A 56,110-nucleotide genomic window follows, 5' to 3' on the forward strand; every position below is an offset into this window, starting at 1 on the left:
AAGAAATGATTCATGCCCTAGTAAGGACTGGCCGGACACTGTGGGTACAGTATCATGGTACAAGATTCCAACATGCGGCCGGGCGGTGGTGGAGCACACCTTTAATCCAAGCACTCCGGAGGCAGAGGCAGGCAGATCTCTGTGAGTTCGAGGCCTGGCTGGACCGATAGCCTCCAAAACAATACAGAGAAACCCTGTCTCGTAAAATCCAAAAAGAAAAAAGATTCCAACATGCCACTCTGAGTAACATACAGCTTCAAACTTACATTTTTATTTCCAAAGTTTCCCACTTCATGTTTTTGGACCTCAGTTGACTGTAGCAGAAATCTTAAAACTGCAGGTAAGTGTTCTTATTGTATACAATCATACAGAGTGGAGTGTAGGGACAGTGACCTGCTTCCCTGAGAGTGACAACTGTACAGTCCTGACACTGGATATAGCTTGATACCATTTTGTCTTCTTATAAAACCTGCACCAATGCCAGGCGTTGGTGGCCCACGCCTTTAATCTTAGCTCTCGGGAGGCAGAGCCAGGTGTATCTCTGTGGGTTAGAGACCAGCCTGGTCTACAAGAGCTAGTTCCAGGTCAGCCTCCAAAGCAATACAGAGAGACCCTGTCTCAGAAAACCAAAAAAAAAAAAAAAAAAAAAACCTGCACCGAAGTAATGGGATGATGGGGAAACAGTCAGAGCTCCAATAACCACAAAAATCAATCTTCCTTTAACCCCAGATCTCCGAGGACTCAGCTCTCTGAGTTCAAGGCCATCTTGGTCTCCAAAGTGAGTTCCAGAACATCTAGGACTATAAAGAGAAACCCTATTTCAAAAAATGGGGGGGGGACACTTTTTAAAGTGGTACACTGCCTGACCAGCATGTAGAGGATCCTAGGTTCTATCCCTTTTTGTGGCTGGAAACAAACAAAAACTACAACCAGCACATTGAAGGTGAACTGGAAATACTTTGGGGCTGAGAGGATGACTTTATAGTCAAGAGTACTTGCTGGGAATGCAAGGATGGCTCAGTGATTAAGAACACTAGTGTTCTTACACAGGACCCAGGCTCACCATTGACCTGTAGACTACAAATGGACAAGCTGTGTTCCTTAAAGTGCTTTAAAAGCTATCAGAACAGTAAGAAACTGGTTTGCCAAGATCTCAACATGAGTTGAACTCAAAAGAGCAATACAAACCTGTAGGGGTGAGCCCATTGACCTGCCTCTTCACAAACCCAGCCTGGTAGTATGAGGATGTAATCCCAGGTCTGCGAGGCTGGGGCAAGAGGCTCTGAACTTCAGGCCTGAAATTGTCTTTTTATCTGATTTAGGTGCTGGGACCTAAATCCAGAGCTTTGTGTACCTTTCTTTTTTTTCTGGGAGAGGGTGACCTTAACACATTTGAAGATGTTAAGTAGACTTTTTTTTTTGGTCTGACATTCTATTTGTTAATTGTCCTCAAACGTTTCCTCCCACGTTGACAGTTTTTCAAACCTACTGCTTGTTAAGTACTAAGACTGATACATTTAAAACTTTTTTTTTTTTTTGGTTTTTCCAGACAGGGTTTCTCTGTGTAGCTTGGGAGCCTGTCCCGGCACTGGTTCTGTATACCAAGCTGGCCTCGAATTCACAGATATCTGCCTGCCTCTGCCAACTGAGTGCTGGGATTAAAGGCATGTGCCACCAATGCCCAACCTTAAATCTTATTTATTGTAAAATACCAAAAATTGAAGACAACACATATGGGAGACATGATTTGTTACACAGGGAACTAAGAACCACAGGACGATGAGAAAGAGACTCCTGCAACAATTCACACGATACAAAGTACTCAAAAGAGTCAGTGAGCACCAGCTGTCGCTGGTGGAAGCCGCTTGAATGGAGAGGACAGTCATCCTCTGTCCCACAGCCATTTGTCTGCCTGAGGTACCATTGCTTTTGTAGAAACACATATAAAACAAAAATAAATAAAAAATAAATTACATGCTTAGCCACATATGATAAAGTACCTGAAGTAGCGATGATGCAGAATTTAATTTTCATTTCCTACACTGGGACGCAGGACCAGGCACTGCTTCCATGTATGTTTCTTGTATTTGAACAAAGCCTAAACCAGCCATTTCCAATATGATCTCTCACCACCTTCTGCAGACTTAAACCACCTGAGGAGTGATACTTCACTAAGTACTTCATGCATTTATTTGGGGAAACAGATACTTGTTTTCCCTTTCCAAAATGGCAAGGCTTTCATTTTTATTTTTAGTGTTTAGCTTTTATTATAATCTTTATATTTGAGTGAATTATGAAAAACTGAGAGCTAAATAATTATCTTCATTTTAGTCACTGCTGTGAACTTTTTGACTCAGAATCACATCTTGGGGGTTTTGTTTTGTATTCAAAGAGGACATCAGCCACATGACAGACAAGCAGCCATATGGTGTATGTGTGTCGAGCGGTTGGAGGAACTTCAAGAGAGAGAGTTAGGAAGCAGAGATACCAGGAAAAGCCCCCTTAGGTTCTGAGCAGCATGCCAGAGAACAAAATCCAAAGCATTGTAGCTTTCTGATTCAGGATGCATGAGCAGACCCAGGCCAAACCTTGTGGTTACTCATAGGGACTCCTGCTGGTTCTTTGTTTTTGTTTTTGAGACAAGATCTTCTGTAGCCCAGGTTGGCCTTTCCTTCATGGCAACATTCATACCTCAGTTTCTCAAAAGCCAGGATTATAAGTGCCAACACACTTAACATATCATGGGATCATATCAGTTTAATTTTCTGGTTTTTTTTCTTCTTTTCAAAAATATTTATTTTTCATGGGTATTTGTGTGTGTGCAACATGTGCAAGCAAAATGGTGCAGGGGTTGGACTATGTTCCCTGGAACTGGAGTTACAGTTATGACCTGCCATTTGGTGCTGAGAACAAAACCCAGGTTCTCTGAAACAGCAACAAGTGATCTTAAACACCGAGCCATCTCTCCAAGCCCCTTTGTACTTTAAGTAGATTCCATGTGGCCCAGGCGATCCTTGAACTAGAGATACAGCCAAGGGTCACCCTGAGCTAGGGTTCTTCTGCCTCCTCTACTCCTGTACAGGCATACACCACCATAATGGACTGAAGTGCCTTAACCCAATCTCATTTCAAAATACAGTTTCAGACTGGGATGATGGCTCAGTCAGTACAGTACTTGTTGTAAGCAAGAGGACCTGAGTTCAGATCCCCAGCAACAATGTAAAAGCTGTATAGGTGATGCTCACCTATGATCCCAGGACTGGGGAAGCAGAGACAGGTGGATCCTGGGAGCTCACTGGCTGATCAGCCTGGACAGCTCCCTGAGCTCTGGGTTCAGGGGCAGACTTTGTCTCAAAAAAAAGTGTGATGGAGGAAGACATTTGCTTCAACCTCTGCCCTAACCACGCACCCACAAGAACACATTATAACAGATACACAAATGCAAATTTCAAAACTTATCAAAAATTGGAAATCCATTGTTTCTTTCATATTCAATTCTCGTTGACAGAAATTCTTTACTGTTTTGGTCAATTAGCTCTTGAGAGAACAGATTAAACTTTGGAATAAAGTAATGCATCAGTGTCTCTGTCCTGAGGCACTCAGCAAAAAATGTCAAAAAGTCATCAAAGCAGGTGCTTAGGTGCTTGGGGTCCCACTGACTGTCCTGTGGCTTCTCAGTCCACATGTGGAAGATTGCAGTTTTCACGTGGTAAGAACAGAATGCATCTAGTTCTTCATACTCTTTTTTCAACTGCTCTAAGAGGTATTTCATTAATTTTAAACAATCTTTCCTGTTAAAAGAAAACATAATAATTTTTACTTATTTACAACCTGCCTCTTTTGAGACAGGGTCTCTCTTTGTAACCCTGGATTTCCTGAAACACATGGAGGTCCGTGTGCCTCCCAAATACAAGTGCTAGAATTGAAGATGTGCACCACCTTATCTGTCCTTTTTTTCTTGTAAACATATTTTCTTCTGTATTTCAAGTTTTTTAAGGCAGGGTCTCATGTAGTTCAGGGTGGCCTAAAAGTTGTCATGTAGCAGAGGCTGGCCTTCAGCTCCTAATTTTCTTGCCCATCCAAGGGCTGGGGTTAGTCTGTACTAACATCCTAGGCTCAACTCACTTCTTTTTTGTTGTTGTTGTTGTTTATTTTCGTTTTTTCAAGACAGGGTTTCTCTGTAGCTTTGGAGCCTGTCCTGGAACTCATTTTTAGACAAGGCTGGCTTGGAACTCACAGAGATCCACCTGTCTCTTACTCCTGAGTGCTGGGATTAAAGGCGTGGCCACCATCATCCAGTTGAGTTTCACTTCTCTCTCTCATTTTTTTAATAAATCTTTTTGTTTTATTTTATTTATTTATATCTTATGTATGAGTACTCTGCATGTATGCCTGCAGGCCAGAAGAGGGAATCAGATCCTATTACACATGGCAGTGAGCTACCATGTGGGTACTGGGAATTGAACTCAGGACCTCTGGAAGAGCAACCAGGACTCTTAACCATTGAGCCATCTCTCCAGTCCTCAGTCTCACTTTTTTTTAAAGATTTATTTATTTATTACATATACAGTGTTCTGTCTACACTCCAGAAGAGGGCACCAGATTGAATTGTAGATGGTTGTGAGCCACCATGTGGTTGCAGAGAATTGAACTCAGGACCTCTGGAAGAGCAGTCAGTGCTCTTAACCTCTGAGCCATCTCTCCAGGCCCCAGTCTCACTTCTTGATGATATATAGTCTAACTAACAGCAACAAAACTACTCCATTCCAAAGCAGCCTCCACTATCCACTATTATTGTATGACAATAATAAACTCAATCATCCAGGTGTAGTATATATGCCTATAACCCCAGCACTTGGGAGGCTGAGGCAGCAAGATCACAGTGAGTTCAAGATCAACAATGGCTACAGAGTGAGTTCCAGGTCAGCCTGGGCTATATAGGGAGTTCCCAGGCCAAAACAGTGCAATGAATATTGTGTTTATATGTGATATGCATATACATGACCTCCGCTGCTTCCTTCCCTGCTCTTCTCTTCTCCCCTTGATCTCTGCCCAAAATCATCCCAGCATCGCCCTTCTCCCAGCCCAGCCATAGTAATTCTCACATCTGGGCTGTAACACCAAGAAAGCATTAAATGCTAATGTCATACATAATTTGCCAATTAACAAAATGACATTACCTGCAACATTTGACTCCAGCAGATTCACAACATGTTTTCTCTATCCCATGATTATTCAAAATGTATTTTTCAGTGTGAGAGAATGAGAGGCGCCATGTCTTGCCTTAATTTCAGAAAGAAAAACAGCTTTTTACCAAAAGCAGTCATACATACATAATACAATTTTTTCAGTTAAGATCCTACACTAAAATATCATCCTGAGGAAATTTAAGAGGAATACTGACCAAAAGAACTGAACAATTCTCGGGAGGCAGAGGCAGGCGGATCTCTGTGAGTTCGAGGCCAGCCTGGTCAAAAGAGCAAGTTCCAGGACAGCCTCCAAAACAATACAGAGAAACCCTGTCTCAAAAACAAAAAGAAAAGGGAACAATTACACAAAGTAATTATTAAAATAAATATTACACAGCAAAAGTGGATCTAAATGGAGAAATACAGAGTCAGAACTTAAGGTTCTTAGCCAAGATCATTAATATTTTCTCTGATGCTTTAACTTCTTCATAAACTTTCAAAAAGCTTTGATTTGACCAGATAAGCTGCTAAAAAGGCTTAAAGAGGCCGTGAAACTAGCACAAGATCTCAGAGCTAGTCAGGGGAAAGCCTTGAGATTCAGAACCACAACCTTGTGAGTCCAAGGCAGTACAGTCTTCACTTAAAGGGAAACAATGTAGATGAAGGGACCTGTAGCCACTAGAAAATGAAGTAATTATAGTTGCTGTGGCTTGGGAATTATTTTGAGACTGGGTCTCATGTAGCCCAGCTTGGCCTGCAACTCACTGTGTAGCTGAGATGACCTGAAACTCCTGCTCCTCTTGCTCTGCCTGAGTCTGCCTGTTCTCCTCTTGACAATACTATGATAGCCATGCGTTTCTCAATTCTAGCTAGCCACACTCTTTTGTGGCCTGTTTAGCCTGATGGCTCTGGAAATGCCAGCACACTGACGGATCATTGATCGTTTGCTGCCTTTGCATATAACAGTAATGAGACTTTTACATTCTTCCCATTAATGTTCACATTTAACAAACCTTGAAAACCATTTCCAACTTTTGCATTCTTGGGCACAAGATAAAATGGCTCTCTTCTTAGATTGGTCCTAACTTTGGTGCCAAGCCAGTTTTTGATGGGTAGTCCTTCTTTTGTACTAACAGGCCAGCTGCCTTTTGACTCCAAAGCCAGAATGATATCCACAGATATTTCTTCAGGGTTTCTGATAAGAAGTGTTACAGCAGGACTTCCTGGTTTTTCCTTCTCCACACTCACATCTATACCTGTTTACACATATTAAAGAAAAGAAAGGATTGGTCCATTCTCTCTGGAAATATGGGAAAGGTACAGAATTATAATTTAAAACCTATAGCTTAAGCCCTAATTAATATTAGTCCCAATATAGAATTATACCACCATGAGGCATAGTGTTTTTACCATGTAACCAATAGTTACCCATCTGGAGACACTGTCAGGATTCCAAGACCTGTGATGAAGCAATCCTAAAGACTTGTTTTGGGAGTGCTGTAATTAAATTTTCATTTGGAATTTTTAAGGGTACTTAGGAGAGAAGCCAGCAAAAGAAGTCACAGAGCAGCAGGGAAGGGAGTAGGAGAACAGACCACAGCTACAGTCTAGCAGAGAGGCATCAAGTATCAAGAAACAGTAGAAGTAAAAGCTATTACAGAGTTCAAATTCAGGTTCAGTGGTAGTGCTTGCCCAATATGCACAAGATCTTGAGTTCAGCCCCATTGTCCACCAGAAAATGTTTTCAAGCACAGCTTGGGCTGTCATGATACCCCATCTCTAAATAAACATGTAGTCTCCAATCACCAGGAAGTTAGTCTGTGAGGGAAGGAGGGAAGACAGATGCCTTTGATGTGATTCTAGGAGTCTGTCCTATAAAATGATTGACACTTCTATTTCCCAAAACAAAACAAGCAGGAGAAAGAAAGACTGACCAAAATTAAGTTCACCATAAGTTTGCTCAGTGTGTTGGTGTAGGGTTTTAATATTAGCAGTATTCAAGGGACAAAGCTGGCCTGGTCTACATAGTCATCAGGCACTACATAGGTCAGCCGGGATTACATAGTGAGATCCTGTTTGGATGGATGGATGGATGCATGGATGGATGGATGCATGGATGGATGCATGGATGGACAGAGGGACACATAGCAGGAACAGATGTCCATGTGGAGGCAGTAGTGTGGTCAGTTCAGGGGGCTTTGGGAGGTGGCAGTAGACTGCGCTGAGGAGAGACTTCTGGGAGAGCCCACAGAGCAGGAGAGTGAAAGAGAAGCTGTGGAGAGAGGGGGAGAGATACACACATGGGGGTGAGGGAGGGAGAGGCCCTCAGAGATGAGGAGAGGAATGTACATGAGTAAGGAAGGCAGCATCTGGTCTGCAAGAATGAAAACCAAAGTCTCACCTTTGATTTCTTTAACTTCTTCTTTAATGATCTCCCTAAACTTTGACAGCATCTTGGAAGCTGATAATATTTCATCTACTAAAAAATGAGCCAGTGGATTTCCTCTTGGAATTCTTCCCAGCTTCACAAGATAAAAAGCACCAGTGTCACGATATTCTTGTAGCTGAATTCTGGGGACTTCCAGTTTAAACATAACATCAAATTCATTAGGAGCAGAAATCTAAGGAATAGGAAAATAACATGGAAACATTTTCTTGTAAAATCTTTCCAAACAATTGCATTTTTTCTGTGAAAGATTCATTGGAGACTCCACATTGAAAAGCAAGATCCATGGCCAGGTGGTGGTGGTGGTGTACAACTTTAATCCCAGCACTGGGGAGGCAGAGACAGGGAATCTCTGTGGGTTCAAGGCGAACGTGGTCTACAGTGAATTCCAGGACAGCCAGGGCTACACCCTGTCTAAAAATGAAAGAAAGGAAGGAAGTGATGGGGAAGTCCTTCTGTGTAGATGTTGTCTTATGGGTTAACTAAATAAAGCACTGATGGCCAATAGGGAAGCAAGGTAGGTGGGACTAGGAGTCAAGGAAGATGCTGGGAAAAAGAGGCACAGTTAGTCACGATATAGGATGCTGGAGAAGTAACATGTTCGGACCCTTCTGTAGGGGAAAGCTCATATTCCCAAGATACTGTCCATGCCCCTGGAACAGGTGAGGATAAAAGGGGAAGAGAATGCAAATCTCTCTATCTTGGATGCTAGCCACATATCCGAGGGTCCTCATCTTCCCAGCTTCTCGTATAAGTGTTAATAAATATCCTTGTTTTCCTCCTTGCATTGATTCCTTTTTACTCTTTGTCTGTAAGAGAAGACCACATGGGAATACTCAGATTAGCAGTTATGAGTTAATAATTAAGTCAGAGATAGCCAATGAGAAACCAAGCAAACGGCCAACAGCTTCATAATTAATATAGTGTCTTGTGCATTATTTGGAGGCTAAAACTGTGGCAGGGCCCAGGCAGCTGGCAGGGAGGGAGGGACAGAAGGAGGGAGGGAGGAAGGAAGGAAGGAAAGAAGGAAGGAAGGAAGAATAGATAAATACACCCATCCCAGATGAGCTTGGTGTTACATACTTTTAATCCTACCACTCTGGAGGCAGAGGCAGGTGGATGTCTGTGAGTTCCAGGACAGCCAGGATTACATAGAGAGACCCTGTCTCAAAAAAAAATAAAAATAAAAAAAAAGAAAAGAAAGAAAAGCAAGATCCCCAATATGTATCCCCTCTCAGAACAGAACCACCGCACCTGAGAATAGTTTCTGTTACTATACACCACTTTATTGGTTTTAGTTTTTAGATATCTCATTTTTTTCTTTTTTAAGCACAAGCAATTATGTTTGTTTTTAAACAGGGTCTTACTCTGTAGCCCAGGCTAGGCTTGAACTCAAGGTCAGTTTCCAGCATCCACATCAAACAGCTCACAGCCACCTGAAACTACAGTACCAAGTGACATGACACCCTCTTCTGGCCTGTGTGGGTTCCTGTATACAGCATACATATAAACTCACATGTATACATAAATGACATATTGGTAAATTTTTAAAATAAAAGCCTTTTCACAAAAAGAACTCTAGTCTTGGACTGCTTCTCTAGCAAACTGTTACAACCTGAAAACATAGCAAAACACAAACCCCATAAAACTCACATATCAATATCCTAGGAATGGGGTTAATTCCAACATTCCAGAGGCAGAAACAGGTAGATCTTACTCATTTGGCTTCTTTTTCTTGCCTTGTTGTAGTGGCTGTATGCATTAATTTGTTTTTTTAATCCATTCATGTTGCAAGTTGCTATGGGTTTTTTTTTTTTCTTTTTCCTTTTTGTTGGTTTTTGTTTTGTTTTTGTTTTGAGACAGGGTATCTACAGAGCCTTGGCTGTCCTGGAACTCTCTATGTAGACCAAGCTGACCTTGAAGTCACAGAAACCCACCTGCCTCTGCCTCCCTGCTGGGAGGAGTAGTTGCCATAGTATTTGGATAAAACTACTACAATTGATTCACTTCTTACAATCTTTGATTCACTTCTTACAATCTTCAGTTGTGTTGTACTGGACTGATCTCTGAGCCACACTGCCACTATCTGCAGGAATTCAGCTGGGCCTGCTCTCCCAAGAGCATCAGAGCTAGGCTTGTTGACTATAGATGTTTGCTCACAGAAGAAGGTGCGAGAAGGTCACAGGACCCTCACCTGAGTATCCAACCACCTCACCAACCAGTTGGAAACAATTCTGCCCTAACTGCAAGTGGTCGCCGGGTCTCCGGAATGGGCTGGACTCAGTGTAGAGGAGAGAGCTGGGGAAGGACCGAGAAAGGGGCTCCACCCACTCAGCCACAGCAGAGTCACCCTGCATACTGGGTGCAGACCTCCCACTGCGATTGCTTGAAAGTCACATGTACTCTCCCCCATAAGTCCTCGGGAGGAAGGCCAGATCCTCCAAAGCAGTGGTAAGAGAAACTAGCTATCAAGATTGGTCTCTATGCTAACTGAATGAATTTTTAAAAAAGGTTGTCACAAGCCACAGAGAGAAAGAGACAGAGACAGAGAGTGCAAGTGTGGGTAGTTCCAGAAGGGAAGTGGGGGAGCCCAAAGCTGTGAGCCCAAAGATGTAGACAGTTGAGAAGTGGGCCCCGAGCCCCTCCAGCAAGCGGGTCTTGGCCGCTCACCTTCACATGCTCATAGTAGCTGCCAGTGTTGAGTTGCTGCACGCCTTTGAACTCAGACTCACGGTTCCGCAGTCTTGACAGCAGGTGCTTCACGACCCCATTCACCTCCTCGGCCGCCACCGAGATCTCCTCGCGTTTCAACCTCAAAATTTCTAGCACCTTCTTGAGCTTTTTGTAGGGGTTTTTGTTCTGCTTCTTCCTGGACCCCCGCGGTGCGCCCTTCTCGCGGCTAAGACGGTTTGGGACGTCAGGAGCCTGGGGGTCTGCGGGCCACTCGGGCTCAAGAAAGGCTGGGGTTTGGGGAAGACAGGCGGCTCCGTGTCAGGGATGGCTGCCAGGTGGGCCTCCGGGAAGGTGAGCAGCTCCGGATAAGGGATGGCCGGCGGCTGGGGCTCTGAGACAGACAGCAGCTCAGGGTCAGGGATGCCTGGCGGCTGGTGCTCCGGGAATGTGAGCAGCTCCGGGTCAGGGATGGCTGTTGGCTGGGAATCCGGGACCGTGTGCAGTTCGGAGTTTGGGATGGCTGGCAGCTGGGGCTCCGGGAAGGCGAGCGGCTCGGGGTCAGGGATGGCTGTTAGCTGGGGTTCCTGGACGTCGGGCAGTTCTGCTTCTCCAGCCGCGCCCGTGGCTAAGTGCTGTAGGACCTTGGTGCATACGAACGCCCTTTCTGGACGCGTTCGGGTGCGCGTCTTCTCTGTGTGGTCCCCATCACGCTCCGCACACCGCGAATGCAGCCCCCTTTGGAAACCACAGCTTCCCGTGTGGGACAGGGCGGCCTCGGTACGGTTGGGCTCCGTCGTGGCTGGCTTTTGAGCGAGTGACGCCGTCTGCCTTCCTCGCTGACCTTCCATAGCTGCGTCTCTCCGCTCCGGGAAGTAAAAATCGACTTTGGAAAATGGGGAGGGGAATTCTCATTAAACGCTGGAAACGAAACTTAAAAATATCTGGCGGGAACTCAGGAGCAGACGCAAGACCACCTAATGTTGTTGCCCCCAGGAAGATCGATGGCCCAGGAAATGTGAAATTCCTCAGTCAGTCGTGGGGACCAACCGAGCCACTGGATTGAAAACCACTCACCCCTCTGTTAGTATTACAGCTCAGACGAAGAGTGATCCAGGCAATAGGCAGCCAAGGGATACCTCAGTCACTGTAAGCGCACCTGTTTCCCTAATGTAACAACTCTGCTCCTCCGGGGAAACCTCAGCTCCACCCAGGCTCTGACTTGGCTCTTGCAGAAAAAAAGAAAGAAAAATAATCGTCAGCCAAGCTTCATTCAAGAAATTTATTGGGAGGGATAAATCCAGGCAAGTGGTTGCCTCTACTAGGGTGGGATAAAGCAGTAGCAAACAGAACAGGCACAAGGTTTTTACATAAACTACCTAGGATGGGAATTGGTCAGATTCCTATCCCCTTGAGATTGGGCAAACTCAGATAAGCTAGAGTTCCTGCTCAGGGATTAGTTGGTTTTCTGCTCAGAGATTGATTGGTTTTGTATTTCTACATGGCCTTATCTTACCAGAGAACTCCTGGTACATCCTAGCCTCCCGGTCTCCACCTCGTAACTGTTTGTTTGGTTGGTTTGGTTTTGGTTTTTAGAGACAGGGTTTCTCTGTATTGTTTCCGAGGCTGTCCTGGAACTAGCTCTTGTAGACCAGGCTGGTCTCGAACTCACAGAGATCGGCCTACCTCTGCCTCCCAAGTGCTGGAATTAAAGGGTGCGCCACAAACCCCTGGCTTTCTGAGGTTTGTTTGTTTGGTTTTTGTTTGTTTGGTTTTCACCTTGTGACTCTTTGCTTCTCTGCCTACCTTTCCCAGAATTCTCCTTGTCTCCCAGACCCGCCTATCTTCCTGCTTCTATCAAACAGTGTTTTATTCATCAACCAATAAGAGAAGCATGTATACAGAAGGACATCTCCATCACACTAGAGCCTATTTCTCTAGAATGCCTTGATTATCTGTTTAAAATCAGCCATTCCTAGATGCAATTTTGAGTTAAGCAAGATGCCTCATTCCAGATTGATCTAAAGGTGAAAGGGAGAACCAGCACATCACACACACACACACACCTAAGTGCACAGCTCAGTGGTAAGTGTTGTGCCCAAGTTTCGAAGATCCCCAGAGACCACCAGGAAGACAGATCCCCCAAACTGCAAAAGCAAGGTTTTATTGATTGTTCATCCAACCACGAAAGGGACCCTGTCTAGCAAGCTGACAGAGCAGCCTCCAGAGGAATGAAGTTCCTGGTCTACTGCTAGGTTTTAAAGACAAAAGTTACAGGATTACATCAGCAGGTACAGGTTGGCTTCTGGTTGGTTGACATTTGGGAACAATTAGGAGAATTTCTCAAAGTCATATTTTGGCATGAAATACCTGTATACCAATTATTTTCATTGGTCAGTGCTGAGAGGAAACATTCTCTGGTTTCTATGACTTTGTCTTGTTACTTGCAGGTGGCCTGTTGTACATAGATACCAATAGTTTTCAGAACAATATCCTGGAGACTACAGGGGAGGTTTTGGTCTCCCCTGGAGTTTCTTTTGTGGCCAAACAATTCCCAGGAACCAAGCATCTAGGAGGCTAGGTGGGAGAGCAGGTGTCTGGAGTTTCTTTGTGTTCAGTTCTGGCCCTAGGCTCCGGGAGGCCAGAGGATCTGTAGTTTCCTTATGTCAGAGGCCTACGTGTCTTTTCTATAACCTGCTTATCTTCCTGCTTCCTGCTAAAGCAGGGGACTGAGTGAGGGTCCTTTGTGTTTAGTTTACCCCTTTCTTTCTTTTTTTTTTTTTTTTTTTTTTTGGTTTTTCGAGACAGGGTTTCTCTGTATTGTTTTGGAGGCTGTCCTGGACCTCGCTCTTGTAGACCAGGCTGACCTTGAACTCACAGAGATCCGCCTGCTTCTGCCTCCCAAGTGCTGGAATTAAAAGCATGCATCACCAACGCCCGGCCTAGTTTACCCCTTTCAGTAAGCACATTTATATTGTTGGGCAACCCTCACCATCACCAGAAGTCTCCTTCTTGCCAAACAAACTTAACCATTCATTCTTTTTTTTAAAGATTTATTTATTTATTACAGATACAGTTTGTCTACATGCCAGAAGAAGGCATGCACCAGATTGAATTGTAGATGGTTGTGAGTCACCATGTGGTTGCTGGGAATTGAACTCAGGACATCTGGAAGAGCAGTCAGTGCTCTTAACCTCTGAGCCATCTCTCCAGCCCCAACCATTCATTCTTTGCACTAGTCTACTTGGCAATCACCACTTTACTTTCTGCCTGTGATTTTGACTTCTTCCTGTAAGTGCTTTAAGTCAGTAGGGTCTTATTGACCTACACCCCCTTTTCTATTTCTAGAGTTTATCTCTAGTAATTGACCCATTCAATAAATAAATATTTGGCTGCACAAGACATTTCAGGCACTGTTCTAAGCTCTTGGAATTTGTTAACAATGATTCTTGTCTTCCTAATGCTTATATTCTCTCAGGTAAAAATAGGCCAAAAGAAAAGCAACATAATGTGTAGGTATATTATCTCATGTGGTATATGATAATCTCTATTGAAGACAGAAAGGAGCCAGACATGGTGGGCATACCTTTATCCCAGCACTCAGGAGGCAGAGGCAGTCAGATCTTTGTGAGTTCCAGGCCAGCCTGGTCTACAAAGTGAGTTACAGGACAGCTAGAGCTACACACAGAAACCCTGTCTCAAAAAAAAAAAAAAGAGAGAGAGAAAGAAAGAGAGAGGGAAAGAAAGAAAACAAGGAAGGAAGGAAGGAAGGAAGGATCCAAGTGTATTTCCCAGCACCACTTCACAACAGTCCTCTCTTGTGGCCTCCAGGATCACTGGGTGTACACATGGTGCCCAGGCAAACAAACAGACATGCCAACAAAACAATGATGATTTTTTTAATGAAAAGGAAAACAGCCAGGTGGTGGTGGTGAAAGCCTTTAATCCCAGCACTTGGGAAGCAGAGGCAGGTGGATCTCTGTAAGTTCAAAGCCAGCCTGATCTACAAGAGCTAGTTCCAGGACAGCCTCCAAAGCCACAGAGAAACCCTGTGTTGAAAAACCAAAAAAAAAAAAAAAAAAAAGAATGAAAAGAGAAAAGGTACTACCAAGGGCAGTATATAGATTTTTTTAAAATGGGACAATTTAAAATGTAAAAGCTAGTTAGTAACAAGTCTGAGCTATTGGCTGAACATTTACAATAAAAAATAAGTCTCTGTGTGATTATTTGGGAACTGGCTGGTGGGACAGAAAAGTCTGCCAACATGAAGTGATATATTTCAAGTGTGGTCATCCACAACTATAATATAAACACTTCAAAGGCTGATGCAGAAGGATCACGAGTTCAAGTCCAGGCTGTTCTACATATCAATTCCAGAGTAAGAGGGCAAGAGCAAGGAGGAGTTGTGGGAGAACAGCTAGTAAATATTTGATGATTCTTGAAAAATATCCCGTTTGTGAAAAAGAGTATTATAAAACAATTTATATGGTAGGATCTTAATTCATCATTCATTGTTAAAACATAAATATTCACTTCTGAGCTGGGCATAGTCTGCAGACTTTTATCCCCACACCTAAGTAACTGAGGCAGGAGATGGAGATTTCAAAGTCAGTTTGAGCTACAGCTGTCTAGGGGGGGAAAAATCTAAGCCAAGCATAGTGGTATAAACCTGAAATGCTGGCACTCAGCAGGCTGAAACAGAAAGATCGTTGTTAAGTTTCAGTTCATCCTGGGATGCAAGGTGAAATATCTCAAAAACACAATAAGAGCCAGGGAGATGGTTCCTTGAGATATCGATGTACCCCGACACGACACCTGTTTTTTTTTTTTTTTGGGTTTTTTTTTTTTTTTGGTTTTTTTTGTTGTTGTTGTTTTTTGTTTTTTGTTTTTCGAGACAGGGTTTCTCTGTGGCTTTGGAGGCTGTCCTGGAACTAGCTCTTGTAGACCAGGCTGGTCTCGAACTCACAGAGATCCGCCAGCCTCTGCCTCCCAAGTGCTGGGATTAAAGTTGTGCACCATCATGCTCAGCTAAACAAATAAGTTGTTATGAGGACTGGCCAGATGCTTCAGCAGGCTAAAGTATCTGCTGCCAAGTCTGGTGACCTGAGTTCAATTCCCAGAAGGCACAGGATGTAAAGACTTGACTCCTTCAAGTTGTCCTCTGATCTCCATATATACACTGTGGCATGAGTAAGTTCACAAGCATACACACATGCAAATGAACTCATGCAATTAAGATTTTAAAAATATGTATAGTTAAGTGGAGAGGAGTAAAGTGAAGGTAGTAAAATCACACAATCCATGTACAAAATAATAGCATTCCAATGTTGGGTGATTTTGTTTTCCCCTGTGGTTCCAGGGCACCAACAACAAGCCAAAGTAAATGACTCCACTCAAATCTAGCTTAGTGAAAGTGAGTTTATTGGAGGTATTTGCAGGCAGATGGGTGACTCAAAGACAGCTGCATCACAGAAAAGCCCACCCCAGCATGGATAACAAACCGCAGAAGTTGCATCCTTGGAATTCACCACAGTGCTTGCATGGCTGATGGTCCTGGACTCTTTCCCCTAGCAATGGTCCCTGTTTATATCACCTGGGGTAGGGTGGACCTGGAAACTTATAAATCTTGCTTCAGCTGAACTGGTAAGTTTTGTTTACTTCTGGAGTTTTTTGAGACTCCCTCTTCCAGGAAGGAATATTTTAATTCAGAGGAAATTGTTGTACATGCATATAAGAATAGTTACTAGTAACAAGAGGCTGCCATTCTTGTGAAGTGGGGATAGAACACTTGGTGGGAGTTACAAGTTCTCTAATTCTCCACGGCTGTGTTTATGTAATGTTTAAATTGTGTATAAATAGGGACTGGAGAGATGGCTCAGTGACCAAGAGTTCTTACAGAGGACCTGTGGTTCCAGCTTTAGTGAAATAGTGGTGGCTCACCACACTCTGCTGCTCCAGTTCCAAGGGGATCTGATGCCCTCTCCTGACTTCTGTGTGCCACGCACACACACACACCTACTGCCCTCTTCTGACTTCTGTGTGCCCCCCACATGCACACTTAGAGCCCTCTCCTGACTTCTGTGTGCCACACACACACACACTTACACACACACACACACGCGCGCGCGCACTTACTTACACATACATGCGCACACTCAAATGGTTACTCAGACAAAACACTCATACACATAAATATCCGTAAAAAAAAAAAAGCTTAAGTTTTATGGGGAACATGGTATTAGTATGCATTAGATGGATCTGAACTTGAGGCAGTCGTCCTGCTTCTGCCCCCTAGTACTGGGATTACAAGCATGCAACACCACGGTGGACTAAGAATGTTGTGTGATTTTTCCCCCTGTAGTTCCAGGGCACCAACAACAAGCCAAAGAAAATGATTCCACTCAAATCTAGCTCAAACTGTGTATTTGGTGATTTTATTTGTCACTACATAGTCAAACAACCTCTCAGAAGAAGGCTTTGAGGCTATTAATTTCAAAAGGCTGGACATTGAACCTCCAACTCCATCCACAGATGTAATTTGAATTTATGGTCAAGGCTACCTGAATTTCAGACTGTAGTTTTTACGGAGAAAGTTACAAAGAGTCCGCAAATGCAAAGAATCTGATGAGGCAAACTGATCAAACTTATTGTCGTAGGTGGCAACCTGGCTATAAAGATTGGCCCACCCGGAAGGTCTAACCTCAACCTTCAAGTCACAACATCGCGGCCAGGGCCACAGGGGAAGATCGCACACCCAGTCCGCGCGCGCCACCACGTCGCTTTTGCAGCCGTAGCTCCAAGCCGCCAATCAGCGGGGACGCTGGACGCAGGCGTGCTGCGTGCTGCGCGCCGACGCGGGGCAAGATGGCGGCGCCCGGCAAGCTTCCACTCGCTTAGTCGTTTCGAGCGCTTGTATCTTCCCTTTCAGCATGTTCCTTCTCCGAGACTGTGGCCGCCGGGCCGCGGCGTCCCTCGGCAGACGCTTGCCTCTGCGTCGCCTCGGCAGCGACAGCGCGGCCCCGTGCGGCGCGCGCTTTGATGTGGTAGTGATCGGAGGGGGGCACGCGGGGACCGAGGCGGCCGCCGCCGCCGCTCGCTGTGGCTCGCGGACTCTGCTGCTCACACACCGCGTGGACACGATCGGTGAGGAGCCCCGCGGCCTCGGCCGGCCAGCGGCGCAGGGGTGCGGTGGACGCCCGGGGTGGGAAACTCGCTAGGTCGTTGGGTTAACCTTCCCGGTGTTCTCACCTCAAAGAAAGGGTGAATTAACGTTCCACACGCGTCTGATTAAGCGACACAGTGCGTTCGCCGAGAGCTTGTGAAGCCCGTGTGGAAAACGGCTCTTCTTCCGTTCTGTTATCTCCGTCGAGAGTTTCGTGCCTGAGACTTGGCTGGTACGCGCAGTAGCGTATGCTCCACGTCTTCTTTTTCCGATCGTCACTGGTTAAACATTCGATTTTTCATGTTTCTTGGCTTTTGCGAATAGTGTTTCATTAAACACAGGTGTACACTCTTCGGCACAAAGATTTAAATTCTCTTGCATATATACACAAAGTTGTGTAAAACCTGTATTCTACCAACGCAGTGGGATATGTTTAAAAATATTTCAGAGACCTGTTAATAATTATCATAAGTGATTTTCAATAAAAGCAGCCCTAGGCCGGGTGGTGGTGGTGCACGCCTTTAATCCCAGCACTCGGGAGGTAGAGGCAGGCGGATCTCTGAGTTCGAGACCAGCCTGGATTACCAAGGGAGTTCCAGGACAGCCTCCAAAGCCACAGAGAAACCCTGTCTCGAAAACAAACAAACAAACAAACAAACAAAAAAACAGCCCTAATTTGAAACGAAATGATTGGGAGTGTTGTTGTTTGTTGTGACAGGGTTTCAGTGCCTGACTGGTCTGGAACTTGCTGTGTAGACCAGTCTGACTAGGAACTCACAATGTGACCCATCTGTCTGAGCCTCCAGAGTGCTGGGATTAAAGGTGTACGCCATAACACCTGGCCAAAATGATTGTTTTAAGGACGTTTGGTACAGTGTCAAGAGTTCTTTGGCGTCAAGGAAGACAGATGACTTTGTCTTAGAAGGTTGAGTCCGTAGGAACTCGGAGAGCAGGAGTGAGCCACTTCCTGCTCTGCTAATTCCTCCTCTTGTGAAGTCAGAGGAGAAAGAGTTTTCTTTTTCTAAAGTGAGTCTGGTAACCTGTACAACAGCTTTATTAAATGACATGAACAAGGTACTCGTTTATTCACCATGATCGTGTCCATTCTCTTTAGGTCAGATGTCCTGTAACCCTTCCTTTGGTGGCATCGGAAAGGGGCATTTGATGAGGGAAGTAGACGCCTTGGATGGCTTGTGTTCGCGAATCTGTGACCAGTCTGGTATACATTACAAAGTACTAAACCGGCGTAAGGGCCCTGCGGTGTGGGGGCTGAGAGCGCAGATTGATAGGAAACTTTATAAACAGAACATGCAGGTGAGAGGTGAGGACGGGGAGGACTGTGGGCCTCTTCAGCCTCTGTGCCGACTGGATTCTCTCTTGACAGAAGGAAGTCCTGAATACACCCCTGCTCATGGTTCAAGAGGGAGCTGTAGAAGATCTAGTTCTTACAGAACCAGAGCCTGGATACCCTGGGAAGTGCCGGGTCAGAGGTGTTGTTTTGGGTATGTACCGGCTGTTTGCTCATCCCACCACAGCAGACCCTGTGCGAAGTTTGCTTTAGAGAGAAAACAGAGATGTTTTTCCCATGCCAGGAGTTCTTAATTTCTCTGCCTGGGATTAAAGGCGTGTGCCGCCACTGCCACCACCACCACCACACTCGGCTATACATTTTTTTTTTTAAGATTTATTTATTTGTTATGTATACAGTATTCTGCCTGCATTCATATCTGCATGCCAGAAGAGGGCGGCATATCTCATTACAGATGGTTGTGAGCTACCATGTGGTTGCTGGGAATTGAACTCAGGCCCTCTGGAAGAGCAGTCAGTGTGCTTAACCTCTGAGCCATCGCTCCAGCCCACATGTTTTTTATTCCTTTAAGTTTCTGACTGTTTTAGGAGGTTGAAGAAATCATGTCACATTTAGCCAAAAGTCTACAGGGGAATTGGAGTTATGGGCAATTGTAAGCTGCCATGTGGGTCCTGGGAATTGAACCCAGATCCTTTGCAAGAGCAGCCTGTGCTCTTAACTGCTGAGACATTTTTCCAGCCCATAATTCTCTAAATGAACCTTCACTAACTGCACTGTGCCTGTGTGGTTTTAGGAAAGTGAGTTTACTGCTTTACACACCCACATACTGAAAGACCTCGGCATCAAAGCGCCGGGCACTGAACCGAACCCTCTGCCCAAGAACCGGGGCCAGACCACTGGCTGCAAATGCAAGAGGTGATTTATTGAGTACACAGGCGCCTGCGGATGCTACTGCAACTCGGGTGCAGAGCATACCGGGCTTTCAGGGAGTACAATATTTATAGAGTTTTAATGGTTACATAAGTAACAGGCATTTCATTGGCTCATCTTGGGGGCGGGGGTAGTTCCCACGGACTACGTTTCCTGGTATTACTTTATGAAAGACCCAGGCATACTTCAGCAATTATTATCCTGGTCCCATGACTACTATGGTGATCATAGACACAACTGGGGGCAAGGGTAGTTGCCAAGGACTAGGTGTCCTGGTATTGTCATATGAAAGTTCCCAGCACGCTTCAGCAATTATTATCCGGGTCCCATGACTGTTATAGTGATCACAGACATCCTGTTTTGAGGGTGAGACACCTGGTCTGGGTTTCTTTCATTAGGCAACGGCCTGGCCTTGCTTTTCTTTTCCTAGGGGGTCCTGGGTAGGAGTCTTTCAATACACACAGGGTTTTAATTGTGTATCTCTAGGTGTCCTGGAACTTGCTCTGTAGACCAGGCTGGCCTCAAACTCACCAAGATCCAGCAGCCTCTGAGTGCTGGGATTAAAGGCGTGTGCTTCCACACCTAGCTGTACTTTAATAAAGTTTTAAAAATAACTATAAAAAGTTCTCAAATTTATAGAGACAGGAGGTTTTACTGTAACTTTGATAGAAAGTGTTCATGTTCTATTTTGTTCTCTAGTAACAATCAGAAAATTAGTTTACTGGTTTTGTTTTCTACTCATTTAGCAGATGGAAGTACAATTTATGCAGAGAGTGTGATTCTGACAACTGGGACATTTCTGAGAGGCATGATGGTAATTGGATTGGAGATGCATCCTGCAGGACGTTTGGGGGATCAACCGGCTATAGGGTTGGCTCAGACTCTGGAGAAGTTGGGATTTGTGGTAGGAAGACTGAAGACTGGAACTCCACCCCGTCTTGCCAAAGAGTCCATTAATTTCAGCATTCTAAACAAGCAGACACCAGATAATCCATCCATACCATTCAGCTTTCTCAGTGAAACAGTGTGGATCAAGGTAAGATAGTTTATGAAAACTAGTTTGATTTGCTGGCTATTCACAGGTATCCTAACATCTATCTTTCTCTTATTTTGCTTTCTTTTTAAATTTCACTTTGTTTTTATTTTTGTGTATGTATCTGTATGAGGTTGACTGTGGAGGCCAGAACAGAGTGTTGGAACCCCCTTGGAGGTGGAATTACAAGAGATTGTGAGCTACCAATTCTGGGTGCTAGGAATCAAACTCTGGGCCTCTGAAGAGCAGCAAGCATACTGAGTCATCTCACCAGCCCCTCCTTCCTTCCCTTCTTTCATATGTGTTTTACCATATATATGTGCATGTGTGTGTGTGCATATTTGTTGTATAGTACAGTAAATACATATTTCTTTTTATGGAGCATTTGATAGTAAGTTACAGTGATTGTGAGCCTTTCTCAATCTGACCAGGTTGTGGTGGTGCACACCTTTAACCCCAGCACTTGGGAGTGCAGTGGCAAGGTGAATCTCTCTGAGTTTGAGGCCAGCCTGGACTACAGAGCACTTTTTTTTTTTAAGATTTATTTATATATACAGTGTTCTGCCTGCATGTATGCTTGCAGCCCAGAAGAGGGCACCAGATTTCCCCACATGTGGTTGCTGGGAATTGAACTCAGGACCTCTGGAAGAACAACTAGTGCTCTTAACCACTGAGCCATCTCTCCAGCCCCCAGACATCCTTTTATATAAAGGCAGAGCAATTGTCATGTTGAGCCAATGCTAGAAAGTTCTGTCAGAGTCTTCTGCTTTCCCCAGCGTTATCCAAAGTCATGCCTGCCCCAATCTGGGCTTGTACATTTGTTTTTGTTTTCACATTGATTTGTAAATGTATTTGTATGTTTGTTTTCATGTTACAAATGCTTGTGGAAGTCAGACAGCAACACTCGTGAATTGGTTCTGTCTTTCTACCATGTGGGTCCTTCAGTCTGGTCATCAAAGTTGACAGCAAGTGCCTTAACCTGCTAGTCTGTCCAAATTGATCCAACACTTTCTGCAGTGGTTTGGTGGGGCTGGGGAGGTGTTGTTTGGGTTTTTGTTTGTTTGTTTTGAGGGTACTTATATTGATTATTGAACCAAGGGCTTTGCACATACTAAGTGCTCTGTCACTGAGGTGCATGCCCTGTCCCCACCTGTCCTTTAAGTGGAAAAAGTAAGAATAGTGTATGTTTAGAATTAAAGATTAGGGTCTGGAGAGATGTCTCAGTAGTTAAAAGAGTATTGTCTACTCTTCCAGTGGACCCAGGTTCAATTCCAAGCACCCATGTGACAGCTTACAACCGTCTGTAACTCCAGTGCCAGGGGATCTGATTTACTCCATACACAGTGCATGCATTCAGGCAAAACACTCATACACATAAAATAAAAATAAATTCCCAGCCTGGCGTTGGTGGCGCACACCTTTAATCCCAGCACTCGGGAGGCAGAATCAGGCGGATCTCTGTGAGTTCGAGGCCAGCCTGGTCTACAAAGTGAGTTCCAGGACAGCCTCCAAAGCCACAGAGAAACCCTGTCTCAAAAAAAAACCAAAATAAATAAATAAATTCCCCTGGGCAGTGGTGACACACGCCTTTAATCCCAGTATTCAGGAGATGGAGGCAGGCAGATCTCTGTGAGTTTGGTCTACAAATTGAGTTCCAGAACAGCCAAAGCTGTTACACAAAGAAACTCTGTCTTGAAAAACCAAAAATATATAAATCTCAAAAAAAATCCAATTGAGTGTTAGTTATTGAGGTCCCAGTTTCAATTTCATGATGTGAGTTCTAAATATTGTTACTTTGAGTAAGTAATTTTTATCTTTGTGTCTGTGCCTGTGTGCTCACACTGGGGCATGTAGTAGAGATCAGAGAACAGCTTGTGGGAATTCATTTTCTACCATGTGGGTCCCTGGGGTTGAAATCAGACGTGGGTTCAGCTATGAATGTCTCTTCCTGCTGAACAGTCTCACTGGCCCACTTGAATGTTTTTGCTAAGTAAGAGGCAATTTACGACGACATTTCCTTAGCGTGTGTCCTTTAGCCTTTTGGTGACAGAGTCTTGCTATACATCCCAGACTGCCCTCCTGTCCACAGTCTTCCTGCTTGTTTCTCAGGTACTTTAAACTTTTTATTGGAACTGTTAGTTTGGGTGGTTGGGGGTGTGGTTTAGTTGAGAGAGTGCTTGCCTCGCATGCACAAGTCCTGGCGTATTCCCCAGCATGATAGAAACTTGCAGTCGTGGTGTATGCCCATAACCCTAGCCCTTGATAGGTGGAGACCAGAGAATCAAGAGGTTTAAGGTCGTCCTTAGCTACATAGTGAGTTTGAGGTCAGCCTGGACTACATGAAGCCCTGTGTTTTGTCAGGTTCAAAGCAGACAACACACTTGTAATCCTAGCACTCAGGAAGCTAAGGCAAAAAGATCTGTGAGTTTAAAGACTACCTACACTACTTTGTGAGGTCCTGCCTCAAAAAAAAATTACTTCACAAATTTGAGGACTAGCATAATGAATTAAAATTTAGATACTATTGTGTCCTTCTTTTTGCATTATTAAGGTTTTTTCTTTTTATATGCATGGAAGCAAAGGTGCCCGTGCATATGAGAAGCATCAGATACTCCTAGAGCTGTAGTTACAGGTTGTTGTAAGCCTCCTGATATCTATACTAAGAACTGAGCCCTCTGCAAAAGGAATAGTACATGTTTTTTACTGCCGAGTCATCTCCATCCTCTCACCACCACCCTTTTTGAGAGAGGGTCTTGACTGTGTGGCTGAACCAAGACTTGCTGGAACTCGTGGATGTGTTTCATTCCTCCTTTTTCTTTTAGTTTTAGTTTAGTTTTGTTTTTTAGATAGGTTCTCACTATGTAGCCCTGGCTAGCCTCAAACTGTAGACCAGGGTAGCCTTGAACTCGGAAATCTACCTGTGTCTACTCCAGTACTGGATTAGAGGGATATGTCACTATACCTGGCTATTTTACACCCCAGAAAACATTGTTTGTTTGGGTGGGTGGGTGCCTGCCCCTGTGCTATGACACTCACGTGGAGGTCAGAAGGCAACTTGAGAGAGTCAGTTCTCTTCTGCCATGTAGGTTCCAGGGTGATTGGGCTTAATGACAAGTGCCCTTGTCTCCTGAATGGTTGGTTGGTTGGTTGGTTGGTTGGTTGGTTGGTTGGTTGGTTGGTTGGTTGGTTGACTGACTGACTGACTGAGGATATTACTATGTATCACTGGCCTTGAACTAACAGAGACCAGCCTGTTTTCCAGTATGCCTGGCATCCACTGAGTCATCTTGCTGGCTCCTTCTTGGTGATTTTTAAGACATTTATAGATAACAGATCATTTGTATTTTCATGTCTTTAACAAAGAAAAACTCACCAATATCACAACGAACCTTTGTTTAGCATTGGGGTTTTTATGTGATAGGGTCTTGCTATGTAACTTTAGCAAATCTTCCTGCCTCACCTTTCCCAGTGCTGGGATTACAGTCATGAAACACTGTAACCTACTAAAACATCATTCCTTTAGGTGTTCCAAGACAGTTTTCGAGGTGTAGCCCTAGCTGTCCTGGAACTCTATTAATCCAGTTGGCCTCTAACTCACAGAGACCTGCCTGCCTTTGCCTCCTGAGTGCTGGGAATTGAGGTGTGCGCACCACCACTGCTCGGCTAAAGCATCATTTCTTTTTTGGTTTTTCGAGACAGGGTTTCTCTGTGGCTTTGGAGGCTGTCCTGGAACTAGCTCTTGTAGACCAGGCTGGCCTCGAACTCACAGAGATCTGCCTGCCTCTGCCTCCCAAGCGCTGGGATTAAAGGCGTGTGCCACCAACGCCCGGCTAACGCATCATTTCTTAATTTCATCTGAAACTCGATTTTTCTTAATTTCCTCAAACATAATTTGTTTCTCTCTCTCTCTCTCTCTCTCTGTGTGTGTGTGTGTGTGTGTGTGTGTGTGTGTGTGTGTTTTCTGCTCCCACCCCCTCATTTCTCTCCTACTCCCTCACAAAAAGTGTAGCATGTGGAGATCAAGGACAGCTCGTGGAAGTTTTTTCTCTCCTTTTACTGTGGGGTTCCTGCCACTCAAACTCAGAATGTCCCACCTCATTATTCCTAAGATGTGTTTTTATGTTAGTTTTATTTAAACAGAGAACAAAAGAGAAGTGTACATATTACACAGAGGACATTTTATAACTATTGTTCCCTCCCCCAGTATTTAGGTATAAACGAAGTTAAGTCATTTCCCCCAGATTTGTCTGATTATGTTCTCTATCTTCTTTCCTAGAAACTGATAATTAAATTTAGAAACTTGGTTAAATTTAGATTCACCTATCGAGTTACATATTTATTTTTGGCAGGAATATTTAATTATGCACAAATTTAATGTGTTCTGAAATAAATCAGTATTGTGCAAGTTTTTTAAAAATAAGAGGCCAATCAGTAAATAAAGGAGCAAAATAATGTTGTATGCCGGCTGTGGTGACCCACATGCGATCACAGCAGTCAGGAGGCGGGGCAAGACAAGAGAGCTCTGGGCCACTAGAGACCCCGTCTCAGACATGCAGCAGGTGAAATGTGTGCTGTGTGTGATTTCTGTTTTCTAGCCAGAAGATCAGCTGCCATGTTACTTGACCCATACCAACCCCAGAGTGGATGAGATTGTCCTTGAGAACTTGCACCTCAATAGCCATGTTAAGGAAACCACACGAGGACCCCGGTAAGGACTAGAAGTGAGTGCTTACTCGCTTTGAGGAATGAGGTAACTTTGCCATCCAATTTACTTCAAATTTCAATGTTTTGTTCTAGATACTGTCCCTCCATTGAATCAAAAGTTTTACGTTTCCCAAACCGTGTACATCAGGTTTGGTTGGAACCGGAAGGAACGGATTCTGACCTTATCTACCCCCAAGGGTTATCTGTTACACTACCAGCTGAGCTACAAGAGAAAATGATAACATGCATCAGAGGCTTGGAAAAAGCCAAAATGGTTCAACCAGGTAAAGAGGGTCACAGGTGTGCTTCAGTAAGCAGGGCACTGGTGTGCTTTCATTACAGCTTAGTGCTCCATAAAATAAGCCAAAGCTGGACATGGAGACACACATCTGTAACCCTGGCACTTGGGAGAAACAGGAATCTTCCTTCAAGCTTGAGGCCCAGCATCTATGCATTTCATGTCATCTGATGCATTTGTGTTCCTCTTTGAGGTGGGCACAGCTACTCTGACTTACCCTGTACACTTGCTCTTTGACCAGGCTACGGTGTTCAGTATGACTATTTAGATCCCCGTCAGATGAGTCCTTCCCTTGAGACACATTTGGTTCAACGGCTATTCTTTGCTGGACAGATAAATGGAACCACTGGCTATGAGGAAGCTGCAGCTCAGGTAAGATTTGTTTTATTTCATTTTGCTTAAGACAGGTTCTCTTGGGCTGGAGAGATAGCTCAGAGATTAAGAGCACGGGCTGCTCTTCCAGAGGACTCAAGTGCAATTCCCAGCAACCATAAGATGGCTCACAACTATCCGTAATGAGATATGGTGCCCTCTTCTGGCCTACAGGGACACATGCTGAAAGAACACTGTATATGTAATAAATAATAAATCTTAAAAAAAAAAAAAAAAAGATAGGTCTGTCTAGCTAGTGTTAGCTGTCCATGTAGAGTAGGCTGGCTTCAACCTCAAAGAGATCCACCTGTTTCTGCTTCCCAAGTGCTGGGATTAAAGACGTGTGCCACCATGCCCAGTTGTTACTATAAACCAGAAGAGATCATTTCATTAGTTTTCATTTTTTTAGTGTCTGTTGTTGATTATACAGATCTTGGGTACAACAGTATTTTAGGCTAAGTGGATATAGTTATATATACTTGTTTTGTTTTGAAAAAGGGTCTTGCTGTGTAGCCCAGATTGGCCTCAAACTTGCTATATAGCCAAGGCTGGCCTTGAAAATCCAATCCAACCCTCACCTTCCAAGTGCTGAGATTACAAGTGTGCACCACCACTCCTGATCAAACTGCTGATCTCTCTGCTTTGCTTCCCTAGTGTTAGGATTACAGACATGTGCCATGGTGCCCAACTTGTGGAGGGTGATTTTGAAAATGCATACAGCTAGTTTCTGGGTCCCTAGATCAGCCAGGATATTGAGAAAAAATTTAAGGAATTGCTTGTGAAGTATAAAAAGAACATTTTATTCCTTTAAGAGTTCTGAAAAATTACATGTTGTTACTGTTTTGATTTTCTCTGTTGTGTGTATGTGCACATTTGTCCATTTTGCAGCCAGCGATCAACATTAGATGTCTTTCTCAATTGTTCTTTACCTTATTTTATTTTTAATTTTGTTTTATGTGTATGGGTGTTGTGTTTGCATGTATGTCTGTGTACCACGTGTGTGCATGTGGAGGCCAGAAGAGGGTATTAGATGCCCTGGAACTTGAGATACAAATAGTTGTGAGCCACGAGTGGGAGCTGGGAATCAGACTCCCTTATTTTTATTATGGGTGGAAGGAGGTGTGCACACAGAATGCTTGTGCCAGAGGAGGCCGGAAGAGCGCTTCTCTGGAGCTGCAGTTATAGGTGGTTGTGAGCTGCCCAGCATCGGCACAGCAAACCCAACCTGCAAGAGCAGTATACACTCTTAACCAGCACCTCCACCTCCTTTTTGAGACAGAATCTCTCATTGCACTCACCAGTTAGGCTAACCCAATGAGTTTCAGTGGTCCAATTGTCTCTGCCTTCTCAGTGCTGAGATTATAGGCCAGAGCTACTGTGCTCAGGTTTTTCATGAGACTGTTAGGGATCCACTTGAGGTCTGTATGTATGCTTTAGAGGTAGGCATTTTATGAAATCTTTCCAACCTCCCATAATATTCTTTACCATTGTCTTGATCACTATTCTGTTGTTGTGAAGAGACACCCTGAGCACAGCAACTCTTAGAAAAGAAAGCATTTAATCTGGGATGGTTTACAGTCTCAGAGGTTAGTCCATTATCATCATAGGTGAGAGAATGGCGGCAAGCAGGCAGACACAGTTCTGGAGAAGTAGCAGAGAGTTGTACATCCGGATCCACAGGTAGCAGGAAGAAAGAGATACCGAGACTAGCTTAGAGTTGATATCTCAAAGCCACCCCCAGTGACGCACCATCTCCAACAAGGCCACACCTTCTAATCCTTCTCAGATAGTGCCATTCCATGATGACTAAGCATTCAGACTCCAGGGTTCTTATTCACACCATCACACAGTGGTAGATTATGGTTTGCTTGTGCATAGAAGAAAGCTAGAGAACAAACGGGTTTACAAAGACTAGAACTCCCCGATCCTCTGCAGAATGAATCATAGCATTCTAACATTTGTTCTGTTTCTGAATGTGGATTATATTTATATTCCTTCTGAGCCTGCTTTTTTCCTACACTATGTGTTTGTTTTCATTCTTTGAGACAGGGTTTCTCAGTGTAGCCCTCGCTGTCCTGGAACTAGCTCTGTAGAACAGGGTGGCCTCAAACTCAGAAATCTGACTGCCTCTGCTTCTAAGTACTAGGATTAAAGGTGTTCACCACTGCTAACCAGTTCTTCCTCCCCTTGCTGTTTTTTGTTTGTTTTGTTTTTCCAGGTAGTGGGCTAAATAGAATAGCTATTATTTGTTCAGTTCATAATGGCCTCTTAAACATTTCAGTCCTCTTATAGGGTGTGATAGCTGGGATCAACGCCAGTCTTCGGGTCAGTGGAAAACCACCCTTTGTTGTAAGTCGCACAGAAGGCTACATAGGAGTCTTGATTGATGATCTTACCACACTGGGCACCAGTGAACCATACCGCATGTTTACCAGCAGGGTAGAGTTCCGTTTGTCACTGCGCCCAGATAATGCTGACAGCCGCCTCACATTCCGAGGTAATCTATAGCCAAGTCTTGTAAGGTACGGCACTGCCTTTTGGATTATTGTTGGGTAGTTGTTTTGAGGCAGGGCCTCTTCAAGTGTAGCTAAGGTGACTTTGGGTTCCTGTTCTTCTTGACTCCACCTCTCAAGTAGTGGGAAGGGGAAGTTGGGATGAAGGGCTGTTGAGACAAGGTCTCCATATGTGGCCTGGCTAGCCTGGAATTACTGTAGTCTTCCCTCGGTTGCCTCTAAGTGCTTGTATTACATTGCACTCCATTATTTAAACCTCTCCCTCTTCCTTTCCTAGCCCATAAGGATGCTGGCTGTGTGTCCCCACAGCGATATGAAAGAGCTTCGTGGATGAAATCTTCTTTAGAAGAAGGCATTTCTGTGTTGAAATCCATTGAGCTTTCAAGCTCCAAGTGGAAAAAGTTAATTCCACAAGTTTCTATAAGTGTTAATAGAAGCCTTCCTGTCAGGTATGATTTTCTTTTCTTTTTCTTTTTTTGTTTTTTTGTTTGTTTGTTTTGTTTTGTTTTTCGAGACAGGGGTTTCTCTGTGGCTTTGGAGGCTGTCCTGGAACTCACTTGGTAGTCCAGGCTGGTCTCGAACTCACAGAGATCCACCTGCCTCTGCCTCCCGAGTGCTGGGATTAAAGGCATGCGCCACCAACATCCGGCCAGGTATGATTTTCAGTGTAGACTTTTCTTAGTTTTTACAGAAAAATGAGATTTCAGTGAGTTATCTTATACAGACTCCCTACCTATACATTTTAAGTGAATACAGCTTGCCCTTAGCTTCTCGGCAGCCTTTAGTATAACTCATCTACTTATTCAATGTATATAAATATATAAGCCTTGTATGACATTAATCTTGGCAGTCAGGAGGTGGAGGCAGCAGGGATCAGGAGTTTCAGATCAGTCTGAACTGGGATCTAGAAAACCGTGTCTTTAAAAATAAGGTTTGTTGCTGGGCGTTGGTGGCGCACGCCTTTAATCCCAGCGCTTGGGAGGCAGAGGCAAGTGGATCTCTGTGAGTTCGAGACCAAGCCTGGTCTACCGAGCGAGTTCCAGGACAGGCTCCAAAAACAATACAGAGAAACCCTGTCTCGGAAAAAAAAAAAAAAGGTTTGTTTGTTTGGAGATTTGTTTATTTATTATGTAAATAGTGTTCTGCATGTATGGCATGGAGGCCAGAAGAGGGCACCAGATTTCCCCACAGATGGTTGTGAACCACCATGTGGTTGCTGGGAATTGAACTCAGAACCTTTGGAAGAGCAGGAAGTACTCCTAACCACTGAGCCATCTCTCCAGCCCCGAAAAATAAGTTTTAAAAGAAATTAAAGATGTATATGACTGGGCATGTGGCTTGATGGTAAAATGCATGCTTAGCATGAGTGACCTCTTGGATTCAATCCCAGAGTCTCTACCTTCCAAGTGCTGGGGTAAAAGTATGTACCACCATACCTAGTGAAAATGTTTTAATAAAATATATTTATTTGTGATTGGCTATAAATTATTATTTTTGTGTGTGTTAGGTGTTTTACCTACGTGTATATGTATGTATTTGCACCATATACACATCCTGTGTCCAGGGAACCAGAAGAAGGGCATCAATCAGGTCCCATGAAACTAGAGTTACAGATGGTTATAGGCTGCCCTGTGTTTGCTGGGAATCAAAACTGGGTCCTCTGGAATAACAGTCAACATCTCTTCTATAATTTCTTTGTGGTTCCATTTGAGATCTTTTGGTTTTACGCAGTTTTAGAGGCTCAAAACCAAAAGGACCCATTTTCTTTGCTAGACTGCTCTACAGAGACCACATAGAGAGATGGGAAACCAGAAATCTAGGCATAAGGCTTGCTGTTCTGGTGAGAGCTCACTAGTGTGAGCACCAGCTCTGTAACAGTTTTGAGTTCTTCTGAAGAGCAGAGACATAGTTACTGCTGGTCATAGTTAAGGCGAAGGCCTTAAACTGTGTGCTTCAACAATGTGACAGAGAGACTGCACTTCCAGAACATGAGCCTTAGCGGGACACAAACCTCATCTGAACCCTGGCATGCAGAAGGATGAGCATTCATAGTACACTACCAAGACTTAGTAGATGTGAAGTGCATTCCCTGTGCTCTGAACGTGATGAAGCCCTTGTTAGCAGAGGGTGCTCTTTGTAAAACAAAAGGAGACACCAGCCTAAAATACCTTAATAACAATAGTGTGGCCTGGAGAGATGGCTCAGAGGTTAAGAGCACTGACTGCTCTTCCAAAGGTCCCAAGTTCAATATTCCCAGCAACCACATGGTGGCTCACAATCATCTGTAGTGGGATCTGGTGCCCTCTTCTGGTCTGCAGGCACCCAGGCAGGCAAAGAGAGCACTATATACATAATAAATAAACAAACAAACAAATAAATCTTTTTTTAAAAAGTATAATTCTTATGATAGGAAGTCAGGAAACTATACTTTTGGATGGGAATTTTAAGCTGGGGTTTTCTGTAACCCAGGCTGTCCTCAAATTTGCCATGTAACAAAGGCTGGCCTGGCCCTCGCTCCCTGTGCTGCTGCCTCTGCCTCTCAAGTGCTGGGGTGATGGGCATGCATTAGCAGGCACAAAGAGAATCAATTATTCTTTCTTTTTCTTTTTTTTTTTTTTTTATGTGCTGGGTGTGAGGGTGTCAGACCCCTGGAACTGGAGTTACAGACAGTTGTGAGCTGCCATGTGGGTGCTGGGTTGAACCCCAATCCTCTAGATGAGTGGCCAGTGCTCTCAAACACTGAGTCATCTCTCCAGCCCCAATTACTTTTTTAATGACCTACTTTACAGATACTATCCTTTTTAAATTTATCTTATTTTATTTTGCAGCAGGGTCTCTTTATGTAGCTGGGCTAATTATATAGACGAGGCTGGCCTCAAACTCAAGAGATCCTTCCGCCTCTGCCTCCTGAGCATTGGGATTAAAAGTGTGCACTACCACATCTGGTCCAATACTACTGCATTTGCTCACTATACTTGGAAAAAAAATGAAGAGTCTCTTTTAATTATTCTAATACTTAGTATCATCCCAAGGGATTTTGTTCTTAGTTTGCCTTACAGGATATGGATCCTTATGTTGATAAAATTTTTACGTTGGCAGCGCTCTAGATGTTCTTAAGTGTGAAGAAGTTGACATGGACTTACTAGCCACTGCTGTTCCTGAGCCCTTGCAGAAGTACACTGCTGATAGAGAGCTGGCGAGAAGACTGAAAATAGAAGGTAAAGAGAGCGGTTTCCTCCACAGGCCTGTGTTTGCTTTCCCGTGTGTGCAGATGACACGTGAGCAGTAGACCCATTGAGAGCACTGTTTGCTGAGCATAGTGGCACATGCCTGAGGAGAACATGGCGTCGTGTTTTATGAGTTTGTCCTCCAGGAGAAACTAAGCAGTGAAAAGGGTACAGAACAGGGTGGTTATGGGAACAGTAGGAAAAGTAGGATGATGTTTGCTTTTATACAGGAAAAGGCCTTAGGCTCCTTGGAGAACAACCAGGGTGGTAAGAATGGCCCATTCCATGCAGGGTTGGTGGTCTCTTTCAATTCCACAGAGATCTGTCAGCTTACTATGTTTTGGCTGTGTGCATAGAATGACACGTGTTGCCTGCCATTCCATTATATAATTTTATAAAAGGCTAGCAATGAAAAGAAACCTACCAGAAATTCTAGAAACATTTTTCCAAATGACCCAATATTTAAAAATTAAATTTGATTTAAAAAAAATAACACAGATGGGACTGGAAAGGTGGCTCGGTGGTTAAGAACACATACTGTTCTTCCAGAGGATCAGAGTTCAGTTCCCAGAATCCACATAAGGTGGCTCCCAACCACTTGTAACTTCAGCTATAGGGGATCCACAGACACCTGCACTCATATGCACACAAACCACACACATTCACATGGTTAAAAATAGCTTGTAAAATCTTAAAAAAGAAAACTCAGGTCACTCAGTACAGGAAGTAATTCAACCATGACATAGCTGCTCCTTGCTCTGTAAAGACTAGGGCTTATAAAAATTCCAGCATCCACTTGAGGTTTAAAAAAAGCCACTTTGGGTTAAAGTACAACATATATGGGTGATTTTCAAGTTACTGCTTGAATCTCCCCAACCTTCTTTTAATCTTTAATTTTATTTTTGTTTTCATTTTTGTGTTTGTGTGTGTATGCACATGTGTGCCCGTGTTTATGGAGGGCAGAAGAGGGTGGTGTCGGATCCTCTAGAACTGGAGTTAGACTTGAGTTGTGAACTGCCTGAGAAGGGTGTTGGAAACAAAGGGCCCTCTACAAGAGCAGCAAGTGCTCTCAACCACTCTCCAGTGACTTGTTCGTCTGTTTGTTTGCAGCATGGCCTCATGTAGCCCAGGCCGCCCTAAACTCCTAAGCAGCTGAGGATGACCTGGAGCTTTTAGATCCTCTTGCCTCTCGCTATAAGTGCTGTGTTTGCTGGTGTGTGCCACCGTACCTGGTTTTGTGCAGTGGTAGAATGTGACGGCTAATATCAGTTGTTAGCTTGACAGGATTTAGGGTTACCCAGGGATGCAAGTATGCCAGACAAGCCCTCTGCCAACTGAGCTACATTCTTGAGAGCAGAAGTCAGTGTCACATTGTATTATCTTTCTTGTTTTGTAATTTATATTTGAGAGATTAAATAAATATGCCCTTGACCATGGGATAGCTGAGACCATGTCTCAGCTATCCCATGTGTTAACATAGTTTGCTCACATTCCATTACACCCTGAGGGCTATTTATGAATCATAAAATTGTGCCAGGTATAGTGAAGCATTCCTGTGTAATCCCAGAACTTGGGAGCTAAGGCAGGGAGGCAGGGGTTGTAAAAGGTCTTCCTGGCCAACTCAGTGAGACAGAGTCTAAAAAGTCTAAGAAGGGATAGGGATATAACTCAGTGGTTACAGTGGAGTGTGTGTCTTCCTGCCTAGCATTCACCGTGCCGAGTCCTGGACTTCATCACCAGTACCAAAAGCAAACAAGTTTTGTTTTGTTTTTTGTTTTTTTTAAGTTTTGACCCTGTTTTTCTAAGAATAGAATGCTTAACAAAGTTAATTGCCAAGCTCTCTTCAGAACATTACTTCTCAATAAAATCCTTAACTAAATTGCATGTTATGCTTGCTATCCAAGGAACCCCACTTCTAAAAAATTACTGCTTTGGGGCTGGGGGCATAGCTGAATAGTAGAGCTACTTGTCTAACATGTATAGACCATGGGATCAATCTCTGGGGCCACCTTGAAACATTCTCTCTCTCTTCCTCTGTCTCTTTCTTCCTCCTTCCCTCACTCCGTCTCTGGGACCACCTGAAAACACACACACAGCCGGGCGGTGGTGGCGCACACCTTTAATCCCAGCACTCGGGAGGCAGAGGCAGGCGGATCTCTGTGAGTTGGAGGCCAGCCTGGTCTACAAGAGCGAGTTCCCAGGATAGCCTCCAAAGCTACAGAAAAACCTTGTCTCAGAAAACCAAAAAAAAAAAAAAAAACAAACAAAACACACACACACACATCTTCACATGAAAATAATTTGGAGAACTATTTTTCTGGAGGAACAGCCCATCTTTAGGACATAACATTTGCACTGACAGAGTCATTTCAGCTGGGCATGGTGGCAGACACCTGTAGTACTACCACTTTGGCCGTGGATGCTGGATGACAATCAGTAGTTTAACGTTATCCTTGGCTATGTGTAGTTCATCTTTATGATAACCTCCGGTTTCCTCACCTCAAAAAGGAACACCAACCAGGAATTCAAGGCTAGCCTGGGCTACATGAGAGTCTGTCTCAGAAATAGATAGTGGAGATTATCTACCCCACTTGTCTCAGAGTATCAAGTAGTGAATGAGCTGATGCATGCAGAAGCTATTTGTAAACAGTAAAAGGTTATACAAATATAGTTTGTTAGTATAATGTGTGTATCATAATGTAATTCTAACTTTTTTTTGTACCAGCTGCTTATGAGTCTGTATTGATGTTTCAACTACAAGAAATAAAGGAGGTTCAGCAAGATGAAGCTTTGCAACTGCCACAAGACCTAGATTATCTAACAATCAGGGATGTGTCATTGTCCCAGGAAGTTCGAGAGAAGCTACACCTGAGTCGCCCACAGACAGTAAGCAAACAAGCAGTAGGAAGAAGCAAGTTATAAGCAAAGCCAGAAAGGGCTAGTGCTTTAGTTTTTAATCCTGGACTTAGAGTGGTCACCTGAGTGACCTTGAGAAACTTAATCTTGGAGCTGGAGAGCTAGCTCTGCAACAAAGAGGACTTGCTCTTGCAAAGGACCCTGGTTTGGTTCCTATGGTGGCTCACAGCCTACTTCGGTTCCAGAGAATTTGATGCCCCCTTCTGACCTTTGAGGATGCTACATGTACACGGTGTGCTTTACAACATTCAAAATCACTCATACACATGACAAAAAAAATTTTCTTTTAAAAAAGTTTTTTTTAAAGACTTGGTTTAAGCTGGGCATTGGTGGCGCACGCCTTTAATCCCAGCACTCGGGAGGCAGAGGCAGGCGGATCTCTGTGAGTTCGAGGCCAGGCTGGACCGATAGCCTCCAAAACAAAGAAACCCTGTCTCGTAAAACCAAAAAAAAAAAAACCAGACTTGGTTTAATTGCATTTATACTCTTATCCCAACCATGTGCTAAAGCATTAATGCACGCCCTCTTACTGTACAACCCTTGAAGCAAAGCAGTGTAGTGTAAGCATAAAATTTTATTTTGCATTCAAAACAAAACTGTTCTCCCCTTCCTCTTCCTCACTCCTCATCAAGAGATTTTGCCTGGCTTGAACTTGGGCAAGTCTTGTCTGTTGTGTTCTGAAATCACCACTTCCTTTAAGTCATCCATTCTCAGCATCTTTCCATCCTCTCTTCCTCAAAGATCCCTGAGCTTTGAGGGCAGATGTCTCATTTAGGGGTGAGCCCTCCAAAGTCTTGTATTCTGCATGTTGACCAGTTGTGAATCTCTGTGTTAATTGCAATCTATACCACATATTTTCTTTCTTTAAAAAAGATTTTTTTGTTTTATATGTATGAGTGTTTTCTCTGCATGTTCTTGTGTACACCACGTGTATACCTGGTACCTGTGGAGGTCAGAAGAGGATATCAGATTCAGATCCCCTGGAACTGGAGTCATGGAGAGTTGTAAGCCAGTCACCTCATTGTGAACTCTGGTCCTCTGCAAGAGTGCTCTTAATCAATGAGCCATCTCTTCAGCCCTCCCACAGATCTTCTTAATGGAAAGGAAAGGATATTGTAACATGTTATGGGAATAGGGAGGAAGATGATTAGAGTCTTTGTAGCTTAGGCTGGACTTGAACTTAAGATCTTTCTGTCTTTGTCTTCCAAGCACTAGGATTCTGGGTGTGTCCCAAGACCTAGATGTGTTTTTGTCTGTTGAGATATGGTCTCCCTTAAACTTGGAACCCTTCTGGCACAATGCCCTGAGTCCTGTTATTACATGCATGTTCAGTTTACTTCTGATCTTGCACACATTGTTTTTAACTTCTGAGCTGAAGACATAATGTCACATTTCCTTTATCTGCTTTACAAACTTCCCTTAATTACATTCAGGTTTTTTTATGGGTATGAAAGTTTTACCTGCATGTATGTATGTACACAATGTGCATACCCAATGAAAGACAGATGAAGAGGGCATTGGATCCTCTGGAACTGGTTTGAGTTGCCTTGTGGGTGTTGGGAACTGAATCTGGGTCCTTTGCAAGAGAAGCAAGTGTAGACCCATCTTTCCAGCCTTCCAATTTTAATTTTTTTTATTGTATATTTGGGGGGGGAGTGGCTTCAAGACAGTGTTTCTCTGTAGTCCTGTCTCTGTAGACCAGGCTAGCCTTGAATCAGATCTACCTGCCTCTGCCTCCCGAGTGCTGGGATTAAAGGCATGGGCCACCATCACCCAGCTCTTAGATAATTTTTAAAAGCTGGGTGTAATGGCACCTGCCTTTATAATCTGTATAAAGAGAGTGTGAAGAGAGTAGATTTGATGTGAGTAGCTCACTTTGGTTCTTTTGTCATTTTCATTCCTAGATTGGAGCTGCTAGTCGTATACCTGGAGTGACACCAGCTGCCATCGTCAATCTGCTCAGATTTGTGAAGACCACTCAGCAAAGACAGGCAGCAGTGATGGAACACCAAACCAATTAGTACTTATGTGATACAAAGAAACTTCGAGACAGAGAATTGTAACTTTCATTTCATAGAGGACTTGTAGAAAGGGCCTAGAGAGTATAAAAATAGCACCTGTGAGAATAGCATTGTTAGATTATTTTAGGTTTATATTTGTAAGACAAAGGTTACAGTTGTACTTTTTTATGTATCTAAGCAAAATAGTTAAAAACAATGTATAGTTCTCTCTGGGGCTCTATACAGTAAGCCTATTTCTATAGGTTATATATCATTCATCAGAGGTTAATAGTTAAGCCAAAACTAACCCTGAAACTGAGTGGTGGTACAGATTTTAAATATCTCTTTAAGAGGCTGAGGCTGGGCTGGGCAGGGCAGTGGTGATGCACACCTTTAGTCCCAGCACTCGGGAGGCAGAGGCAGACAGATCTCTGAGTTTGAGGCCAGCCTGGTCTATACAGATTAAGTTCCAGGACAGGCAGGGCTATACAGAGAAACCCTGTCTCAAACAAAAGAGACTAAAGCAGGAGGATTAGGAGTTCAATATTAAATTGGCTGTACAATGAAACCTGGTCTCGAGGAAACAAAGACAGCCACTTACAGAGCCTATGCTCCTTGGCCCACTTTTGTCATTTATGCAGAAGAACTTTCCCTGACACTCTGGACACTCACACTCATTCTCCAAAGCTCTACCATTCTGTTTGCTTTCTTTTAACCAAATGGTATTTCTCTCTCTTTCCAGCTTCCTCTCCCTGGCAGCTGCAGAGATTTACAGTTTGCTTGCCCTGTTGTTTTTCTCTCAAACTCTTGTAAAATGGTCCTTGAGTTTTAGAAACAAAAAGTATTCAGGGGTAGGAGAGATGGCCCAGAGGCTTGCTATGCTTACAGAGGACCTGAGTTTGACTCCCAGCATCCACATCAGCCTGATGCCTGTAACTGCAGTTCAACGGGTCTGATGCCATCTTCTGGCCACCACTAGTGCCCAGACCTCCTTTGTATCCTTCCCCAAATAAAATCTGAGGATCTGAGGAGAAACTTGCTCTTTTCCAGTCTCAGGCTTTTTAGGAACTGCCCATTATTTTGTAGACATTGCCAAGTCTAAGAACCACACAAATTAACCAGCCCAGAAATGGCATTAAGAAACCCAATTATAAAGATACAATCTAAAGGGGTTGACTCCAAATGCCTGATGGACATGTTGTTTTGTCAAGAAACTCTGAAGGAGCTGAGTCCATTCAAGACCTTTTTATTTTTATTTATTTATTTTTTTTTTTGGTTTTTCGAGACAGGGTTTCTCTGTGGCTTTGGAGGCTGTCCTGGAACTCGCTCTGTAGTCCAGGCTGGTCTCGAACTCACAGAGATCCGCCTGCCTCTGCCTCCCGAGTGCTGGGATTAAAGGCGTGCGCCACCAACGCCCGGCTCAAGACCTTTTTAAAAACTTAAGGAGACTAAGCCTGAGACTCTGGAAGAAGACAAACAACACAGTCATTGATTGGACATGCTAAGGGTATCAGGGCCCCAGTGAAGTCCTGTCTGTATGGAAGTATGGAGACAGATGAATTCATGTCACAACCCCATCTCCCATATTGTGTGCAAGTGCCTAGTATCCTATGATGTTTTTACAGGTAAGCATAAAATGGAGAAAAAGATCAATTTGTAGATTTGCTACTCATAAGCCCATGTGTAAATTAATTTGGTGTACTTGCTCATAAAGTATACCAAATCACAGCTTAACATTGTCTGCTCCCTGTAGGTTAGGAAGCAATGGTTCAAGTCTTAAGTCAGGATGAAAATGAAGACTGAGCTGGGCAGTGGTGGCACAGGCCTTTAATCCCAGCACTGAGAGCCAGAGGAAGGTGGATCTCTATGAGTTTGGGAAGGCCACTGTGGTCTACTAAGCAAGTTCTAGGACAGCCAAGGCAACACAGAAGCCTGTCTTGAAAAACTCCCCAAGAGCCGGGCAGTGGTGGCGCACGCCTTTAATCCCGGCACTCGGGAGGCAGAGGCAGGCGGATCTCGGTGACTTTGAGACCAGCCTGGTCTACAAGAGCTAGTTCCAGGACAGTCTCCAAAGCCACAGAGAAACCCTGTCTCGAAAAACCAAAAAAAAGAAAGAAAAACTCCCCAAGAAGAAAAATGAAGACTACAAGACCACCCAGATTCACTCAGCTAATTTATTTTTTCTCTCATTTGAGAACAGTTTTCAGCTGCTGTGCTATTACTCTATTACACACATGTAATCTTAATACTAGGAAAGAGGGAGTAGCAGGAGATGAGGAAATGGATCAGCGGTTAAGTGCAATGGCTGCTTTTTCAGAGGACAGAGAATTGAGGCTCGCACCCACAAGATGGCTCACAACAGTATATAACTCCAGGAGACCCAACACCTTCTGACCTTTGTGGCCATGTAGTACACAGACATACATGTAGGCCAAACATCCATATGTGTAATACTTCTTTTTCTTATTTTAGCACTTAAAAGAGTAGTCAGGAAGCTCAGAAATTCAAAGTCACCTTCAGTTTGAGGCTAGTCTTGGCTACATGGCAGTGCTCAGATCTATGGGTAGGTGGCGGGTAAATGTGCAGCCCATGCAGTTTCTAATTTTGGAATTAATTTGTAGGTTAAAAGCTAACTTAGAACATTTAAATCTTAGATTTCGGTACTCTGGGAAGTTTCAACAGTCACTAGTTTTGAACATTAATAAATACTATAAAACAGACACATAAACTTACTTTGTAAGCTGGTTAAGGGAGGCAGAAGGTGGTCAGATTTCATACAACAAAAATGCTTACTGATGAAACTGACCTGGGCATGATCTAACAATAAAGCAATCCATTCATAGTAACTGATAACTTGTGTCTAGTAATGCTGTATCCTTCCTTTTCTAGTAGAACAGATAGTATGTGATCCGAAGGCTACATTGGGGTGACCAATGTGGGTCCCTTGGCCAGCCTTTATGGGTAGACTAGGGAATATAGCCAAATGGGCCAGATGATCCTGTTGGTTTCTCTCTCTCTCTCTCTCTCTTTTTTTTTTTTTTTTTCCTAGTGCTGGGATTAAACACCCCGCTCCTGTTTTTTTCTTTCTTTCTTTTTTTTTTTTTTTTTTTTTTTTTTTTGGTTTTTCGAGACAGGGTTTCTCTGTATTGTTTTGGAGCCTGTCCTGGAACTCACTCGGTAGACCAGGCTGTTCTCGAACTCACAGTGATCCGCCTGTCTCTGCCTCCTGAGTCCTGTTTTTTTCTTTAATGCCAGCCAGCCTATTAGCCTAGCTAGGGAAAAGCCCCTGTGATTGCCTAGGCTTCAGCTAGAACTTCATGGTCCAAGGGCTGATTATGGGGAAGGCAACCAAATATTTTGTTATATAGTTTGACATGATCGTTTGGATATAGTTCAATTTTCCTAGATTTTTTTGTATGTTCCATCTAATTTTGGCCATTCCAGATCAGTGTCTATTGATGCATAATTTCTTTTTCTTTCTTTTTTTTTTTTTTTGTTGTTGTTTTTTGGTTTTTTGAGACAGGGTTTCTCTGTATTGTTTTGGAGGCTGTCCTGGAACTCGCTCTCTAGACCAGGCGGCCTCGAACTCACAGAGATCCACCTGCCTCTGCCTCCCGAGTGCTGGGATTAAAGGTGTGCGCCACCAACGCCCGGCCAAAAATTTATCTTTATGTGCATTGGAGTTTTGCCTGTTTGAATGTCTGTGCCAAAACCTTTGAAACTGGAGTTAGAATTGTAAGCTGCTGTGTAGATAGTAGGAATTGAACTCGGGTCCTCTGGAAGTGCAGCCAGTGCTCTTAACTGCTGAGCCATCTCTCTGGCTCTGATACCTTGCAAAAGGTAGGTGTGAGTGTGAGTGTGATTTGGTTTTTTGAAACATGGTTTCTCTGTGTGTGTCTGTGTGTGTGAGTGTGATTTGGTTTGGTTTTTTGAAACATGGTTTCTCTGTAGCCTGTCCTGGAACTCGCTCTGTAGACCAGCCTTGAACTCAGAGATCCACCTGTTTCTACCTCCTGAGTACCAGGATTAAAGTGGTACACCACACCCACCTGTCTCAAAATGTAGCTTTTATTTTAGTCAATGTCATGTGTGTTTACAAATACATAGAATACATAGCAAACTTCAGCTAGGCATGGGCAGCCTGGCTAAATGATAGCATTGCACATTGGAGGCTAATTTGTGCTGTACAGTGAGACTATCTTTAAATTTAGAAAAAAGTGTAGTTCACACCTGTAATCCCAAAATTTGAGAGGCAGGATTGTCTCAAATTGGAGTCAAGCATAGTACAAAGCAAAACAAAATATGTAATCCTAGCAGCTGGGGAGGCAGAGACAAGGAAAACCATAAATTCAAGGTTAACCTGATCCACCTAAACAAGCCAGAGTCACATAGCAATGTGTGCTCAAAAGTAGGGGTTGATGTGGGGTGGCTGGAGAGATGATTCAACAGTTACGATCACTGCTGCTCTTCCAGAGAACTTGGGTTCAATTACCAGCACCTATGTGGTAGCTAATACCCATCTGTAATTCAAGCCCAGAGGATCCAAAGCCCTCTTCTGGCCTATATAGGTACCAGGCATGCATGTGGTAGAGATTCCTGCAGGCAAAACACTGCAAAAATCAATGAACCTTAAACTTGCTGAAGGGTCAGCGGGGAGGGCAGACTCAAAGGGATACATGTATACCATGAGCTCCAGGCTAGCTGGGCTGCAAGAGTTGGACTTGTCTCAAAAAGGAAGAGCTGTCAGGTGGTGGTGGTGGTGCATACCTTTAGTCCCAGCACTAGGGAAGCCAAGGCAGGCGGATTCTAAATTCAAGGTCAGCCTGGTCTACAGAGCAAGTTCCGTCTCAAAGGGAGGGGGGAGGAAAATGGTGAATTTCAGTTTATGTAAATTATCTTAGCAAATGGGCTGAGGTGGGGGTGGAACCCCCTGCATAGTTTACTCTTCTGTTTATATGTAGGATAGAATTCAACATTGGATTTTTAAGTTTAATGTCCCTTATATTCATGTCTGTAGAGATCACAAACTGAACTCAACCTTAATATAGGCCTTTTGGAGATACCCAGGCCATACAACTATTTTGTAAAATAATTTTTCTTCAAAATGGTACTGAGAAAGCAATATTTGAGTTAGTATTCTAGTTTGTCATGGAAAACGGAAGTGACTTTGGTGCCACATAAGCAATACTGGGTAAGAGAGCACCTAGTATTTGCAAGTAAAATAACCTAAATAACATGAACCAGGTTAGGAAAAGTGAATTCTTAGGGGAACCAAGATAGGAATGTCTCATTTCTCTTTTCATATGGGACCTAGAAGTCACTGTTAACTCCTGTCAAGATATAGGCCTTACACACCCAGTAATTCCCAAGTGACTGGACCATGATGATGAAAGCCTAAAACCCATGCAAGGCCATCTTTGACACTAGTTTTTACCCTTGTTCTCATGAACTGGACTTCTCCAGTCAAACTTGCTTTGCATCAGCTTAGTTCCCTTCAGAAGAGTAAATAAAACATGACTTCACTATTAATCCCCTATGCTCAAATGATCCTCCTGAGACAAAAGCACCCTATATCCTTTCTTACATAGCCAATTTAAAGTCAGTCCCAGACTACAAGAGACCTTATCTTGAGAACCATTTTTTAGTTGATATTTTAAAGGCAGGATTTCTGTGTAGCCCTTCCCAGGGAGGGTGACAATATTGCAGTCTTCATTCCTAGGACAGACTCAGAGAAACAGGGAGTGTTGGGATTAAAAGTGTGTGCCATTACCACCCTACTCAAAAAACAGTTTTGGATTTAAAAAAAAATCTTTGTAGCCAGGCAGCAGTAGCACACGCCTTTAATCTCAGAATTTGGGAGCAGAGACAGGCTGATCTGACCTCAACAGCTTGGTCTGCAGACTTCCATGAGAGCCAGGGCTAATAGAGAAACCCTGCTCCCCCCACCAAAAAAAAAGGTAGAAAAGAGCCCATTGTGGTGGTGCAGCCTTTAATCCCAAGTATTTGAGAGGCGGACAGGCCTAACCCTGTTCCAGAAAACTAAAAGTATTTTAAAATTCACACATTGACCCAAATAATTGTTCTCAGGCTATAATGGGCTCATACATTTAAGGGCTGCCTGAGCCTGACTGAATTAAAAAAATTGAAATTCAATAGTATACCTGAAAGACACTAACATCTTCCCCCCAAAGAAAATTGCCAAACTAAACACCCTGGGGTGTCAGAGTAGTATGGGCCTAGCCTTCTCAAGAGCATTTTTTTAAAAAAGCATTCATGCTTTTAGAGGATGTGACTGTGTTCTGTTTGTGTCCTAACTTGGTCACCAGGCTCAGCAGCACTCTTTACCCACTGACCAATTTCAACAGGCTCTTAATTTTGAAACAAAATATAGCTCGGCTTGGCTCCACTCACTGTATTTTCTAAGGATGTTGGACTCCCAAACCCATGTAACCGAGACAGACTTGTAACCAGAGAATAACCTTAAATCCTACTGTCAGTAGCAACAGCCCTTCTTGACTGGAGGCCTAGGGGTTTCATTTCCCAGCCATTAAAAGTATGCCCAAGCCAGGCAGCAGTTAAGGCCAACCTGGTGTACAGAACTAGCTCCAGGACAAATCCTGTCTGGAAAAGCTTTCTTAAAAATGCCCCAAATGGGGGCTGAATGGCTCAGTGGTTGAGAGCACTGACTGCCCTTTCAGAGAACCAGGTTCAATCCCCAGCACACACATAGCAGCTCACAACTGTTAACTTCAGTTCCAGGGGACCTGACACCCGTTGCTAAAGCACCAATGAATGTTAAAAAAAAAAGTCCGAAATGTAGAAATGTGAGATTCCCTTCCTAATTGAATTCCTTTGTGACTGGTATAGGCCATTAGATTCCCAACTAGAGTGTTGTGAATCCATTTTACATGGCAGAATCTGAGGGCAAATTCAACTCCACTATTTTGCAAGCACTGTATTTGTATTAGCTCTCCGTTATATTTTTCATCAATACAAAAGGACTGATGTATGCTGGTATGTAGCTAACCTGGTAGAGGCTTGTCTAACAGGCAAACCTTGAGGCCCTACATCACATCCCCAGCTCCCAAAACACACCTGCCCCTTTATCCTAAGCCAGCAGGTGGTGCTGTTCCACTAAATTTAACACTAGGTGACAAATTTTTCCATATCCAACGCTGTACACATCTTCTAGGATTCAATCCTGCCCCTTCCTGATCTTCCAGGCAGATTAGGCAAGATCTTAACTCCTTGGGGATAGTTAAGATCATGCTAAAATTGCTGTCTACCTACAATCCATCCATACTGACAGCTTTACCACTGGTTAACAGCCCAATCGCACAAGCATGCACTAGAATGGACAGATATACCAGTTAAAAAGGTGCCTGGCAGTGGTACAAACCTTTAATCCCAGCACTGGGATCAAGACCAGCCTGGTCTACAAGAGCTAGTTCCAGGACAGCCTCCAAAACAAAATAAACAGTCTTTAAAAACCAAAAAAAAACCCTGGTGAAAATGCCGCTTTGAAAACTCATGGCCCAGGTACTTCATTACTGACTCCTAAAACCCGAGGCACCTCATGTTAAGACCAACTGTTGTGATGACCAATTCACCCTTTGCAGTTTTGCCCACCCACACCCAGTTTCCTGACCCGGACATGTGTTCATCTTTTCAGCTGAATCTTTGTGCCCCAGATCATACCATTTACAAGCTCAACACTACCAACAACCTGTTTGTCTCAAACAAAGAAAATCCTGTTTAGCACTGGGATTAATAAACACTAGCCATTTCCCTTGGGGAAAGAGTAGTGCTATCAATGGTCAAAATTCTAAAATCCCCAGAGCAACGCCTGCTTTAGTTAATGGTCACTAACAAAGCACAACTACTGTATGGGGGCATTTACTTGTGTACACCCCAGCAAAGGCTCAAGGCATATCTACTGGACAGATCAGTCTGAACTAACCCAGGTCACCAATGCCTGCCAAAAAGAAAAATCTACTTCATACCTTGCCAAGTTAGCTAAATACCAGGACCTTCCAGACCCCCACAGGTAGTAAAATTAAATGTAAACAGTTTTAAATCATCTCTTGAGCCCTTGAAGCCACTCCGCTCTGGGTCCTTACAGTTCAATCACTTGGGATTGAAATGAGCATCCACAGCTTGTCTAAACTAAGAATTTAGTAATTCACCATTGACAGAGACAGACTTCTCATTAAACTTGTATTTTAATGGGTCTCAAAATTCTGTGACAGATTTTTGGTCAAGTTGTTTCCATTAAAAAGTACTGATTTTGAAAACTAATAACTTAAAACTGCCACACACAAAAAATGGTCCACAAAACATTCTCCTTTCCTCCTGAAGGTTTTCCGATGCATTGTTATCATTAACCAGTCTTTCACTATTAAACTTAAATGGCCAATTGAGACAAACAGTTCTGAGACCGTTCTTCCACCACTGATTAAGACTGGGGTGGCAGGTGTTAGGGATAATATTCATTTAGCCTTCTGAGCTTTCTGGGCAGACTTGGTGACCTTGCCAGCTCCAGCTGCCTTCTTGTCCACAGCTTTGATGACACCCACAGCAACGGTCTGCCTCATGTCACGAACAGCAAAACGACCTACACAGAAAAATACCATTTATGAGAACTTGTTTGCACAGCTTTTCATATCCAAACAATAATCAGTACAACAGAAACTTAAGTTCTGCTTACCCAGTGGAGGATAATCAGAGAAGCTCTCAACACACATGGGCTTGCCAGGAACCATGTCAACGATGGCTGCATCACCAGACTTCAAGAATTTAGGGCCATCCTCCAGCTTCTTACCAGAACGGCGATCAATCTTTTCTTTAAGCTCGGCAAACTTGCATGCTATGTGAGCTGTGTGACAATCCAGTACAGGAGCATAGCCAGCACTAATTTGGCCTGGATGGTTCAGGATAATCACCTAAAAAGAAAGCATTTGATTAAATCTTACCTTCAGGTTTTGCATGCAATCAATCTTACACCCTTGACACCTATCTCATTTACCTGGGCAGTGAAGCCAGCAGCTTCCATTGGTGGGTCATTTTTGCTGTCACCAGCAACGTTGCCACGTCTGACATCTTTGACAGACACGTTCTTTACATTGAAACCCACGTTGTCTCCAGGAAGAGCTTCACTCAAAGCTTCATGGTGCATTTCAACAGACTTTACTTCTGTTGTGACATTGACTGGAGCAAAGGTGACCACCATTCCAGGTTTTAAAACACCAGTCTCCACTCGGCCGACAGGAACAGTCCCAATGCCTAAAAACATTTACAATATGTAAGGTGAAGACAATTGAACACACCTCAAAACAGTTCAGTCCGTGAGCTAATGTTCTACTTACCACCAATTTTATAGACATCCTGGAGGGGCAGTCGCAGTGGCTTGTCGGTGGGACGAGTTGGTGGCAGGATACAATCCAAAGCTTCCAGCAGTGTGGTACCACTGGCACTGCCATCCTTACGGGTGACTTTCCATCCCTTGAACCAAGGCATCTGAAATGCAGAGTAGCCAAACATTAACTTCCCCACTTAGAGCTTTCAGCTTTTCCCATTCAACTACCTTCGATGTCACTTACATTAGAACTAGGCTCCAGCATGTTGTCACCATTCCAACCAGAAATTGGCACAAATGCTACTGTGTCAGGGTTGTAGCCAATTTTCTTAATGTAGGTGCTGACTTCCTTAACAATTTCCTCATATCTCTTCTGGCTGTAGGGTGGCTCGGTGGAATCCATTTTGTTGACACCAACAATTAGCTGTTTCACACCCAGGGTGTAAGCCAGAAGGGCATGCTCACGGGTCTGCCCGTTCTTGGAGATACCAGCCTCAAATTCACCAACACCAGCAGCAACAATCAGGACAGCACAGTCAGCCTTTAAAAAATAAAGTCACACTCCCATTAATTTCAGAGCCTTCCTGATAGAATTAAAGGTCAGGAGTTGATAATCAATGTCACAAACCTGAGATGTGCCAGTAATCATGTTTTTGATAAAGTCTCTGTGTCCTGGGGCATCAATGATGGTCACATAGTATTTGCTGGTCTCAAATTTCCACAGGGAGATGTCAATAGTGATACCACGCTCACGCTCAGCTTTCAGTTTGTCCAAGACCCAGGCATACTTGAAGGAGCCTTTTCCCATCTGTTCAGGGACTCAGAGTTAGTACACTCAAAACCTCGTTTACATAAACCATTTCCTGCTTACGGTCTATTCCCACCCCTTTCCTCTTCCCTTCATATACTTGCCTCGGCAGCCTCCTTTTCAAACTTTTCGATGGTTCGTTTGTCGATTCCACCGCATTTGTAGATCAGGTGGCCGGTGGTGGTGGACTTGCCTGAATCTACGTGTCCAATGACAACGATGTTGATGTGAGTCTTTTCCTTTCCCATGTTGGATTTGAATTAGCGGTGGTTTTCACAACACCTAAAAGAAGAAACGTTTGAAAAATACCTTTGAGCCGCTAAGGACCTTGACAATTAGCTTCGCCCCAAACTCGATGGGGCAAATTCCAAGAATGTACTTCCATTGCCAGGCTGGCCCGACAAGTCTCCACCCACCCACTGTGAGCAAACTCCAACGCCATTAGACCGATCCCCTCCCCCAGCGGAGACGAGCGGTGTGCTCCGAAAGCGCCCGAGGTGACTGAACCGGGGCCGCTACACCACGGGGCCACAGGAAGCAGCGGCGGGCGAGGGGCAAGGCCCTCTTCCTTTGTGTGGGTGACTCACCCGCCCCACTCCGCCGGGCTGCCGCGTCCTCCATTTTGAGCTCCCTGCTACAGGGCCCGGGAGCGGCCATCTTTCCGCGCACGCAACTGGTGCCTGGCGGGCCTCGCCCTCCTCGGAGGCCAGCGACCACGGCGCCCACGGGACAGCCCGTGCCGGGGACCGGGGCCACCGGATCCTAACATCTATAAAGCCCACCGCCCGGTCGCGCCCCAGGCCTCCGCCCGCCCAGGCGGCGTCGGACATGTGCTCCGCGGCGACGGGCGGGCCCCAGTCCCCCACCACCGCCGCCTTATCCCTCCCCGACACGCGGTCCAAGGGCTCCAGCCGGGCGGGCTCCGCAACCTCCCTTTGGTGGCCCGGGCCGCTGGAGGGTGATCGAGGGCAGCTGGGCGGACCGCAGCGTGCGGCCGTGGTGGCACGCGGCGGCGCGGAAGCCACGCTAGGCCTCAAGCCCGACACGAGGCGAGGCTCCGGGGGCGCCGCCAGGCCTCCGCCTCTCCCTCCCGCACGGCCCGCCATCCGCGGCGGGAATGCTCGCAGGGAAGCCTGGTGGACGACGCCCGCACGCCGGCCCGACCCTGCTCTAAGGAGGGCTCCCGGGCCCGCGGAGGCCACACCCGCCACTCACCTGCGTTCTGACGGCAAACCCGTTGCGAAAAAGAACGTCCAACGCGACTACCGCACTTTTATACCGTTCTCCCCCACCCTCGGGAAGAGGGCGGAGCCAGCACACGACACCACTTTCCCAGTTTGCCCCGCGCCGGCTCCCCGGGCCCCGCTCAGCGCGCCCTTCCCCCACCGCCGGGGACCGTGGGCTTGTGCGCTCCGGCCGCCCCGCGTGCGATCAGCCCTAGGCGCATGCTCCTCCCGCCGTGCTGGGCGGGCACAAAGATTCCGGGCTGGGAGGACGGCCAGAATTTAGCGACGGTCCCTGGGATTCCCAGGGGCGAAGGCGAGCCCTCCTTTTGTATGAATTACTCTCTGCTCCAGTCGGGGGTGGGGCGGTGAGGAGCTGGCCTAGAGGGCGTCCGAAATCCGTCCCTACCCTTCCTGACTCAACTGCCAGGGCTGTGTCGAGATCCGGGTGTCCCTTCCCAGGGAGGCCACCTCCCGACGTCAGCCCCGCCATCCCCCTGCTTTCCCACCGCCTTCCTTGCTTCTCCAGCTGGGAGAGGAGCACAATGCTATGGACCCTTCACAGCCCCAGAACCTAAGGACTCAGCTCGGTGGCCGAGAGCTCGACGGATCTGCCCCTGTGCTGGCCTCTTGGTTCGTTCCATCCAAGGCCAGCTGCTTCTCTGGAAGCCTGAAGCATGCTTCACGCCCAGGAGTTCCGTTCAGAATATACTTCAATCCTACAGTTAGCTTTACTTCTGATTGTAGGCTTGTTAACGCTAAAAAATTATTGTGTGTGCGCGCATTTTGTGTGCGTCCAATTATTTGATGGAGCATGAGGAACATGAATTAATTAACTCCACATGGTCTCATTTAGAGGCCAGCATTAGTAATCCTACTCTCCCAGTGCCCATCCCTAACACTTGTGAAATCAGAGCCTCTCAAAAATGGCCCATCCTATTATTTAAATACTTTTCATTCCCGCATTTCCAGTGACCATAGCTGCATTTTGTTGTTGTGGTTGTTGTTTTTTGAGACAAGGTCTCTTTAGCCCTGGGTGCCCTGCAACTCACTATGTAGATAGACCAGGCTGACCTCAAGCTCACAGAGATCGATCCGCCCTGCCTCTGCCTCCTGAGATTAAAGGCAAGCGCCACCATGCCGGGCCTGGCCATTTTTAAATGTCTCTCAGGGCAGACACTCAGAAGAAAGAAAAACTTCTTTGTTTTTTTTTCTTAATGTTAGGGACGGGGGAGGGGGGAGGGAGTATTTTGTAATGGGAGATGGAACCCAGGGCCTCGGCACTCCAGGCAAGCACTTATCACTGTTACATTTTTAGCCCATAAAGCATTTTTTCCTAATAACCTGATTATGGCTCATTAGATCTCTTCCAGATGTACATCATCACTGCCTGGTAACAAACATTTGATGTTTTTGAACCAACCTAATAAGGAGCATTTGAGGACCTACTGTCCAGTGTTCATAGAAACACGTGGGATCTGCAAAGGAACTATTTGCTTCTGGACAAGAGTCCACAGTCAAGCTAGAAAGGAAAAAAAACTGAAATAGAAAGCAAATTTTGGGACGAATTGAAAGCAAATTTACATGATGCTTACTTGCTTCTTATCTATTATCTAGTTCTAGTTTTTCGATTGTTTTTCACAACCCGAACTGTTGTTTTTAAATTTTTGCGAAAATAGCATTGTTTGGTGTGTGTGAGTGCACGAGTGCACGTGTTACAGCGCTGTGTGGGGACCAGAGAACTCCTTTCAGGAGTCAGCTCCCTCCCTCAACCCTGTAGCTCTAAGGACACAACTCCGAGCCAGGCTTTGCAGTGAATGCCTGTACCCAGTGAGCCATCTCACCGACTCCCGATGCTATTTTTGTCTGTTTGGGACAGAACCTGATGTAGTTCAGGGTGGCCTCAAACTCGCTGTGTTGCTGAGGCTGGCCTTAAATTTCTAATCCTCTACCTCCACTGCCCATTGTTGAGATTAGACATGCCTCACCACACAGGTTTCTTTTCTTCTGTAATTGCCTTCCTAATTCTTGTATCACAGAGCCTTACAACCTCCTACAAGCAGGGTTTCTCATTCATCAGGGTTGCTAGCTTAATTTTCACTTAATTCTGGTCATTGTAACCAAAGAATCCAAGACAAAGTTTCCCTAAAAATATATATATAACTAATCATTTAAATATATAATATATTATATTTATAATCATTTTCTATCCACAGAAGCTTTTTCTGGTCAAGGAGGGTGTTAGGAGATCAAACACCAGGTCTATACATTTTGTGAGGCACACAAAAGCCTTCCCTATAATGTCCACATTACCCTCTCATTTCACAAATCCTTTTTTTCCAGAGTTTTTCTAGGGTTCTCAGCCAGTCATATAAAATTATCTTGATACCCTAGTGCCTATTTGTAACAAGAGAAATTGTAAGAAATATGTGAAAATGAATCACTAGCAATAGAACTAATCTCTCTGCTTTCACTTATTTCCTTGGAAACACTGATTAGTGATTCATCTTTGGGACTAGTTTCTTGCAGTATATTATACTAGTAGTAATTATACCACAATAGATATTATTTTCCATGCTTTCTTTAACAGAATATGCTTCTAATGGCTTAGGCTTATATATTATTGGGGTAATACAATAGTACATATTATCTTTTTCCCCCCCGGACAAGGTTTCTCTGTGCAACACGTCTGACTGTCCTGGGACTCACTCTGTAGACCAGGCTGGCCTCATTCACAGAGATCCGCCTGCCTCTGCCTCCCCAAATGCATCACCACACCTGGCAACAAGAATGGCAAATTTTTGACCACGGGTAAAGAAATGATTATGTCACCACCTGAGGGATTGAAGTGAAGAGTAAAGAAAGACCAAAAGTTTAGGAGTTTTATTAGCTTTAATTTTTTTTCTTTTGTATGTATGGATGCTTTGCTGCACTGTGTCTGTGCACTATGTGTGTGCCTGGCGTCCTCAGAGGTCAGGGTGTCAGGTCTCCTCGAGCTAGCTACAGATAGATGGTTGTTTGCTGCCTGATCTGGGTGCTGGGAACGGAACTGTCCTCCGCAAGAGAACCAAGGGCTCTTAGCTGTTGAACCATCTCTCCAACCCTATTTGTTGTGTGTTGCTTGTTTGTTTTCTGAGGTAGGATTTTACTATGTAGCTCTGGCTGGCCTAGAACTTACTATGTAGACCATGCTGGCCTCAGAGATCCTCTTAACTCTGCCTCCCAAGCTTGGGGGCTCTGGCGTTAGTTCTGTTCATATAGCCTAGTCTGGCCTCAAACTCACTATGTAACTAAGGATGACCTTGAACTTCTGATTCCCCTGCCTCTACCTCTCAAGTGCTGAGAATATAGGCATCATTAGCCATGCCTGGTTTTATGCAATGCTGAGGAATCCAACCCGGGCTTCACAAATGCTAGACAAGACTCTAACAACTGAGACTGGTCTTCAGTCCTGAATACTGAAAGTCGAGTTTTTGAAAGTTTCATATGAGGTCCAGAATCAAGGCTAAAATCTAATCCTTAAAGAGAATCTTGAGCCGGGCTTTGGTGGTGCACACATTTAATCCCAGCACTCAGGAGGTAGAGGCAGGCGGATCTCTGTGAATTCACAGACAGCCTGGTCTACAAGAGCTAGTTCCAGGATAGCTTCTAAAGCCACAGAGAAACTCTGTCTCGAAAAACAAAAAGCAAAAATGCTATTTAGTCGTATATTCACCATCACGATTGTTATTGCTATTACTGTTGTTGTTATTTGATGGTGGAGATTGAACCTAGGCCCTTGCACATGCCAAGCCAGCATTCTACCCTGTATTCTAACACAGATAAATATTTTAGTTCCTTGAATTTTGAGGCAGTTTCACACAGCCTAGACTGGCCTTACCTTCCCAAGTGCTGGGATTTTAAGTGTGGGTTTCACAGCCAGCTTTGCTTTATTTTTTTGAGACAGAATCTTGCTGAATTGCTCAGCTTGAGATGGTCTTGCCTCAGCATCCTGGGTAGCTGGAATTACAAACCTCTGTCACCAGGTACAACTCACATTATGATTATGGGAAGAAAGGCAGAAAAGAAATATTCAAAAATTGAACCACTCCTCCCAAAGCTATCCTAGGATGTAGGTCTTTTCTTAGATATTAAAGAATGAAATCATACACTTTATAAACGCCATATGGAGGATGCTATCTAAGATATCAACCTGAAAAAGAAAACTCACACAAGACTCCTTAGTTTCTAGGTAGCCTACAAGGTGATCCTTAAGTTAGATAATGGCTGGGGCTTTCTACAGAGGAAGTGAAATCGTGAGTCTTGTGTTCAAGCGTAGATACCTTTTAGCCGAGGGGACTCAATGTTTACGTATTTCTGGTAGACACTGGTCACAGCCTGTGCTCCTGGCAGGGAGCCACTTCCGCTTCGGGGGTGGTGACGCAGCGGAGTCCCCGCCTCTCCCTCCCCCGGGGGCGGGCTCGCAGCGTCTCCCTGTCGCCAGTGCACCTGCTTATCACCTGACCCACCAAGAACCTCTTCAGTTCTCCCAAAAATTAGGTGGCCCAGGCCACCCCTCCACCCGCCCCCGACGCTAAGGTCACTTTCTTGTGTCCTCAGTCTGCAGAAGAGACCTGGAGGATGGAAAGGTTCAAGTGCTTTGCTTTTAAAGACTGGTTAAAATTGTGATTCATTAAAAGCACGTTTTGTGCAGCCGGCGTTTAGAATGCAACCGTAGTTCATTTTGGCTCCTCCTCCCCTACTTCATGTTACTTCAGTCGGTATGCTTTTTACTAAAATCAGTGCTAAAACTGACTTTGTTGAGACTATATCTGTCTACACACACACACACACACACACACACACACACACACGCGCGCGCGCGCGCGTTTTTTCCAGGCAGGGTTTCTCATTGTAGCCCAGACTGTCCTGGAACTCGATCTGTAGACTAAACTGGCCTCAAACCCAGAGATCCACCTGCCTCCTTAGGGCTGAGATTAAAGGTGTGCCCCACCACCGCCCAGCTGTTTCTAATATTCATATTTTGCCTGATACTTTGTTAATTTGCTCATACATCCACGAGGGTGCACTCTCAGGAAGAAAGGTAAAGATTACAGGTATTAACAGAGTAAAGAGGCAAGCTAACATTCCTCCACTCTACATATACAATTGCAGTTCTCCAGGAGTCTTTCTGGATTGGCTAATCACTATACTGTAGGTCCTAATTTAAGGCACCTTTAGACACCAACATTTTTCTGTCACTTTTTCATCTTGCTATACCAATTGAAAATGATTTCTCCCAAGCATGATGGCACATGCCTTTAATCCCAGCCCTCAGGAAGTGCAGTAGGTGTATCTCCATGAGTTGGAGATCAGCCCTGTCTACAAAGAGTCCAGGACAGGCAAAGCTACACCAAGAAACCCTGTCTCAAACAAAACAGAACAACAACAACAAAAAGAAAATGATTTCCTCACTACATAGCTCAGGAGCTCTTCCAACCTCAACTTTGTTTTTTTTTTGGTTTTTTTTTTTTTTTTTTGGTTTTTCGAGACAGGGTTTCTCTGTGGCTTTGGAGGCTGTCCTGGAACTAGCTCTTGTAGACCAGGCTGGCCTTGAACTCACAGAGATCCACCTGCCTCTGCCTCCCAAGTGCTGGGATTAAAGGCGTGCGCCACCAACGCCCGGCCCTCTCAACTTTGTTTTTGTTTTTGTTTGTTTTTTCGAGACAGGGTTTCTCTATGACTTTGGAGGCTGGCCTGGAACTAGCTCTTGTAGATCAGGCTGGCCTGGAACTCAAAGAGATCAGACTACCTGTGTCTCAAGTGCTGGGATTAAAGGTGTGCACCACCACGTGCTCACTCACATTCTGGGTTAGGCCTGCTCCTCCGTGCTCACTCACACTCTGGGGATATAGGCTGCTCCTCTGTGCTCACTCTGACCCCCTGTGCTCACTTAGACTTTGAAAAGGACTTTATAGAGCTGGGAATGGAGCTCAGCTGTAAAGAGCTGTTCTGGCTGCACAAGGCCTTTCTTCCAGATTCTCATGTTTTTATATTCTCATCCTCTCTTCCGCTGTCTCCTTTTCCCTCCTTTCCTCTCCCTTCTCTGGTAGCTTGAGCTAACCTTGAACTCCCTAAGTAACCAGAATTGGCCTTAAACCCCCAAACTTCTGGCCTCTAGCTCGTCAGTGCTGGAATTAAGGGAGTGCAAGACCAAAGTGAGTTTGGGTATTTAAGAGTGGGATTGAGTTCGAGGCCAGCCTGGTCTACAAGAGCTAGTTCCAGGACAGCCTCCAAAACAATACAGAGAAACCCTGTCTCGAAAAACCAAAAGAAAAAAAAAAGTAGGATTAGGCCAGGAAATGGTGGCACAGGGCTTTAATCCCAGCACTTGAGGCACAGGCAGTGGATCTCTGTGAGTTCAAAGCCAACTTGTTCTGTATAGGAAGCTACATAGTTCAACTGTATATAAAAACAAGACAAACCACACACACACAGGAGGGAGAAGGAAATTAAATATGGCTTTGAACTGATAATCCAACTAAAACGGCCCACCTGTGTAGAAGGTGTTCTCTTAAAATTTGCCGTCTATAATGTCGTCTCACTACCAACGTTTTAGAGATGGAGAGTTGCAAGCAACAGCGTTGACAGCAGAGAAATCCCTGAGTGAGTGCAGTCCTCAGTGGATGTTTATTGATGACATAGGCAGAGCCATGGAAGGACCCACAGCCCCATGCTCACAAAGATGGCAAATCCTTCCTGGGGGGACACTGAGTCCTAGTGTTGACAGAGTTTTAAAAAATGTCTACCAAAGCTTTCGGCCCCACCCTCTTATTTATAGCCTGGAGAATTTCCCTACCGAGACTGTTCCTACTCAGATTAGCTACACCTGTCTCCTTGGTCCAGCTGTCTACCGTAAACTCTGCCTTCTTGTTTCTCTATATGTAATAACCCGCCTCCCCGTTCAGCTCTTTAGAATAAACACACAGAGCTTTCTGGTTGCCGCAGCTTCTCCATCAGGGAGACCACCCAATCCCCAGCTTTCTGTCTGTGTTTTTATCTTTTCTTCAGGCCTTTTCCTGGAGCAGTGAATGTACCACAATAGTTTATACATAAGCATATACATTCTTTTCTGAAGTTTTACTATTTTTACACAAAATAAGAAAATACAGCATATCATCTTACTGTTTTCATTTACTGCATTTTGCCAATATTTTTTGGGGGGAAAGGAGGGGAATCTATTGGGGTCTAGCAAAGAATTAGAACTCAGGCGGGGTCTGGCATAATGAGACCAGCAGGGTCTCTGGAGCCCGACAACTGGGGACCAAGGCTACTCACGCCTTCACTCAGACTCTGAGACAACGGGCAGTTGTGGGTCTCTCAAGGGAATCTACAAAACAGATGGCCCCTTATTCTTAGCATCTACCTCACAGTTCTAATATGCCGTGACGTAAAGTGACATTGTACAATTGCTTAGCTAGGAAGACATGTGCCTACAGGATTTCTGAGGAAAGTCTACTCTCAATTTGTATGTGTTGTGACATTAACTTGAGTTAGTCCAGAAAAACTCATTGGTATCTTTTTGATTATACATTTGTTTTTGTTTGTTTGTTTGCTTTTTTGAGACAGAGTTTCTCTGTGTAATAGCCCTAGCTGTCCTGGAACTAGCCCTATATAACAGGCTGGCCTCAAACTCAAAGGCTTGCCTCTGCCTCCCAAGTTCTGGGATTAAAGGCATGCACCATCACCACCTGGAAGCTATAAACATTTAAAAATACCCGGGCGGTGGTGGCGCACGCCTTTAATCCCAGCACTCGGGAGGCAGAGACAGGCGGATCTTTGTGAGTTCGAGACCAGCCTGGTCTATAAGAGCTAGTTCCAGGACAGCCTCCAAAGCCACAGAGAAACCCTGTCTCAAAAAAAAACAAAAAAACAAAAACAAAACATTTAAAAGTAACTGGTAATATGAAACATAG

General features: G+C 44.5%; 3 protein-coding genes across 4 annotated transcripts; 1 reads left to right on the top strand and 2 right to left on the bottom strand.

The window, feature by feature from the left end:
* Positions 1-2,737: 2,737 nt before the first annotated feature.
* On the bottom strand, positions 2,738-11,171 carry LOC106021433 (cyclic GMP-AMP synthase). Its single transcript, XM_040740126.1, is given in 6 exon segments — positions 2,738-3,791; positions 5,181-5,283; positions 6,203-6,445; positions 7,591-7,810; positions 10,306-10,515; positions 10,518-11,171. Coding segments are annotated over 6 exon segments (1,758 nt in total). The 5' UTR covers positions 11,157-11,171; the 3' UTR covers positions 2,738-3,448.
* Positions 11,172-17,147: 5,976 nt separating this feature from the next.
* Positions 17,148-37,797, top strand: Mto1 (mitochondrial tRNA translation optimization 1). 2 transcript variants are annotated; one of them, XM_040739849.1, is made up of 12 exons: positions 17,148-17,448; positions 18,582-18,781; positions 18,852-18,969; positions 20,453-20,742; positions 25,335-25,447; positions 25,537-25,727; positions 25,983-26,113; positions 28,406-28,610; positions 28,904-29,075; positions 31,726-31,844; positions 34,579-34,739; positions 36,674-37,797. In XM_040739849.1, the coding sequence occupies exons 1-12, from the start codon at positions 17,235-17,237 to the stop codon at positions 36,788-36,790; spliced, it is 2,031 nt and encodes a 676-aa protein (XP_040595783.1). In that variant the 5' UTR covers positions 17,148-17,234; the 3' UTR covers positions 36,791-37,797. The 2 variants fall into 2 exon arrangements, with proteins under 2 accessions (XP_040595783.1, XP_040595784.1); XM_040739850.1 differs by having other exon boundaries at positions 20,456-20,742.
* Positions 37,798-44,972: 7,175 nt separating this feature from the next.
* Positions 44,973-48,255, bottom strand: Eef1a1 (eukaryotic translation elongation factor 1 alpha 1). The gene is made up of 8 exons (XM_005073705.4): positions 48,148-48,255; positions 47,037-47,214; positions 46,753-46,932; positions 46,369-46,665; positions 46,135-46,285; positions 45,795-46,051; positions 45,477-45,711; positions 44,973-45,383 (listed from the first exon to the last, which is right to left on the bottom strand). Exons 2-8 carry the CDS (start codon positions 47,178-47,180, stop codon positions 45,259-45,261), a joined length of 1,389 nt encoding a protein of 462 aa, XP_005073762.1. The 5' UTR covers positions 47,181-47,214; positions 48,148-48,255; the 3' UTR covers positions 44,973-45,258.
* Between the last annotated feature and the right edge of the window lie 7,855 nt (positions 48,256-56,110).

The sequence above is a fragment of the Mesocricetus auratus genome, unplaced genomic scaffold, assembly GCF_017639785.1.
Source record: "Mesocricetus auratus isolate SY011 unplaced genomic scaffold, BCM_Maur_2.0 Super-Scaffold_100691, whole genome shotgun sequence".
Taxonomy (NCBI): domain Eukaryota; kingdom Metazoa; phylum Chordata; class Mammalia; order Rodentia; family Cricetidae; genus Mesocricetus; species Mesocricetus auratus.

Excerpts from the sequence above, each read along its gene's own strand:
- Mto1 (XM_040739849.1), top strand. The coding sequence starts at position 17,235 with ATGTTCCTTCTCCGAGACTGTGGCCGCCGGGCCGCGGCGTCCCTCGGC. Across the intron at positions 17,449-18,581 it reads ACACCGCGTGGACACGATCG|GTCAGATGTCCTGTAACCCT; the intron begins GTGAGGAGCCCC and ends CATTCTCTTTAG. Across the intron at positions 18,970-20,452 it reads GGTCAGAGGTGTTGTTTTGG|CAGATGGAAGTACAATTTAT; the intron begins GTATGTACCGGC and ends CTACTCATTTAG.
- Eef1a1 (XM_005073705.4), bottom strand. The coding sequence starts at position 47,180 with ATGGGAAAGGAAAAGACTCACATCAACATCGTTGTCATTGGACACGTA. Across the intron at positions 46,052-46,134 it reads GGATGTCTATAAAATTGGTG|GCATTGGGACTGTTCCTGTC; the intron begins GTAAGTAGAACA and ends AAATGTTTTTAG. Across the intron at positions 45,384-45,476 it reads CTCTGATTATCCTCCACTGG|GTCGTTTTGCTGTTCGTGAC; the intron begins GTAAGCAGAACT and ends TTTTCTGTGTAG.